This window comes from Trifolium pratense, linkage group LG5 (assembly GCF_020283565.1).
Source record: "Trifolium pratense cultivar HEN17-A07 linkage group LG5, ARS_RC_1.1, whole genome shotgun sequence".
Taxonomy (NCBI): Eukaryota; Viridiplantae; Streptophyta; class Magnoliopsida; order Fabales; family Fabaceae; genus Trifolium; species Trifolium pratense.
Window position 1 is genome coordinate 37,813,946 of NC_060063.1, and position 60,948 is coordinate 37,874,893.

Sequence of the window (60,948 nt, forward strand, 5' to 3'; positions counted from 1 at the left end):
AACAATAAAAATTATAACTTATCAATATTTATTACTATATTTTTTAATAATCTATGGATTTTTATCATATGAATATAAATAATCTATATGTTAATAATCCATGGAATATAATAATAAAAATGCACTGAACGAATATCTTCTTTTAATTTCTTCTTATCTCTTATATGTATATGAATTTAAAATCCATATAAATATTACAAGATTTAATTTTGTTATGCTCCGTCATGTTATAGATATTGTTTCTCCCGCGGTTCAACGATAACTTAGATAATGCGCTCATATCCAGTACTAGTATGTTAGTATACCTGCCATGCAGTGATTATTTTCTTTTCTAATATTATTTATATGTTTATTTTGAAATATTATTTAAGTAATTTGGTTTAAAATTCTACGATAAAATTACGATAGGTTTTGCATGATATAAGTTTAATGATGTTGAATGATAGAGAAAGATGAAAACTATTATTTCGTTTCTCGTTCTACATTATTAATAGTTATATTATGTCTCTTATTTTCATCCCCGGGACTATATAGTGACTAAATATAAAATAATTATAAACTCGATTCTCAAATGAAAATTTAATTAGCCAAAGATCATTTTTAATAGTGGAGTAGAAAGTGCTCTACATTTCTCATTCTACACCAATTAGAGATTCTTTATCTATCTATCTATCTATCTCTCTCTCTCTCTATCTCTCCCACAGGATAATTTTCATAGTTTTAATAATATTTATTTATTTATTTTTTTCTTTTGAAGGTTGTCTATTTCATTTTTCATTTTATGTTATTTTGAATGTTGTATGTATTTTTCTTTCAATTGTTTATGAGATTGATTTTATTTAATTTACTTGAGTATGAAAATACGATATATGTTTAAGGATGTTACAAATGCATTGTGGGGTTGGAAGTACTCCCCCGTTTCTTGTCCCCCGTTCAACAAAACTAAGAGATTCCCTTTCCCTCACTCTCTCTCACATCTCTATCTCCTATGACACTCTAGGGACTCCATCAATAAAAAATAATTGTAAATTTAATACTACTTTTGAAATGAATATTAACATGATTTGATCATTGTCCCACAAAGAAGCAATCTTCAGGCATAAATGTCAAATGAAAAAATCTATGTATGGATCTTTACTCAATTGATAAATTAGCAATCCCGAAATGGTTCGAACGAAGGTTTATGGAAAGTTTAAAATTGGAATTATAAAAAAAATTCCATAGATTAATTATAAAAAATTAAAATTATAGTAATTTATTTTAGGTTTCCCATGGATTTCATCAGCCGGATAATCTAGTGAAAGTGAGATGGACACAAAATATGGATAAATTTCTGTAGTCGGAATTAAAATTTTAATTAGTCAATTTGTATTTATAATAGTGGAATGGTAATTGTTTCCCGTTTCCTATGATATATCAATGAGATTCTCTCTCTATTTCCATCTCTTTTCTGTCTCTGTTATAGGACTCTATGGAGACTCCATCAACAGAAAACAATTGTTAATTCTATTTTTTTTTAATAAATATCAATAAAATTCTCGTGCTCAATTATCACTATCTTCTATTTACACTTTTTATTATTGGGGTCACATTTCATCGTGCTAAATAAAATATGAAATATGAAAATTTGAAATATGAACTTAATGTGTATTTTAAAGAGTCACGTGGGAAATACTCATCGTTTTCCATTTTACACCACTGAGACTCTCTCTCTCTATCTATCTCTCTCTATTTATATCTCTCTTCCGTCTCCGTTATAGGACTCTATAGCTGCTCTATGAAAAAAAAATAGTTGTTAATTCTTTATTATTTTTTGAGTTTAATTGTTGTGTACTGTCGGTGTAAAGATTCTTTACACATACATCCAATGATGCGTTGTCACATCATTTAATGAATGTGACACATCATGTGTTTTTAAATACCATACATGATGTGTCAGTATATTATTGGATGCATGTGTAAAATAACTTTAGACTGACGGTGCATATAAATTAAATTCTTATTTTTTTAATGAATATCAATAAAATTTTAAGAATTTAATTTATATATATGCACCGTCAGTCTAAAGTTATTTTGCACATGCGTCCAATAATATATCGACACATCATGTATGGTAATTAAAAATACATGATGTGTCACATTCATGAAATGATGTGGCAATGCGTCATTGAATGTATGTGTATAAAAAATTTACACCGACGGTGCACAACAATTAAACTCAAATTTTAATGCTTAGTTCTCAATATCATATACACACACTTTTCATCATGAGGATCACTTTTCGTAGAACATAGAACACGTATCCAACCATGGGGATCGTTTTCCTAATAAACATAATTTTTTCTTTAAAATAAAATAAAATGTATTTAGGTAGAACATATAACTTTGTATAAGCTTAGTTGTTAATATACTAACATAAAACATAACTTATATATATATATATATATATATATATATATATATATATATATATATCCAATTAATTTAGTTGTATATATGATCCAATCATCCAACAAATAAGTGGAAAACGAAGTGGGTTAGAGAAGTTTTTTTTTTTTTAATAATGGGTTAGATAAGATTAAATTGAATGTCATGTAAGCAAGCTTTCTAATTGAATGTTAGCAAAGTTGGTTAGAGAAGATTTTTTAATACTTTTTTTTTTATAATGAGTAAGAGAAGATTCAATTGTTTTATAAAAAAAAAATTAATTGACGGTCACTTAAACAATTTCTATTGAGAATGAACGAAAGAGCTCCATAAGAATCTCCTAATGTATATAATAGAGATAGAGATGGAGATAGGAATTTTTCAATCGACGACATGTAAAGATGTACGTTATTTAAATTATGAACTTTTTGAGATGCCTACCATACTCCGTCAATTTTAAACAATACATTCACCTTTTATTTCAACAAAATACTCTAGGTCCTATTCCTACTGTTCCCAATCATAATTTTACACGTGTATTCTTTTATTCTCATTAAAAAATTACACGGTTAATAAACACCGCCCTGAAGCTATATTCATCTTCCTTTTTACGAATGGATTTTTTCTCTGTCATTTATCTTCAACTATGGAAACTCATCGCCATGAATACCTCACACCCACCATTGGATATTTTCATTCATCTCACAAAAACTCTCAACGCCATGAATAAGTTAATCCAATCCACTATAAGAACTCATCTTTGTCATGTTTTCTACATTAAAAAATGGGTTAAATATGTTTTTAGTCCCTACATTTTGCGTTATAGTTAAGAATATAGTCCCTACAATTTTTTATGGTGAAAAAAAATCCTACATTTTTTTCCGTTATCAAAATTGGTCTCTGTCGTTAATTTTTTTTAACAGAATGCTTATGCGGCGTAGTTAGCCAATAACGTGATGACACATGTCTTCTTCCACCATAATTATTGTGCACCTTTTCTCACCAAATCTTTCCCTATCTCTCTTCCTCCACCAACTCATTTTTTCTTCTATGGTACGCCACATAAGCATTATGTTAACAAAAAATAACAATAATTATGATGGAAGAAGACACGTATCATCACGTTATTGGCTAGCTACGCCACATAAGCATTCTATTAAAAAAAATTAACGACAGGGACCAATTTTAAAAACCGAAAAAAAATGTAGGATTTTTTTTCACCATAAAAAAATGTAAGGACTATTCTTAACTATATAATATGGCAAAATGTAGTGACTAAAAACATATTTAACCCTTAAAAAATTAACAATACGTTTGCCCAAAAAAACATTAGTTTTTGAACAATATAAAGTCTCTCAACAATAAATTAAAAAAATCATAAATAATTGAGTAAAAAAGCAAAATAAAAATGCTCTATAAATATTTACCTTAGCCAACAAAATTATTTGTTGGCACCTCCGTATCCAACGTGATCATCCTATCAAAATTAAAAATAACAAATAAACATATGCACAAAACCATCAATTTTAGAAAAATGAGAATAACGGGGTTTTGACTTTTGAAGCACGATTATAAGGAATGAATTTCACAGTTATAATGTGCACTGAGACTGCAGTTCTGTATATATAATAGAACATAACTTTGTATAAGCTTATATCCGATTAATTTAGTTGTTTTTCTTTTTTTTACGGATTAATCTGTATATATCCAACAATCAATCCAACAAATAAGTTAGATACAAAGTTTTTTTTTTTATACGAAGATTTTTTTTTCTTCTGTTTTTTTAAATCTTTTTTTGAGAAGATCTTTTTTTTATTTTTTATTTTTAAAATCTTTTTTTGAGAAAGATTAAATTGAATCTCTCTAATTAAATGACACCTAAGCAATTTTTATGAGAATGCACGAGAGAGCTCCGTGGAAATCTCGCTATGTATATAATAGAGATAGAGATAGAGATAAGGAATAAATTTTTTTGTTTGCTTAAATTTTAATGAATATGTTAAATTTTGGGAAAACCGTTGAGATATTATTATGTGTTTGAGAGATAGTATTTCATAAACAAAATTTAAATTTAAAAATAAGAAGCTAAAGAAAATAGAGAGAAAAAATGCAAGAAGTTGATTTAATTTGTAAATGTTTGTTATTCGCAACAACAGACAAAGTAACAATAAAAAAGAAGAGAATATTTTTTTTTAACAAGCAAAAATAAAATTTATTAATAATAACAACAGGTCCTAATCAGCACAAGTTGTGCCAAGCAGGACATCAAGTGTTTACAAAGACAAATAAGGAAAAATCCAGTTAGCCAATACCCAAACAAATAAAAGGGTTCGACCACCACAAGAGAGTTTAAACCGAGATTCACATTATAGGCTTGCATCCACGGGAGAGAATGAACTTTGACTTTATCTAGCATCTGATGGACTCTAGATTCTTTTGCCTTAAAAAGTCTACTCTTCCATTCATGCCACACCACCCACATGCTACATAACCAAAGTAGCTGCAAAAAAGAGCGGCGAGCTCGGGAGCCTCCTATAGAATGAGTAAACTGAACAAAATGGTCTTGTAACAAAAACGGATCCGCCAAAGATACTCCAATCCATGCAAGAATCAAGCTCCACAAGGGTGCAAACATCGGACAAGAGAGGAACAAGTGTTGCACAATTTCCACTCCCCCGCATCCGGTCACACAAAGTTGAGAGTCGTGAGTAATAATGTGTCGCCGCACCAATTGTCTTTAGTTGGGAGCCTGTTTCGAAACAACTGCCAATCCACCACAAACACCTTTAAGGGAACATGTTTATGCCAGATTAAGTCCGTTGTAGTTGTTCGTTTAATTAACGTGTGCAAGTATAAACAGTCAATTTGCAACAAGTAATAAGATAGAGTATGGTACCCATATGGATTGTTTAAGGGAACTTCATTTCAATTTTCATCCAATTAATTCTTAGCTTATGAGCAGAAAAGTAACAAAATATCATTTTGGGTTTTTAACAACAAATGTAAATAACAAATAATGAAAATAGGTTTTGGTGAAAATAGTTGGAAAAGTGTTGGAACAATGATCAGTCTAACTAGATTTAATGTATGTGTGTGATAAGTGTTACCATGGCTACTGTGAACAATGCTTGCATTGTGGTGTATGTCTACAACGTTAGATTATGAAATGGGGATAAGATGAGTTTTATGTCTAGGTCATGCTTAATTCATTCCAGTTCAGAAAATCATGCTTGTTTCATCACTATGGCCGTAAGGCTTATGTCTAAGTCCTTAAGTAAGAAGAATGTATTCATCCCCTATTTAACCATATTAGTTTATTAATTCCATTTATAATTATTAGATGTCTCTTAACAACAAACTTGTATCTAATCCTAAGTTGATCAATCTCAGAATCAAACATATAGCATAATTATAAATGAACTAAAATAACATAACCACATTACATGAATAACATTAAACTTTCATTAGACTTCACATAATTCCAACATCAAGAGGTTTAGTTCATAGTGAGCTTAACAACACGGATAAGAAAATTAGCAGATTTACACATCATAGAAGATAAGAAATGTAAACCTACAAGCACAACCACCTAGAGATGATGTCTCAACCTCCAAGTCAGTAGTGTCATGCCTCCCATTATCGGAATCGCAACAGAGCGAGTGACGGCGCACAAAGTAGCTCTCCAACTTAGTTTAGGTATTTTGCTTCCAAGCTGGCACTCCAAAATTAGGGTTCAAGGCTCCATTATATAGCAATCAGTCTTGGTTCATGGGTCAAACCTTTTAGGGTAAGACAACCCAATGGAATAAAGCATATTCCTTCAATTGGATAGTACTAGGATAGTACAATCTGCACATGGGAAATCGCCAGCTGTCTTATCTTCGGATAGCATTGTATTCTTCATTCTTTGCACACGTGGAGGCTTTCACCGTGCAGAAGACTCCCTGCAATTCATGGTTGTACGGAAAATGTAGTCTTGACTCTGATTATCATATAAGCTCTGAAGCCTTTTGTTGCTTATGGCTCAGTGGTCTGTCTTGACACAAGTTATCACTAGAACTTCCTCTTTGAATGAAGAATTACATTTAAATCCTAAATACATCACGAGACTCAAAATACATCAAAATGACTAAAAAACAATAGTATATCACCATATTAAAAAGTAATAATCAAAGTAAATAGGGACAACTATAACAGCACATAAAGTGAGTTATCAGTAGCCTCCACATCTTGAACTTCCCTGACAGTAAGCAAGTTGTACACACCCCGCACGGAATAGCCACCTCCTAGATCGTACCGCCACAACCATTGATCAGCGACGTTAGGCTGCAAGACAATGTCAGAAAGTAAACCCCTACACTCCCCTAATATATCTTCCTCCAATTGCGTATGTTTCTTAAAACATTGAAAAAGAAAAAGTACATGTGAATGATGAAACAAATTGATAATATTGTTGTGAATGACTCCAATTGGTTATGTTTCTGGTGTCGATTCAAGGACTAAATAGTTCAAATAAGAGTTTTAGGTCTAAAAAATTTGAGTCATAAAAATGCCTCAAAAAATTTAGTAATAAATATATAATAATGATAAATTGTTTATAGATATTTTTCTAGCTTAATTGTTTAGAGTGAAGGTCTAATATACTCCTTAACCAAGGTGTGTGAAATTTGATATTTCTTTAAGTCTCGTGTTTTCTTAAAGCCTCCTTCCTTACTAAAAATGTTTTAAGCCCTACGAGTGTTGTATTGGCTCTGTGTTGGATATTTGAAATTGGCTTAATTTTGCTAAAACAAATATACTAACAAGATGTTGGAAAACATGTTACAACATCATATTTTATTAAGGAAATCTCGCGCATTTAAGAGAGCATCTGCTATATATGAAAATCCACTTGAGAACACGCTTTTTGAAGATTTGATCTGATCAGGAGCTATAAGGATAAGATAAACTTAATGGAATAGCTGGATGACTTATCCTATCTTCTAAAGTCCTTTAAACACTTTTGGAAAGTCTTGATATATCCTTAATGAAGATTGAAAAAGTATCATATCGCCTTTTATGATTCTCAAGGAGCGTCCTATCTACTCGGAAGCAAGAGGAGCGTGCTATGTTGCTATATATATGAAGACCAAGTTCAAGACTAAGTATCTCATTGAAAAGTATTAGAAACACATGTTGAGTCTTTGTTGAGTCTTTGTTTGTATTTGTTAATTGTGATTCTTACTTGTGGATTCTATAACACGAGTTAAGAACTGAGTTTATTATTCTTACCGTGTGTGATTCACTTGAAGCTTTTAAGCAAGAGTGAAGTAGTGTCTTGATAAGTTGTTGCCACATCATTCCCAACATTGTATAAACAACACAGGTTGTGTTGTGTGAGTGGAAGTGAGATGGGATCTCATGTCTAGGAGTTCCTAGGAAGAAGTTGCATGAGTAGTGTCGAGGTTATAAGGCGTAAACCAGGGGTTTGCTGGAGGTCTTAGTTTAAGGCGTAAATCCTAGGGTTTGTTGGAGGTCTTAGTAACTAGAACTATTAGTGGATTTCCTTCCTGGATTGGTATCCCCCAGAGTAGGCAGTTGGCTGAACTGGGTTAACAATTACTTGTGCAGTTTATTTATTTTCTGTCAGTATTTTACATGTTATGTAAGATGTGCCAACAATAGAAACAACATTATTTATAAAGTAGTTGTTGGGACATCTTGGGTAACATCACTTTAGTGATACCAGAATTTCACTCTGTATTTTTTCCCTCTATATTTTCTGCCCTGCAAAATTATCAAAATATTTCGCTCGTATCTTAATTTGCAAACACATTTTACACCTTATAACTACCGAATCATTATAAATTCTAATTCTTAATTTCGTCCCACTTCACTTGTCTCACCATTCCCCCAACTTTCCATAAAAAACAAAACAAAAAAAAACTGAATGAAATACCGTTCGCAAATTAATATGTGAACCCTTCTCAGATGTTCATATTTTATTAATACAAACAGACTTTATGTGTTAGTGTGTGTGTGTGTGTGAACTTTTTTTCCCCATTTCAAACCCTCTAAAACCCCTCCATTTTTTGCGAAATCGTATTTCCAACACACAATAAAAACATCAAAGGACTCCATAGACATAACATTGAGCTAAATGCAAAAGTAATGTGACACTAAAATCTTCCTCATTTCGGTCCTTACAGTTTTCGTTTCATTCAAGTCAAAATATTTGGTACTGGGCAGGTTTGCAAGTTAACTTGCGAACCATACCGGAAGTTTTCGCTAGATAAGGTGTGAACCATACTAGAGTGAGTGACTGAGATATTTCAATTTATATAGAACTTTAGGGTGTGTATGATTGGTCGATGCTATGTCACCACTGCTCCGGTGGCCAATCAGGCCACTATCCAAGACCATTGACTTTGACCAAAGACAAAAAATATATGACCACTGACCAGATTCACATTTCATAATGCGAACAGTGTTCGCATTATACCTTGCGAACGGTGATTTTTGAAAATCTACGCTTTTACAATGCTCGCTACATTGAATGCGATGGGGATAACAATGAAAACACAACGGGGCGCTAAAAATTGGGGGGGGGGGGGGGGGGGGGGAGTACGGAAAAAATATCTATTACTCATTGTGCTTATGACCTCTTTTTTTTCCAAAGAAGAGTAAGTGGTGAGTGAGTCTTTTGGGTAAAATCGCGATTTAAAAAGTAAAAACTATAAGTTTTATGTTTCTAGGTCAGCATATTTCGAGTTAAATCACTGGTAGAATCGTTTTTTTTGGGTAAAATCGTACTGAATTATTTTAAATGATTTAAATCGCTCTAAAATAGCTGAAATCGTGTAAAATCATTGATTTTTACTATTTGGGACGATTTTACCTTCTTTTTTTTTTCAAATTTTAAAAGTCCATTTTATATTTAGCCCATTAGATTTCTCAAACACTTTTGAATAATTTTTTGGATGTTACTTCGATGATTTGGTGGGTAATTTATGTAGTTTGGTCCAAGTTTATGGATATTACATTTTATTATGATGATTTAGTATATTTTTGCTTTTAAATTAAGTTGAAATTTTAAATAATTTATGCATTTATCATGTTATGTAAGTATATATATGTCGTGTATATAAATTTAATATTATTTTAATATAAGATAAAATCGACGATTTTACATTTCGATTTTAGTTTTGATTTTACCCAGACAAAATGAGTTAAAGGTAAAATCTCAATTCTGACAACCTTGGTTACAATGATAAACTCTTACCATTGAACTCAATACTTTCTTTTTCAAATTTGATGTAACTGTAAGAGGGCTCTGTCTAGAATGGGAAAGTAGTGTAGGTCTCCCATCATGGGAAAGGAGGTTTTAGCCATTGGATATATTAATAAAATAATTAATGGATAGGATGACTGATTGGCAACCTGAAGGGTGCAGTGTTCTTCAGTTTTTTGTTTTTCATACTATTGACCACATGGTTTTGAGTAATTAAAATTTGTCCATCACCAATATAACCCATATATTTCCTATAATTCAGTTTTAATTCCACTGATTTTAAAATAAACCAAAAAACATAATTGGTGTTGTGAAGGTGTCGTATTAATCTCTATAATTCAGTTTTAATCACACGTTTTTAATCCCATTGAAAACCCCCTTGTACATCATTGTGAAGGTGTTGCACAGATGGAAGAACACGATGAAGATTTCGAACACAATCGCAAGAACCAGACTACGGTTTCAAGATTGATACACAATCGCATATCAGTGAAATCAGAGACTACAAGGTAAGATTGATACTGATTTGTCCTTGAAATTTGTTGAACATGATGAATTTCATTGGGTTGTTAACGTTTTTTTTTTTTTTTTTGAAATTATTGATTTTTGAGGTTTTTTTTTTTGTAATTGTTGATAAAATAACGGTGATGCTCAGAGCAGCAACAACCATTACTTACCTTAACAGAATCGGAATCGACAGAAGCAACAGCGGAACAACGAGATCGAGCGAATATTGGTTGAATCGGAATCAGCGGAAGCAACAACGGAACAACGATATCGAGTGAAACCAACACCGGAACAATGAGATCGAAGAGGGGAAATATCTCAGCGGCGGAGACTTACATGGCGCTTTCTATTTTTCTTGATTATATGTGTTTTTATTTTTGGATACAGAGAAAGAGGGGAACGCTACAGAGAAAGAAGAGAAAGAGGCATCTATATTTTTAATTTGGGGTTAAACTAATATTTAATGTTGTAAAGGGCAGTATTCATAAATATGCCAGTTGTGGTAATTGTGCAAATAACATAACTTAATATTATAATGATATAACCTGTTTCACCTGCTAATACAGGTTAAAACCTCCTTTCCCATGATGGGAGACCTACACCACTTTCCCATGCTAGCCAGCGCCCTGTAAGAGACTCGTGTGTGAATCTCGTGAATTTTACGTTTTTGTATTTCCCAATGTTACAAAAGAAGTGCAAGAAACTTCTGGATGAATCTCGCGTATTTCACGTGTTTTGGGTTAATGCATTTGATTCCCTAACACGGGATTTGTTATGTAATTAACATGAAAAGTGGTAAAATAAATAATATCTCTAAAAACACGGAGGGTTTTGCGCTTTTGGACAATCATGAAAACGAGGCAATGATAGGTTTCGCGTGAGGCCTACACACGAAAGTTTGATTGCATTATTTGCGTGTAAAACTAATAGAAAATTATGTATCTTTTTGAAAAGACAAAAATGACATCTCTTATATTTGTTTCCTTATTTTGTTCGTTTACTTGTTAGTATTTCTGTAATTTCACAAATATGTGTTCTTTAAAATTTTATTTGGTCAAGTAGCTTAGTAGATAGAAATTTCATGCTTAAGGTGAATAACTGGAGTGTCCGAAATTCGAACTCAACTCTTGCATATATAATGTGATGTCCATATGAATTGAGCTAAGCTCACGGAACCAGCAATATATTATTTTCTATAAAATCAAATATAATTACAAGAAAATATCATATTTTCACGTTGATAAAAGGATAAATCTTTTTTTTTAATTTAAAAGAAATTAAAAGCCATTTTACAGCTGTCAATTAAAGAATTCAAATTCGCCACCCTAAAATTACAAGACTAAATATTTATCACTAAACTTTTTTCTTTTTGATAGAATTTTTATCACTAAACTAACATCATGATCATTAATTAATAATATTGTCAATTTTTTTACCTTTTTATCTTTGACTTATTTTCATAAACCAAAATTTAATACTTTTTCTTCTCTTATTTATTTTTAACTTTCCATTTCCACTTTTATTTATTTCTTCATTATTGACCACATAAATTATTTTGTCACTATTTTATTTCACAATAAATTTCATTTCACTTTTACTTAAATAAAAAGTAAGAAAATATCAATTCTTTTACCCAAAAAAAAAAAGAAAGAACAATTCATGGACTAAAGTAGTAAACTATGGCTGAAATCAAGGTTAACATTTGGAGTTCATTCATACATCTATTCCCAAAAAAAAAATTGATTCAATACAATATTTACATAAAATCTATATAATCAGCAATCGTTCGATTTAAATCAACGGTCAAATAATTTAATTATATAAAACAAACTATATAATCGAAATTATCTAATCTCAAATCAACGGCAACAATGAATTAATGCATAAAACCGCGTTACTTCACAACGGCAACTAATCCAAACGAGAGAAAAAGAAGAAAGAAAAAAAAACCTAATGACCCCACATCACACACACTCCTGTGCGTGTTACGTACCCCTCTCTATCTGTGCCTTAAATTTTTGGCACCATCCTTACATAACAAAACAACCATCCTAAAACACAAAACCACTCTTCAAAACACCGTCTTTAAACATTTCACCCTACAACAACCATCCACGTAAGCAAACAATCTCCACCGTTGGATCAAAAATCAACCCTTAAAAATAAAGTAGGACCCACCAAGTTGATGCCTATATATAAATGTAATAGATAGATACACACTCCCATTGTGTTCTCTCTCACATCATCATTTTTACAATAAAAATATTTTCTTTGTGTTTTTGTCTCTAAGAAACTGAAAAAATGTGTGGAGGTGCTATCATTTCTGATTTCATTGGTGTCAAGCGTGACCGTGACCTATGGTTTGAGCTTGATCCTTCTGTTGATCTACTTGGTCTTGGTTCTGCTTTTAACACCCCCAATTTCAAAGAGTTACCACCTCTTAACTTTGAGAAATTCTTCTCTTCAGACAAAAAAGGTACCAACCACTCTCACTTTAATTTCTTGTTTGTTCTTTTTTTTTTTTTTTGGTAGAAAATTTCTTGTTTGTTCTATGTTGTTTGTTGTTCACCCACCATCCCCAATGTTCCTACTTTCTATCCAATTTTTATTTCAACAAAAATTTTCATCATGAATCATGTTGGGTATTTGTTTTCAGTGGTTGTTCATGATTTTAGTTGATTTTTTTTTTTATTATAACACACTCAATATTATGATGTTAGATTCTTATATAAAAATAATAATTGAATTATTAAAAAAAATTGGTCACAAAAAAATTAAATATATCTTTGACTAAAGATAAAAAAATTAAATCAAACTTTGATTTTTGATATTTTTTTTCTCATAAAAAGATATTTTCATTAATTAATGAAAAAGAAACTTTAATTAAAATAATTTCTCTAGTTTCTTTGTTGCATATATGACATCATTTTATTTATATTCACTCAATTCTCGTACTCTTTACATGTATCTGGCTTTGCCCATTAAATATGGCTTTTGGGTGTTTGGTGTACATGGTACTGTTTTAAGGAAAGTTCAAGAATTTACTGCTTTTTTGCATAAAAAATTAACAGAGGTGTCAATTTTGTTTTGGTCACGTTTCCCTATGTCATTTAAAATGAAAAGGTTAAAAGAAAAGTACAGTAAATTTTATAACTATATACTAAAAAAATAAAATACGTGTTTGTTATCAACGATCAATTCCAATGATCTCTATCAGATGCGATGCAACTGAAGATACATCGAAAATATTAACCAGTAGCTAGCCATCAACACCAACCACACACACATAATATAAAATTTTAAATTTTTTTTTTAAAAAAAAATTTATACGCAATTGTCACCTTATACATCTAATGGTATGGTGTTACATCATTTTATAGTCATGATAATTCAAATATACTTTAAAATTATGAAATAATATTAAATTATACTACATATTATGAGATGTATGTGTAAAATAATTTTTAGACGGTGTAAAAAGATTATTTATTTTTTAATTTATTTTTTATTATGTGTGAAGTTATTTTTGAGGTGTCACGTGATGATAACACAATTGTACTGAACTATTTGTATGTGACAGTGGTGGCATGTGACAGTGCTGAGAAGAAACAACAAAGTGCCGTAGAGAAGGGAAAGAAGAGCACCGGAGGAAAAAGAGTCCGTAAGAATGTGTACAGAGGAATCAGGCAGAGGCCATGGGGCAAGTGGGCTGCTGAAATAAGGGACCCACAACAAGGTGTTCGTGTTTGGCTCGGTACTTTCTCGACTGCTGAAGAAGCCGCTAGAGCCTATGATGCTGCCGCGAAGCGCATCCGTGGTGACAAGGCGAAACTCAACTTCCCCGACACTCCTGCCATGTGTCCTGCCGCTGCTGCTGCTGTCACTGCTCCTCCAGCAAAGAAGCAGTGTCTTAGCTCCGATCAAGCTAGCTCCCAGGCTAGCTCAGAGTCTGCTGGGTCATCTATTGGGTATGGGCTTGATGAGGAAATGGAAATCAAAAAGAAAATGTCTGACCTTGAATGGATCCTCGGTTTAGATAATGATCTTCCTCAGGTTCAAGCCCAAGCCCAGACCCAAGTTGTGGCCCAGCCTGAGCTTGAGCCCATGGGCTTTACCTTGCCTTCTGACTGGGACAACAGCTTCCTGGACATGTGGAGTGGTGAAGACATGGTTGATCCCATCTCTCACCTGATTTATAACTAGAAATTTATAATTATTGCAAAATTATGGAACACCTTGTGGTGTCTTATTATTATTATCGGATTAATTATTATGTTTATGTTTAAAATTTCGTGACTGTATAAACTATGTTACTTTGTGTTCTTCGTTTGTGGTGTTTGTCTCCTTTGGACGGTTTAATGTTGGATGATTGAAATTTTAAGCCATTTGGTGCTGCGTATTATGATTGTGAATATTTATGAAATGGTATTAATCTATGGTATCTCGTGCATGTTTAATTTATGTTAATCTATGATATTACTTAATTTTTTGTTAGTGGAATTATGGTATTATTTTTGTTGAGTGTGATATGTGGCATATAAATATAGTGATAGTTGTCGTTTAGGAAGTGTCATACTTGTCGTTTTATGTATGAAGTGTGATTATCAATCATAGGATTTTGGTTGTGATATGTATTAGATTGTATGCATGAATCTGATATCTGTGGTACTATTAGAATAAGAATATTATAGATTGTTAATGATGTAAGTTTTAGTTAATTATTTAATTACGCCAACTTGTTAATAATTTATTATATGGTATAAGTCACACTATTATCAACGAATAATTTCGGGTTGGAATTGTCAAACAGACAAATTTTTTGGAGTTGCAAGTGTCACATATATATTAGTAAGCAAAATCAACCACATCAAGAAGGTGCATGATTGTGAATTTAATCATTATATGTATGTAAGTTTTTAAAATATTTTGATGATATATAAAAATAAAGTAAATGATAGTATATCCTTTCTATTTGTCTCATTGAAACTTTTTTTTATGTTATTTAATATTGAAATTAGTCTTTTTTTAGGGTGGAAGAAACACTTTTCACACACTTTTTTTCTTTTTACAAAACAAGTAGAATGGAAAGTAATCTTGTTTTCCCATATTAAGTCTTATTGGTTTTATAATTCAAACTCTGCTATTCCCGATGTTGCAACAGATGTTGTAGCATTTTCTCATCCAGATGTTGTACCAGATGTTAAAGCATTTGTTCAGCCTCTGAAGCGTTTCAGCCCCTGAGACAATATAGCCTATGAACCTCGCAGCCTCTGAAGTTGATATAAGTTTTGAAGTATAGGAGGCTATGAACCTCTGTTTAGGTTTTGATGCACGTTGGTGTTTTCTTACTTAGTTAGTTAGTTAGTGGTTACAGCTGGCATAGTTTGTTAAGTCGGTTAGTTACACTTTTGCACTTGTAATCTCTCATTTGTAAATAACATAATTCAATATGATAAGATTTTTACTTTTTCTTTATTCAATTTCTGCTTATTCTAATTCATCCTCTTCTCTTAGATTATTCATTATTCATTCCTCTTTCATTCATATGTGTTCTTTGTTTTGGGCTAATTCCCCAACAAAGTGGTATCTAGAGCTTTCACGATCCAAAGGATTTTGATTCAGATCTTTCACCAAGAAAGAGAATCAAAGGTTGCAGTGATTCAATCATGGCTGGGAAGAGTAATTTTCATGCAAAGTTGTCAATTCTTGATGGAAAGAACTGGGATACATGGGTCAAACAGATGAATGTGATATTCATTGTTCAAAAAGTGGATGAACAAGTGAATTCCATTACCAGCCAATGCAACAGCACAACAGAGAACAACATTTAGAGAGGCACAAAAGAAAGATAGTAAGGGACTATTTCTCATTCATCAATATGTTGAACAAATGTGCTACCAAATGCTTAGACAAAGTGCCAGAGGCTGTATGGAGTGGTTTAACTCCATCTGTGAAACATTTGAGAGTGTTTGGCTCATTGTGTCATAGACACACTTCAGATAAAAGGAGACAGAAATTGGATGACAAAAGTGAAGCCCTCGTGCTTGTAGGATATCACACTGCAGAGTCCTACAAGTTGTACAATCCAATTAATAAGAAAACCACAACCAGCAGGAATGTGAAAATTAGTGAAAAAGAGCAATGGAATTGGGGGGGGCTGCAAGCACAAGGTCAGAACATGCCTTACTACCTGCTAAGAAGAAGCCAATAGCAGTAGAATGGGTGCATAAGGTGAAGCATTTACCTGATGGCTCAAGTGTAAAGGCAAGACCTGTGGCCAGGGGACTCTCACAATAGTCTGCCATCGATTCCAAGGAAATGTTCTGTCAATCAGGTGTAGTGACAAATGTTGAAGCAAGGTGTGGAGCATCTGCTCACAGTGTGCCAGAATTTCAATTTGAAAGCTTGGCACCAGTTGCAAGACTGGAAACAGTAAGACCTGTGGTGGCAATAGAAAAACTGTTGGTGTAAGCCCTAGAGGCCAATTATTTATAATTGCATGATACTTGTATTGGATAATTTACTTATTAAATAAAGGCTTTTCTTTATTATGTTTATGTGTTAAATAATAATAGAGTCCCTAGAATAGTAAGTTCATTGAATGGAACGTTAAGTGTGACTTAATCGTGAGAATCCATTACACATGAGAACACTATTCTTAAAACATCCGTAGTCGAGCTTTAATGTGAATTGGGATAACATCAAAACATAGAGACTATTATGTTGGTAGACTGATGATCACATCTCATGGATCATAGATAAAGAGTTATCAAGTCTTCACATAGATATAAATATTAAGAGTAATATTTATATCGGATTGACCCACCATGAGAATACTACATAGTATGTTATGAAATGTCATAAGATATTCTCATAGTGATAATTGGTGTATTCCACCCTTCGACCTGAAACCACTATGTTCCCTAGATGTAGGAGTGTAGTACTTTGTCGCCATTCAAAGTTATCCGTAACAGGATGACTATAAAGTTGGTTGATGGGTATTCCACGAATCATGCTAAGGGACATGAGTGACCTAGATGGAATTTATCCCTCCTACATAACAGGAGATATGTCTATGGGCCCAATATTGAACTTAACAAGGGTGACGTACTATGCCTTGTGTTCAATATAGACATAAGGGTAAAAGGGTAATTATACACAAGATATTTATCACGGAAAGGTTTGTCAGATCACGTGACATTCTTGTGACTTGGGTAGCAGTGATGTGTTTCTAGATACCGCTCACTATTTATAATATTGAGATTAATATTATTGTCAACGTCATAGGAACCTATAGGGTCACACACATAAGGACAGTTAATGACGGGAGAAATAAGTATGACTTATTAGTGGGGTGCGATTAGTAACAGTAGGTTATTGGGCTTGCGAAGTCCAATAACCACTTTGGCCTGAAGACAACATAAGAAGCTCTATAAATAGAGCCTTATGCAATTCAGTCTGGTGTTACACACATAATCCGAATTTTAGAGAAACCCTAAAATTCTCTGAAACCCTAACCACACTAAATCTCCCTCTACCGTTGTCTTGCAGCTAGCACTAAGAGGTGAACGGAAACTGTTCGTGTGGACCGACTAGAGGTGCTGCGATCGTGCGGTGCTTGTGATTAATTCAGAATCGAAGAATTGTTCTTCAAAGGTAATAACCGAAACCCTGATCATGTCCATTCGCAAGGATCCATCGAAGGAAAATTTTAATTCCGCTGCGTTTTAATCTCTTTTATACACGCTATTTTCCTTCAAAAACAAGTGAATTGGCAGAGTGTTCAACTAGATGTCAAGTCTACAATAAAGAATGGCAAACTTGAGAAGGAAGTATATGTTGAACAACCACAAGGTTTCAAGGTTGAAGGTGCAGAAGATAAAGTACCTAAGGAACAGGAAGAGCTTGAGTTGATGGTTGATATATTGACCAAGTTACTGAATATTGAAATATTTAAAGACCTGGAGAAGATGCTGAAGGTCACAAGTTTGGAACATTTGAATAAAGGGGGTGTGTTGAAATGTAATTCAAATGCCCTATCAAATGCTATGAATAAGACAAGGTTGAATTGTCAGCTTTGACAGTTTGATTTAAGGAGGAGTATTGGTTCAGGAAGAGTTTGAATTAAGGAGAAGTATTGGTTTTATAATTCAAAACTCTGCTATTCCCGATGCTGCACCAGATGCTCTAGCATCTTCTCATCCAGATGTTGTAGCAGATGTTGAAGCATTTGTTCAGCCTCTAAACCTCACAGCCTCTGAAGTTGATATAAGTTCTGAAGTATAGGAGGCTTTGAACCTCTGTTTAGGTTCTGATGCACGTTGGTGTTTTCTTAGTTAGTTAGTTAGTTAGTGGTTACAACTGGCATAGTTTGTTAAGTCCGTTAGTTACACTTTTGTGTATATATACACTTGTAATCTCTCATTTGTAAATAACATAATTCAATACGATAAGATTTTTACTTTTCCTTTATTCAATTTCTGCTTATTCTAATTCATCCTCTTCTCTCAGATTATTCATTCTTCATTCCTCTTTCATTCTCTGTGTTCTTTGTTTTGGGGTAATTCCCCAACAAGTCTCAAACCCCCCTCAAATTTTTGTTTTTGTCCTTTTAATATAATATGAATTTTGCGCTCCAAACCAAATGTTGTTTTCTGATTTTAGAATTTATTCACTAGTCTTTGGATTTCACAATCCTAATTAAGTCAATTCGTAGTTTTAAATGTAGTTCAGAACTATTTTGAACTAGTTTAAATTCTATGTTCTGAACCAGATTGTTATGTTCAAAACCTACATTTTTCATTTTGTTTTGATTACCAAAATTTTTAACACTATGTTTATTTATTTTTGTTATGTGTGTTTTAGTTGTAGTTATGGTTGATGGTTTGAAACTTCTCGATAATTTGAAATTCGACATTGTTAAACCTTGAATTATTAGCCATAACTACAAATAAATTACCAAACATAATAAATATAAGTAATCATATTGGTAAAAATTAAAACCTACAAAAAGAAAATGCAAGTTTTAAACCTAACAGTCTGGTTCAGATTGTAGAAACCAAACTGGTTTGGATTGTAGAATAGTACGAAACCAAAATGATTTTTTACTAGGATTTGAACATATATAGTTTTCAAATTGTACCAATATATAGTACGAAATTCAAAGCTACAAAATAACTTGGTTTAAAACATAAAATCTGAAACGCAACGAAGGAACTCTAGAGTTCGAACCAAACATTTGGTGGTCTAGAAAACAAAATTCTATAGGGAGAGCCCATTATTGCATGAAGGGGCCCAATTAAAAAGTCTTAGACCTTATATCTTAAATTCCAGTATAGTTGTGTCAAAAAAAAAATTCCAGTATAGTTTAATTTGATGTACTTTTGCTCCCTAGAAATCCTCGTACATCCCTCGCAATTATTAAACTAACCTCAATTTTTAGGATGCGAATTTCGTTCGTACTCTAAGTAGTTAGTGATTATATTTTTTATTTAAACCCAACGTATGCGGCGCCTAAATGAAAAATATTATGAAAAAAAGAAGTCTGCATCCTAAAATGCGAACTCAGTTGGCATTCTAGAAATCGAACTTTTTTTCCATAATTTTTTTCATTCGAGGGACGTAGACGTTGAATTTTAGTAAAAAATATTTGGGTAAATAGGATTTTACCCCCCTGCAAAATAAGCCAATTTTGCATTACCCCCCTGCAAAAAAAAAAACTTGGGATTACCCGCCTACAATATGAAATTCTTTCTTTTTACCCCCTGCTTGACAACTTGGCATAGAATCTTTATTTTTTATGAGGTGGCATGCATATGTGGCATTTAATTATTATTTTTTAAATTTTTAATTTGCCATGTCATTTTTATTATTAAATAAATTATAAATTAAAAAAATAATAATAAATCCTTTTCTAATTTCCCCTTCATCCCTACCACGATAACCTTGAAGGTGTGAAAACACAAGAAGGGGGGGGTTGAATTGTGTTTTAGTCAAGTTTAAAACTTTTTCAAGTTCTTAACTAAACTACAACAGCAGCGGATAAATAAACACAATAAAACAAGTTAAGAGAGAGAGAGAGATCACACAAGCAATTTATACTGGTTCCTCTCACAAAACGAGAGTAGTCCAGTCCCCTTGCACTTCCAAGGGATTTCACTATAATCACACAAGATTACACCTGCTCAAGCACACAAGCAAGAGACTTCACAACAATGCTCAAGCACACAAGCTCAAGACTTCACACTTAAGCACACAAGCTTAAGTTTCCTCAAGTAATAGTAAAGTATATGAAAGTATACAGATGCTCTTAGAAGAACCTAAAGAGAGCAAATACAAAGAGTACAGAGTATTTGACTAAAGTGCAAAAACACTTGATAAGAGGTTCAGAGCTTGTATACACAGAATTCAGAGTTTGTTCAGCGCACGTTCAATCCTTAATAATTGTTATATGTATAATGCAACTGATCCTTCTAGTATATATACCACCAGAAAAGAGTCGTTGCAAAAAGAACCGTTAGAGTTGATAATCTTTTGTCTTCAAGCAATCTGTCTTGATGCAGTTTGTTTGTATCTAAACTGAGTAAGAGTTTCAGATACTTTGACTACTGCAGAGTAGACTTTCCTTATTCAGCTAACAAGTCTGAAGACCCACGTTCTCAAGTGAGGACAGACAAAACGAGAGTAGCTGAACTGATCAGGCTTGAAAGGTCCTTTTCTTCATTGGTAGAAGAGTTGACTTGCAAAGGGAATCTTCACAGCTTTCAAAAAGATCTTCAGAGGTTGATGAAGCTTTAGTTACTCAAGAAGTTCTGAAGACTTCATCATCTGAAGGTTGTAACTTCTGAAGTCCAACATCTTCTGAGCGCTTGTGAACTTCTGAATTCACATCCTCTGAGTTTCACTCAGAGCTTATCTGATGCTTATATCTGCGCACTTAAAATAAATTTTTAGTCCTTCCAATTGTTTATTAATACTTTGTTATCATCAAAACCTTTATAGATTTAGGGGCTAACATTTTTAAATCAATTTTGTTCCAACAATCTCCCCCTTTTTGATGATGACAAACATAAGTATTAATTGACAATTGTTGTTAAATTAACTTATCATGTTTCTCTTAGGTTTGTGAGGTTTGCAAGCTCCCCCTAAGATTGATACTTCTTAAAGCCAAAGCTTTAAGTTATATCCATGATATTTTAATTTAGTATAAGATTAAGATAATTTGAAATAAAACAAATTTCATATCTTTCTTCAGAGTGAGAGGTTTGCAAGCTCTCCCCCTAAGTCTCATAAGGCTAAGTTAAAATTGCACTCTTAACTTATCCTTACTTATGAAATTTATTTCAGTTTCAACTAACTTAGTCTCCACATTGAAATACGTAAAACAACTTAAAAGTAACAACTTAACGGATAAAAGCGAGATAAAAGTGTGGTTTCAGCTTTGAAACTTATCACTTAACAATTAATGCGTAACTACTCCCCCTTTTGTCATTATCAAAAAGTAAAAAAAATTTATATAACCAAGACAGTGAAAGAAGAAGACTGGTTGTTACAAAGGTGAATTTATTTCAAAAACAAAAAACAACGCGCTCAAAGGTTTATAAAAGGCGAACGAGTTAACATGCATTCTTCACATAAAAACAAGAATAAACGAGTATATCAAGAAAGATCAAGAAGAATGAGAAGGTTTAGTTCACGCATCGCAGAGTTTTGGAGAAAGAAAGAAGAAGAAAAACGCGAAAAAGATGAGAAAGATAAAGAAGACGACAAGAAACCACAAGAAGCTGAGATTATAATCATCTCATCAGATTCTGAAGCTGAAGAGAATGAAGATGATGCTGACTATGTTGAGTTCTTGGCTGGCTATGTTCCAGAAGAAGAACAAGAAGAAGAAGAAGAAGGGCAAAACCCAGATCCCATAGTAATTTCATCAGAGGATGCTGAGGAGAAATCTGAGATTTCTTCTGAGTATTATCCATCTGATTAGGATTAGGTCGTCTTTTTCTTTTTCTTTTTACCAATGTACTCAACATTGTTAGATCATTAATAAAAAATTTCGTTTAAAAGCATCTTGTGTTCTTATGTTCTTATTTATCAAAGAAAGCTAGCACAAACAAAAATATAGCAAACCACATAACTAAGTGAAAATCCAAAATAAGAAATTGTTCAGACAAAATAAAGAAAAATATGAATATCAAGTTCAGAAGATAAAAGCATAAAACAAATAAGTGCAAAGAATCCTAAGGTTTCTTGAGAAAGGCTAAGAGCTGGTCAAATTTGTCATTCAGAGACCCCACGTTGGAAACAAGACCATCCACTTTGGATTCCAAATTGAGGTGAGCTGTCCTTTGCCTTTCCAAACCTTCTTGTTGTTCCCTCAGAGCTTCTTGAAAGATCTGCAACTGATTAACAACCACAGGAGCTTGATCTTCAACCAAAGGTGCTTGTTCTTCAACCAAAGGTGCCTTGCCTTTATCAGAGGGTTCACCTTCCTCTGGATAATCGATCATCAGAACATCATCCTGATTCAGTACATCCAGTACATCCTCTTCTGGGGCATCCTCTTGATGTAGCTCATTTGCCAACTGGGCAACTCTAGCAGCAGCTTCTTCCAGACGTTCCTTCTCAACCCTGTGAGCTTCAAGACTCTGAAAGAGCTTGGAATCAATCCAGCATTCCTTAAAAACAGACATATGCCTTGCAGTAGCAGCAATAGCAGCAAGCTTAGCACGCTCATGCTTTTCATGATTAAACCCAGTCAGTCGTTTCAAATTAGCTCTTGCTAAGCTGTCCTTCAGAAGATACACTAAATCCAAATCCCGTTGTCCAATCACAGTCTTGATCTCATCACCCATTACATCCAGAGCTTTGCAGATTCTAGCCTTGATTAGTGACACCTCCATATCCACATCAGAGGGACACACCAGAAACTTGTCCTGAATATGGGATAACCTAAGTAGATCATCATATAGCTGATTGGAAAGGTTACCAAAAGGGTCAGAGGATGAGGGTGAGATGTTGGGAATGGTAGAGAGTTTTGTTGGGTCATTAGCAGGGTTGTCAATGATAACAACTTCTGCTTCTGAAGGTTTAGGAGCACAAGTATGAGTGCGTGCAGGAGAAGTATGCTTAGTACTTGGATTAGGATTGGGTTCAGGAGTTGATTCAGATGATGAGATGTCAGAGGTTGATTCAGGGTAAATGTGTTCAGGTGATGGTTCAGGAGATTTGTGTTCAGGGGTTGGTTTAGAAGCAATTTGTTCAGGGGTTGGTTCAGGAGATTTGTGTTCAGGGGTTGGTTTAGAAGCAATTTGTTCAGGGGTTGGTTCAGGAGATTTATGTGGAGAGGGTTGTTTGGTGGGAGAGGTTTGTTCAGCAGATGGAATATCTGGTTGAGGTTCAGATGGTGGAATGTCAGATGATACTTTTTGTGGTTGAGGTTGAGGTAGAGGTGATTTTGGTTTAGGAGGTGAGGTAGATTTGTGGGTTTCATGAGTAAGAGGTTGATTATTGAGGGGGTCAGGGCTCAGATGTTTTTCTAGTTCAGAAAGAGGGTTATCAGAGGTTGGAATAATTGTGGGTTCAGGAAGTATAGTCCTAAGTGGTTTTGTATAACCTATTCCAATTTCAGCTTCATTAAAGACGTACTTAGGAGTCTTACCTTTAGGATCAGGAACATGTTTCTGACGCAGCCTAGTACTCAGAGTTTCTTCATCAGACTCAGTTTCTGATTCAGACTGAGTTTCAGAGGAGTCACTTTCTTCACTTTCCTCTTCATCATCAACAATGATAGGCTCCTTTGATGATGTTGCAGCAGCTTTCTTAGAAGTAGCTTCATATTTCCTTTTAGTTCTCTGCTCAGCAACAGCTTCTTCTACTTTAACCTTCTTCTGAGCCAGAAGATCTGGTTTTTCTTGTTCAGCTTTCCTCTTAGGTTTCCTCTTAGGATTATACAAGTTTGCAGGAGCTTTTGGAACCATACTCCTATCAACAGTATATCCTTCTTTTCTAAGAACTTCCAGATAGTCTTGAATGATGTGCTCAGCATCCATTTCAGAGATTACTGGATATCCATCCACATACAGACGATCTTCAAGACTGGCTGTAAACTCTTGTGGAGGTGGAACCACTTTTGATGAGATGAGACGCATCTTGGTGAGAAAGCTAGCATTCAGAATCTCAGGAGTGAACTTCTTTTCAACAAGTTCTGGATGAAACTTCTTCAGATTTTGAACAACATGACCTTGATAGAGAAGGTCTGAGAGTAATCTTGGATAAGCTATAGCTGTCTTTCTCTGTGATTTGCTTAAGAAGATTGCCTCACAGATCCTCTCAAAGAAGTATTCTCCCAGATTCACTTTCATTTCTTTCAGAAGAAAGTAGATCAGATGACGATGAGTCCAGAAAATTGTATCAGTACCACCAACTCTTGGACTGATAGCAGCTAGTATGATCTTGAATAGCACTCTGCAGACGTCAGTCAAACCCTTGACTTTACCCTTCAGTTTCAAATCTGTACACATCAGAGCCAGAAGATCATCTCTGTACCTTGTGTCCTTCTCAAAAACATCCAACTCTATCCCAGAGTTATCCAAACCAAGCAACGCATTGAAATGAACAGGAGAGAAAGCTAAGTTCATACCACAGATATTTGACCTAATCTGTTTTCCAGTGAATTCCAATAAACCCATTTCTTTCCTAGATTTACCTTTTAAACTAGGATTCCTCTCAATAGCCGCACGTTCTTCCTGTTTAGCTTCAGCCTTATCAAAAACCTTAGCTTTCATCCAGAATTTCTTCAAGAGATCTGGGTAAATAGGACCATTTAGCATGCTGAAGTACTTATCCCATCCTTGAGCGGAGAAGTAATGTTTCACATCGAACCCATTTGCCTTCAAACTGTCAAAGTCGATCATCTTTTCAGAAAGAAAGATGAGCTCAGATTCTGGAAACTCCATTTCGTTCCCAACGATTTGAAGATTTCTAAACATGAACGGTGGAATCTTTGTTGTTGAAGACGATGAAGAACCGGCCATGATGGAGTTAGGGTAAGGGTAGGAACTAATGAGAGAGAAAGAAGATTTTTGTTGGAGGTTTAGAGAGAAAATGAAAGTGTGGGTTGTGAGAGTGAGAAGTGTGCAAGTGTATTGTGTAAGTTTTATTTAAATGCACACAGTTAACACAAAAATAGCAAATTTGGGAAGTTACGCTAATTGACAGAAAGTTGAATACCAAAAATCATCATTAACCACCCACTACCTGACACACGTAGACCACGTGCAGAAATTTACTCGGTAACTGCTATTTTAATGGACAACTGTTCAGCAGTGAATACTAAACGTTTCCCACTTAAAATAGTTCAGAGCCTCTGAGATATTTAAAATTCTCTATCAGAGTTAAGTACTTCAGAGCTTGTGTTTCAGATGTTCTGAGACATAAGTTCTGATATACATAACCTCTTACACTTTAATTGCCAAAAAAAATTTTCATTCAGAGATTGAAAACATGTTCAGATGTTTCTTTATAAAATCAAATCTTTCAACAGGTAAGGCTTTAGTAAATATGTCAGCCCATTGATTTTCAGTATCAACAAACTTAATATCTATAATGCCTCTCTAAACATAATCTCTGATAAAATGGTGTTTGATTTCAATATGTTTGGCTCTAGAGTGTAGGATAGGATTTTTAGATAAATGAATGGCTGCAGTATTATCACAATATAAAGGAATATTGTTACTGCTTACCTGATAATCTTCTAACTGATATTTTAACCAGAGTAGTTGTGTGCAACACTTAGCTGCTGAAATGTATTCTGCTTCTGCTGTAGACAAAGCTATAGTAGTTTGTCTTTTACTAGCCCAGGAGATAAGGTTTTCACCAACAAATTGACAATTGCCACTTGTGGATTTTCTTTCAATTTTATCTCCAGCATAGTCAGCATCACAGAATCCATTTAGCACATAATCATTGGATTTCTTATAGAGAAGTCCAAGATTAGTTGTTCCTTTCAGATATCTAAAGATTCTCTTTACAGCAGTAAGATGAGATTCTCTAGGATCTGACTGGAATCTTGCACATAAGCATACACTGAATAAAATATCTGGTCTAGAGGCTGTCAGATAGAGTAAGGAACCAATCATACCTCTGTAGACCTTTTGATCTACTTTTCCTTCATCATCTGACTTGCTCATGTTGGTAGTTGAATGCATAGGAGTATTCATTATCTTGCAGTCATCTAGGTTGAATTTCTTCAGAAGTTCCTTGGTATATTTTGATTGATGAACATAAGTTCCTTCCTTCTTCTGATTGATTTGAATTCCAAGAAAGAATTTCAATTCTCCCATCATGCTCATTTCAAATTCATCCTGCATTATCTTAGAAAAATTCTTGCACAAGGAAGCATTAGTTGAACCAAAGATAATATCATCAACATAAATTTGAATGATTAAAATGTCTTCTTTGGTTGTTTTTCTAAAGAGTGTGCAGTCAACCTTCCCTTTCTCAAAACCCTTTTCAAGAAGGAAATTACTGAGTCTATCATACCAAGCTCTTGGAGCTTGTTTCAGACCATACAGTGATTTCTTCAATTTAAAAACATGTTCTGGGTTTGAGACATCTTCAAAACCAGGAGGTTGCTTAACATACACTTCTTCAGAAATAAAACCATTTAAGAAGGCACTCTTAACATCCATTTGATACAAAGTTATTCCATGATTAACAGCATAAGATAGAAGTAACCTGATTGCTTCAAGTCTAGCAACTGGTGCAAAGGTTTCAGTATAGTCAATCCCCTCTTGTTGACTATAACCTTGTGCAACCAATCTAGCCTTGTTTCTTACCACTTCACCTTGTTCATTCAGCTTGTTTCTGAATACCCATTTTGTTCCAATAATGTTCTTGTGTGAAGGTTTGGGCACTAGAGTCCATACATCATTCCTTTGAAATTGATTCAGCTCTTCTTGCATTGCTACAATCCAAGCATCAACTTCAGAGCTTCATCAATCTTTGAAGGTTCCATCATTGAGATAAGACCAACTAAAGATTCCTCATTTCTTAGTTGAGATCTTGTCTTCCTTGGACTATCCTTGTTGCCTAAGATCAGTTCCTCTGGATGTGATGATTTGTATTTGAAAGTGTTTCGTGGGGGCTCATCATCTTCAGACTCATCAACATCAGGTTCAGCAGTTGCTTCAGTTCTTTGTTGTTCAGAGTCTGTAGGAACTGTTATGTTCAGAGGTTCTTCAGAGAATGGATGTTCTGAGTAGTTTGGAATATCTGAATATTGATCCTCTGATACCTGAAATCTAGACAAACCTTCCACAAGCTCTGACACTTGGTCAGGCTCTTTGTCATCAAATTTGACATGCATAGTTTCTTCCACAGTATGTGTTTCAGAAATATACAGTCTGTATGCTTTTGAGCGTTCAGAATATCCTATAAAGATACCCTTATAACCTCTAGCATCAAATTTCTTTAGATGGACTTTGTTGTTTAAGATATAACATGTACATCCAAACTGATGAAAATAAGAAATGTCAGGCTTTCTTCCTTTGAACAATTCATAAGCAGTTTTGTTCAATTTAGATCTGATATAGATTCTATTTTGAACATAACATGCTGTGTTTACAGCTTCTGCCCATAAAAATTTTGCTACATTAGTTTCATGCATCATGGTTCTGGCCATTTCTTGCAGAGTTCTATTCTTCCTTTCTACAACCCCATTTTGTTGAGGAGTTCTAGGAGAAGAGAATTCATGCAAGATGCCATATTTTTCACAAAAGTTTTCAAAAGGTTCATTTTCAAATTCTCCACCATGATCACTTCTAACTTTTAAAATAGTGTAGCCTTTTTCATTTTGAATTTGTTTGCAGAAGATGCTAAACTCATCATAAGCTTCATCTTTTGTTCTTAAGAATTTTACCCAAGTCCATCTACTGTAATCATCAACAATTACTAATCCATACTTCTTTCCATTGATAGAGGCAGTGTGAACTGGCCCAAAAAGATCAATGTGAAGAAGTTCCAATGGTCTTGAGGTAGAAACAATGTTTTTAGGTTTAAAAGATGATTTTGTAATTTTTCCTTTTTGACAAGAACCACAAAGTGTGTTTGAGTGATATTTGATTTTTGGTAATCCTCTGACAAGGTCAAGCTTACTAAGCTTAGAGATTAACCTCCAGTTAGCATGGCCTAACCTCTTATGCCAGATCCATTTTTCCTCACTCAAAGTCAAAAGACACATCACTTTTTGTTCATTCAAATCAGAAAGATTAATTTTATAAACATTGTTCTTTCTCAGACCTTTGAATATAATGGAGTTATCAGATTGTTTAGATACAGTACATGATTCCTTATTAAAGACAACTACATAACCATTGTCGCAAAATTGACTTATGCTCAATAAGTTATGTTTGAGTCCATCTACTAACCAAATATCATTAATAGATAGGGAGGAATTACCTACTGTACCTGTACCTATTATCTTTCCTTTTTGATTACCTCCAAAGCCAACAGATCCTCCTTCTTTCAAAGTCAGCTTAGAAAATAGTTGTTTGTCACCAGTCATATGCCTTGAACATCCACTATCCAGATACCATGAGTGATTCATGATACTTCTTTGAGTGGCAGGCTGTATGAGAAACAACTTTAATCATTGCGATAGAACTCTTCATCAAGGTTAATGATAAAGTCATCCCAGTATTCTTCCTCTTCATTTTTCAAGTTCTGATTGTTAACTTGAGAACTTGTCAGCCATTTGTCTAGGACATAAGCCCTTCTTCCTTTGCATAGGACTTGTTTCCATACTCTAGGTAGGACATATCCTTTCCTAGTTGGTAAATCTGAATGATACATTATTTCAGCTTTTGGTACCCATCTTCTGGGTCCACGCTTGTTAGTCCATAAATGCTTACTATGTTGTCTAGTGTTAGAGAAAGATCTTGGTTTGGAATAATGACCTTTTTGAAACCTTTTCTTTTGAAATTTGTTATTATTCCAGGATTTGGATTGTTTATGATTCCAGGGTTTGTATTTATCACCAATCCCATGTTCTGATTGATTATATCTACTGACTCTAGAATCATAAATAATCTGAGTCATGTACTTCATCTGAGATTTAGAATTTTTCTTTTTAAAAACTTCTGATCTTTTAGATTGACTGGCTTCAGGTACTGAAGTTCCTTTGGATCCAGAATTTGAAGTCTCAGATGTTGAAGCCTTCAGAACTTCTGAACTGATGTTCTCAGGTTCTGAACAACTTCTATGTTCTGAACTTTTCTTTCCAAATCCTGAGGCACTTGGTTCCTCTGAGCTGTCAGCTTCTAGATCATCATTGTCATTTTCAACAATACCAGGATTCTTTCCCTCTTCACTTGGTGGAACAACATAATAAACCCAAGATTTTCCAACCTTTTTGGCAAAGGTTTTTAGCTTTGAATATGTTCTACCATATTCATAGCCAAGTCCTTCTCCTCTATGTCTCAAAACATTATAAATTCTATTAGCAGCTTTGCTCTTCCCAAGGTTGAGATGCACAAACTGTTGAAGAGCTATTTCCTACTCATCAATAGGTTTGTGACAAACAGCACAACCCTTTTCAAAGTCATTTACTCTATTCAGAGTTTCTTGATATAGACCTTGAAAATGTTCTGCTTGTTCAGTCAGAGTGTTAAGTTTTTCTTGTAAAACTTTTTGTTTACTTAACACTCTGAGAAGTTTCTCAATGACCTTGTTAAGTGCAGTTATAAGTTGAGATTTAGAACAGTCAGAAAATACCTCATCTGTTACTTCTGAATCTGATTCTGATTCTGATTCATCCTCTGAGTCTGCATCTGAGTCAGCTGAAGCCATCAGGGCTAGATTTGCCTCTTCTTCTTCCTCAACTTCTTCCTCAGATGATAACTCTTCAAAAGTAGCCATCAGACTCTTTTTCAATTTGCTCTTAAATTGTTGCTTCTTTGAGCTGTATCTTTTGCTTTTATCTTTAGCAGACATTTCTGGACAATCAGCAATAAAGTGTCCTGGCTTCTTACAGTTGAAGCAGTTCTTCTGATCATCCTTTTTGCTGACAAAATTTCTGGAGCTGTTACCTCTGAAATTTCTTTTGTTAAATCTGTTCCATTGCTGAAACTTGGTGAATAAAGCAAACTCATCTTCACCCATTTCCTCCTCTTGACCATCTGCAGAAGATTCCTCTTCAATGTCAAGAAGCTGAGTCTTAAGAGCTTTAGAAGGAGTCCTAGTTGACTGTAAAGCCACAGACTTGGACTTCTTCTTAGCTTCTGAATCAGCATTCAGAACCATCTCATGGCTTCTGAGATTGCTTATCAGAGCCTCAAGACTCAGAGTCTTGAGATTTTGAGCTTCCTCTATTGCAGTGACCTTAGGTCTCCAAGCAATAGGAAGACTTCTCAGAATCTTCTGAACATGGTCATAGGTGGAATAACTTCTCTTAAGAGCTTTAAGACCAGATACAAGGATTTGAAACCTTGTAAACATAGTCTCAATGTTTTCATCTTGTTGCATAGTGAATAGTTCATATTGCCTTATCAAGAGACTAGCCTTAGCCTCTTGAACCTTTTCATTTCCATCATAGGTAGCACACATAGAGTCAAAGATAGATTTAGCAGTGGACTTGTTCTCTATTCTGACATAATCCTCATGTCTAATAGCACCAACAACAATATCCTTTACTCTATGATGCTTAGTGTAGGTTTTTAAGTTAGCTGGTGTGAGTAACTTTCTATGCTCAATGGACAATCTTCCATGTTCATTTAAGTTTTCAAAAGTTACTCCCAGCTCAACCAAATCCCACAACTCATGATCAATAGCAGTAATATTGCTATACAGTCTTTCCTTCCACCACTCAAATAAAGATGCATCACCATTGAATATAGGGGCTTTTCTATTGCCACTATGTTCATGTGATTCATTACTTAAGTAGTCAAAACCAAAAGCATTTCTAGGACCACCACCAGCACCACTGGCCTCACCGGCTTCACCGGTAGTTCTAGTACTACTATCGTCTCCTCCAGACATAGTGTTCTCACAAGATCTTTACTGTCTCACTGTTAAGTGAAAGTAACAGACCAGAGCTCTGATACCAATTGAAGGTGTGAAAACACAAGAAGGGGGGGTTGAATTGTGTTTTAGTCAAGTTTAAAACTTTTTCAAGTTCTTAACTAAACTACAACAGCAGCGGATAAATAAACACAATAAAACAAGTTAAGAGAGAGAGAGATCACACAAGCAATTTATACTGGTTCCTCTCACAAAACGAGAGTAGTCCAGTCCCCTTGCACTTCCAAGGGATTTCACTATAATCACACAAGATTACACCTGCTCAAGCACACAAGCAAGAGACTTCACAACAATGCTCAAGCACACAAGCTCAAGACTTCACACTTAAGCACACAAGCTTAAGTTTCCTCAAGTAATAGTAAAGTATATGAAAGTATACAGATGCTCTTAGAAGAACCTAAAGAGAGCAAATACAAAGAGTACAGAGTATTTGACTAAAGTGCAAAAACACTTGATAAGAGGTTCAGAGCTTGTATACACAGAATTCAGAGTTTGTTCAGCGCACGTTCAATCCTTAATAATTGTTATATGTATAATGCAACTGATCCTTCTAGTATATATACCACCAGAAAAGAGTCGTTGCAAAAAGAACCGTTGGAGTTGATAATCTTTTGTCTTCAAGCAATCTGTCTTGATGCAGTTTGTTTGTATCTAAACTGAGTAAGAGTTTCAGATACTTTGACTACTGCAGAGTAGACTTTCCTTATTCAGCTAACAAGTCTGAAGACCCACGTTCTCAAGTGAGGACAGACAAAACGAGAGTAGCTGAACTGATCAGGCTTGAAAGGTCCTTTTCTTCATTGGTAGAAGAGTTGACTTGCAAAGGGAATCTTCACAGCTTTCAAAAAGATCTTCAGAGGTTGATGAAACTTTAGTTACTCAAGAAGTTCTGAAGACTTCACCATCTGAAGGTTGTAACTTCTGAAGTCCAACATCTTCTGAGCGCTTGTGAACTTCTGAATTCACATCCTCTGAATTTCACTCAGAGCTTATCTGATGCTTATATCTGCGCACTTAAAATAAATTTTTAGTCCTTCCAATTGTTTATTAATACTTTGTTATCATCAAAACCTTTATAGATTTAGGGGCTAACATTTTTAAATCAATTTTGTTCCAACAAACCTTCATCATTCAACCAGAACAACAACATCAACACCACCAAGAACAACAACAACATCAACAAAATCATCAACACCACCAAGAACAACAATTCAAAAAGAACCCAAATTTTTTTCTTCCAAAAATCAATCTCGGTGACGGAGGAAGTAAACCCAGAAACATAATCATAAATTTCTTTTGTTCTTCTAATCTTCATCCCTTGCAACAACCAAATTTCTTCCTAACCCAAAAACATAATTCTTCTTCCCAATTCTTCATCCCATCAATTCAATCAGTAACCCATAAATCCAAAAACAAGTACAACAACATCATCAACAACATCATGGCTTTTTCCCAGACAATTCTGACAACGTTGTACCCCGCAACAAAACCATATAATTTCCTTGCAATTCAGCTTTAATACAAGAGAACCCCAATAGAAATCAAATGAATTCAAGAGAACCCCTATGTCTCTCACTTCTCGATCCAAACAACACCATCATAAAGTATAAAAAACGCAGATTTTTTAAAAAAAAGCAGAAATTATTTTCCTCTTCCAGATTCAACCCTTCTTCATCTTCCTCACAAAAACAACAACCTATTCAAAAAACCCAGAAAAAACCATTCAAAAAATGTATCCAGACGAGAGAGACAGAGGGATCGAGATCGAGAGTGATATTCAAATTTGAGATCGAGAGAGAGAGAGAGAGAGAGAGAGAGAGAGAGAGAGAGATTTGATATCGAGAGAGACTGACGGTGCCGGAGGTGGGTTTGATGGTAACGACGGCATTCTCGAGGAAGACGGTGGTGATGGAGTTGATCATCCTAGGTTTCTAGTTTTTTCCTAGAGTTTCTAGATTTTGATGGGGTTGAACAAGGAAAGGAGTTCATGTTGTTGTTCTTCTTCCAGATTTTTTTTTTTTAAATTAATAAAAAATAAATTAAAATCCACTTAGGCAATATTTATTTATGAGTCACCAATTTAATTAATCAAAACTAAATTAAAAGCCACCTAAGAAGTCACATCATCAAATTTGTCCAGTCAGTGTCCAACTTGTCCACTAAGGGGGCAAAAGCAAAAAATCTTGATATTGCAAGGGGGGAATCCAAAATTTTTATTTTGCAGGGGGTAAAACAAAACTAGCATATTTTGCAGGGGGTAAACACCTATTTACCCAAAATATTTTGAGTTTGTGACTCGCAACCTAAAAGCAAACTGAAACACAGTTCACTATTTAGATTGCGATCAATTTTCACTTTAACTATTAAACCTTATAAAAATTTGATCACCGTCCAATACCATATTTTAATTGGTCATTGGAGTGGTTATGACAGTATCGATTAATCACACACACACACACTGAATAATTATATAAATTGAAACCTCTTTTTTTTAATCACTCGCTCATACAGTGTTCCATTCAAAATATGTTCTTGGGGATGAATGAAGGGTTCAAACTTTAACTTGCGAACTGTGTTTCAATCAACATTATTTAATGGAAGATGAGAGAATGGCGAAGCGGACAAAAAAATTTGATTTTCATAAGATTCGCCACAGTTTGCATGCTAGAATGCCAACTTTTTTTCCCCAATTTTTTTTCTATTTACACACTCGCATTCTAAACAGCGAGAGGAGTAAATTTTAAATGTTGGGGGTGCGTATGTGATTGGGGGGCGCGAAAAGTATATCCCTAGTTTAATAGATTATCTCAAATTTGCTATTTGACAACCCATATTTGTGTTTGTACAATTAATTTGGGATAATTTTTTTAGACAACTCTCTCGATCTCTCTAAAAAAATTGTCTTAAAAATTGTCAAATAGTGGTCATATAAATTTTTTTTTTGACGAATATTGGTCATATACTTATAGCTACTCTTTTGAGATTGAGATTGAATTTGATCTAGTTCAAATTAATTTTTAAAGTGCATATAAGGGGATATCTTTAAAAACGGTGTCAACAAAGATCAAACCTCAGCTATAAACTCATTTGTTAATGTTATTTGTTGTTGGTTTTGAAGACATGTCTTTTTCTACGATAATTCGTAGTATACCTAATATTTTTTGGTAAGCGTAGTCATACCTAATATGTAATGATGTACTTTTTTTTTATCGCTTAGCAATATTAAAATTTAAAATAAATCTCTTAGCAACATAAAAAATTTACTATATAGTGTTAAAAAAAACATAATTTATGCTAATGAAATTATATATATTTACTAATTTTTTATCATCTGTTTTTTTAAAGTCTATGGTCAAAGTTCAAATCTAAAAGTTTGTCTAAGATGAAAATTTAGAGTAGGTAAAGAAAAAAATATATAATTTGTTGTGTGTTCACTTGCTAAGTCTTAATTAGAAGTAAAATAGAAGTGTGGTCATTCGGTTATTAAACCCTAATATTAGGAAAATGCTAAACAGTACCCCGGGGCACTAGTTAAGGATCTCAAAATTGAAATTTTATCTTGTAAATTGTGCATTCAATGTTTTAAAGATGTAAAAAGTCATTCTCTTTTATCATTAACTTTATCATTTGTTTCCTTTTTTTAGCATGCTTAACTAGTGCCCGGGGCACGGAAAATGCTAGGTTAAGAATTATATTAATTTGCTGTTCAAAAAAAAAAGTGTGGTCATACAAAGTCTCTAGCTAGCAACAAGTTATCAAAAGTATACCGGTGGACTTATTTATATTTTAAACAAAAAATTAACTCTAAATCAGGACACTTGCTATAATGTTTTGTGGTGTTGACTTGTTTTTTTAGTTGATATTTCTGCAAAGTTTGCTCTTCAGAATAAAAATTTACTAAGTTGATGATTTGCTCAGATGTTGATCCAAAAGCTTAGTTTAGGAGGGTTCAAAGTTTACCAAGTCACAAGACATTAGTTTAATGAAATTTACTTGTTTGTCTTGCTCTCAGTTCTTCCAAAAATTTATTTTTGTCTCTCAGAATGTTATGTAAGATAATTTTTAAACGTAAGAGGTTATGAAAGTTAACACTAGTGCAGAAAGGGGATTCCACTACCGGCCAAATAGGGATTCCACTACTGGCCGCGGCCGGTAGTAAATACACTCGTCGTTGTAAGTCAATACTTTCCACGACGGGTCTTTTTATACCCGTCGTGGTATGTCAGGTTTCTACTGTATTATTAATTAAATTTATGAGGATTCCACTACGGGTATTTACAAATACCCGTAGTGGTATGTATGAGATTCCACTACGGGTATTTTCAATATCCGTAGTGGTATGTATAGTTTTCATTTTTTTTTTATAGTCTGGGATTCCACTACCGGTATTTGTAAATACCGGTAGTGGTATGTGTGGTTTTAATTTTTTTTTTTTAGAATTGAGGATTCCACTACTGGTATTAACAAATACCCGTAGTGGTATGTATTGTTTCCAGTTTTTTTTTTTTAGAATCTGGGATACCACTACGGGTATTTAACAAATACCCGTAGTGGTATGTATTGTTTCCAGTTTTTTTTTTTTAGAATCTGGGATACCACTACGGGTATTTAACAAATACCCGTAGTGGTATGTATTGTTTCCAGTTTTTTTTTTTTAGAATCTGGGATACCACTACGGGTATTTACAAATACCCGTAGTGGTATGTGTGGTTTTCATTTTTTTTTTTTTAGAGTCTGGGATTCCACTACCGGTATTTGTAAATACCGGTAGTGGTATGTGTGGTTTTAATTTTTTTTTTTTAGAATTGAGGATACCACTACGGGTATTTACAAATACCCGTAGTGGTATGTATGGTTTTCACTACTGATTGTTATAAATATCAGTAGTGGTATGTTAGTTTTTTTTTTTGTTTTTTTTCGTTTTTTTTAATTCCTGTGCCTGCATATTAATATATGGCGCCCTTCCGGCGCATAAATTATACGTTCTTTTAGTAGGTAATAACGCAAAAGAAAATTGTCATAATTTCGAATATTATTTTCCACAATTCATTGTCAATTCCTAACAAGTTACACATTCAATACATTAAAATCACAAAACTTAACATTATCACTAATTATATCTATTCTAATTCCAAGCATACAGCCCCCTAATATACACAAAAATCAAAACTAGCTCTATCCAATTCCAAAACAGCAACTCAAACTACCAATTCCATGACAGTCCAAAACAGCAAGTCCAAAACAGTGGGATCTCAAATTCCTCATCACCCTGCAGAATTGGTTAATAACAGCAAGTCCAAAACAGCAAATTCCTCAAATTCCTCATCACCCTGCAGAATTGGTGATGAGGAATTGGTTAAACAGCAAGTCCAAAACAGCCCCCTAATATACACAAAAATCAAAACTAGCTCTATCCAATTCCAAAACAGCAACTCAAATTACCAATTCCATCACCTGATCTGCTTCCAAGTGTAAACAAGTGTAAACTAAAATTGCTGCAATGTATTGAATAGACCAATTTGCAAAAACAAAGTTCAAATAATGAACTATTCTATAACTCACCAGATAAATCGATCTTAACCCTCCAATAACGACAAAAAATATGTTGACCAACGTAATCGCAATTCATACATCTCCTCAGCTGTTAACTCTTTTGGGTCATTAAATACCTACAATAAGTAAATAATAATATAAAACTATTCTTGACTCGGTTATAAAAAATTATTGATGTATAAAAAATAAAAATTATTACCTCCATCCAAGAATCAGTTATCTTAGCAGTGACAATGTCCAACATATTTTTCATTACATAGTATCCACAGTCATTTGAATTATATTGTTTCCTCGCCTACAAATTATATATAGTAACATTTGATCAAAAAATACCACACTTACTTATCAAAAAAGTAAATATATATAAAGTTAGAATACCACACTTACTTGTGGATAAAGCCATACGGTATTGTTCTTTCTATTGCCATTCGCCATTTGATCAACCGTAAAAACACTAATTCATAAGAAAAAAAAGCCGCATAAAATCATATAAAATTTGTAATAATTTATGTTTATAGTATATAACCAAAACCCCTAAAGTATAAACTTAATTACCTTGAAACAATTTTCTCCATTATTGGATTAAGTTTCCAATGTAGTGAACAAATAACAACCACGGTATTTATCTTTGGACAAAGTATTATCAACTGCCAATGTCCTCTGTACGCGTGCGTGGAAGAACAGTATTATATTGTTAATAACTATGAGTTATAAAAAATAAATAAGTATTAAAAAAATACACAAATTCATACAAACTTACCCATGGTTAAATGGTAATAATTGACACTCTTTCTTTTCATTTTCTAACTTATGCTGGATGTATTTCTTGCATTTACTTTGAGATATTCTCTGATCACTTTTTTTCCCAGCATCACCAACAATGTTCAGAAAACTTGGTTCCAAAATTCCATATACATTTGTGGTGTTGTTTTCAATGCATAAACGATGAATGTACCTGAATATAATTTTAAAGTTAGGAGAGATATATAACATATTAACAGATATTGAGATAGTAGTAAATAAGAAAGTACACTTACGAGCACCAAACACTTAGAGTACTCATGTCGAGCCAAATAAAACCCACCAACAACTCTCTTATACACTTGCAAGACATGAGAAAATTAGTACACATTGAACAATGAGTTAATTGTACATCCAAATGATCATCACCCTTTTTCAGAACCATGATTAACAATCTCTGAACATCGTCCATGTTATCTTCAGCCTCTGCTACCGGTGCAGGAGAACGACTTCCTTTTGCGCTTTCAGTGACAACAACCTCCTTGAGTTCATTTTGCATCTTGACCGGTGCAGGAGAACAACTCCCTTTTGCGCTTCCGGTGACAACAACTTGTTCAGCACAAGCTTCAGGTACCATGACTCTATTATTTGTATCAGAGGTTTGGGATAAACCCATGGACTTTAGTGTCTCCATAAGAGAATCTTGCATCATCTTACGCTCTTGCGCCAACTTTTCCTCAAACTTAGCTTCCAAATCTGCTTTAAATGCTGCTAGTTGCTCTTTGACATCTATACCTTGTCTTTGACGTGAAACCTTTGATCTTCCCCAGTAAGTGGTAATGTTATGTTTTTTTCCAACACCACGAACACTACCACCATGCTCAGGTGTTCCAATGGCTTCTGTTAGGACATCGTGACGTCCCGTTGGAACAAAGTCACCCTTTTTTGAGTCTTCAACAATTTTCTCCTACAACATGCACAAACAAAGTCACAATATAGTAAATAATTGTGTTACTTGAAGCAAAAGCATGATTATAATGTTACTTACAATTTTCTCAGCAACTTTTTTTACAGGCTCAGATGTGAATTCTCCCCCTTTCTTTTGTCGTGCTCTCGTCCATGTCTCATAGCGTTCCGGTGGAGATGGATGACGATCATCATCAGTTAAGCCAGAACTATCTTTCGATAAGGATTGTCTCTTTTCATTGATCATCTGCTCCTCGAGCCTCTTATACCCGCCACGGGATAATACATGTGGGTAAACATTCTTTGCATGATTCTCCCTACCCTTTTGACTTTTTTCCTATTATAAACTCAAATAATTAGTAATGTAAAAATCACATTCAGCAGTTTCAACAGACTTTTTTCCTATTCTTTGCAAGATAGTTTCAGAATCACAATCACAAAATCACAAAATCACAGTTTCAGCAGTCAAGACAGTTTCACAGTTTCAGCAGTTTAGGCAATGTTAAAGACAGAATCAGCAATTTTAGCGCGGTTTTAGCGCAGTTTTAGCGCGGTTTTAGCGCAGTTTTAGGCAATGTTAAAGACAGAATCACAGTTTTCAGCAGAAAAATGAAGGTGTTAAAGGCAGTTTCAGCAGAATCACGGTTTTAGGCAATGTTAAAGACAGAATCAGCAGTTTTAGCGCGGTTTTAGCGCAGTTTTAGCGCGGTTTTAGCGCAGTAGCAGCAGTCAAGACATAAAAATCACAAAATCACAAATCACAAAACACAATATTTAACACAGTAGCAGCAGAAGCAGCAGTCAACACAGTTTAATGATTTTGAAATTACACTAACCTTAAAATCAGAGGTCTGTCGATACTTCACAAACTCTTCCCATATATCTTTTTTGATGTAAGGATACTTGACGTATGGAGGAACGTCATCTGGTTTGGGGTCTGTGATATAAGTTCTAGTCAACCGTGATTTAAAATCTTTCCATCGCTCCCCCGCATAGTGAAACCATATTTTCTTAAAATGATCACTCTTTTTTGCATCATCAAACTCAGGTATAACAAAAATAGCCTATAATATTTACATTAAAAAATTTGGTGTTAGCATAAGATGTATTTGATATGATAATAAAATATAACAAAATGTTGAATTTCAAATACCTTAATATCTGTCCACATAGCATTCTTTACTCCTTCAGGTATATGTTTCCACAACTCTTTCGCAATACTGCATCTTTCTCGAGTAAGAAGTGCTACGTAACTCTTAAAATGGGAGGCATTGTTACCATAACACTCTCCAGTTTCTAGATCAAACTGGAGAGGGATCTTTATACCCGTTTTACGAACGTTTTCAATTGCTTTCAACATAGTGGGACCTCTAACACTTTTTTTATTACTTTGACTAGTTTCAGCAGAGTTGTCGGTTGAATCAGCCATATCGTATCTGTTTACACAAAACACAAAAAAATGAATTAAGCATAAGACACAAAAACTGAGTTGTTGGTTAATAGCAATAACAACCAAAAAATAAATGTCGCAAATTAAAATGTCTCAGCACAAAACAAAAAAAAAAAAACTGAATTAAGCATAAGACACTTGCAATATAAATGTCGCAGCACAAAACACAAAAAACTGAATTAAGCATAAAACACTTGCATAAAACTGAATTAAGCATAAATGTCGCAGCACAAAAAATTCAATAACAATCAAAACAAATGGTGTTTTATTACTATGTGTTACAAAACAAGTGGTAAAAAAATGCAAATAGTGAAAGTAATGTCTAATCCCATATTCCTTCGTCATGATCTAAACGAATAGCTGCATGCACATCATCCTCTTCGTTTTCTTCAATGAAGGTAGGCACATCTGTTGAGAAAGGAGGAATTTCGGAAATATCAAGCTCTTGATTTTCATAACTACCATGCACATTTTTTCCTTGTAGAACCACCGACCACCGTTCATTAGAAGGATCTTTGACATAAAACACCTGTTTTGCTTGGGATGCCATGATGAAAGGTTCGTCTTTATAAGCTAACTTGCAAAGATCAACTAGTGTAAATCCTAATTCATCAATTCTCACACCATTGTTGATATCAATCCATTTGCATTTAAATAAAGGCACTTTAAACACAACGTAATCAACCTCCCAGATCTCTTCAATCACCCCAAAGTAGGGTGTAGATGCCATAACCGGATTTTTATCTTTGGAACTAGAGAAGTGCATGGACTCTGCCACAATCATAACCCCACTATTTTGCATGGTACTGCGGTCATCCTTTGATTTTGTATAAAAGGAAGTTTTGTTAATATCATATGCACTCCAAGTCAATATGTTACATTTAGGCTCATAGGACAACCACTTTATTGTATCGGAAACACTATCATCTTGGCAGACCTTTTCTTTAAACCACTCTGAGAATTTCTTATTATGCTCTCTTAACACCCATTTTTCATTCATCTTATCGTGCATTTTCTTTATGATGCTTTTGTGAGCAGACAAGTAAGGTTGAACTTCATCAGTGTTATTCAATATATACAAATGCGCTTGAAGAATTATATCAATATGCATGCTCTTGACATTTAAACCTTGCGTGCCCACACCGTCACATCTTCCATCATGACGAGACTTGGGAACCCCTATAGCATCCACTTCTGACAAATAGTTTGAACAAAACTCAATAGCTTCTTCTGCAATGTACCTCTCAACAATCGAAGCTTCCGGACGGTGTGGGTTTTTTGTATACCCTTTTAGGATCTTCATGTATCGCTCTATTGGATACATCCACCGTAAATAAATTGGGCCACACAATCTAATCTCCCTTACTAGATGAACAATCAAATGAACCATAATGTCAAAAAATGAAGGAGGAAAATACATCTCCAATTGACACAAGATAACTGCAGCTTCGTTTTCCAACTCGTCTAACTTCAATGGATCAATTGCTTTACAACATATTGCATTGAAGAATAAGCACAACCTGCATATAGCTTTCCTAACATTATCGGGCAATATCCCACGAATAGCCACAGGTAGTAGTTGTTGCATCAAGACATGACAATCATGAGATTTTAAGCCGATTAATTTGAGATCTTTCATTGATACAAGGCTCTTGACATTTGACGAGTAACCATGTGGCACTTTGATACTTTGTAAACACTTGCAAAAACTTGTTTTCTCGTCTTTAGACAAAGTGTGACACGCGGGAGGCAAATATGTCTTGTCATTGATTTTTTGTGGTATTAACTCTTGTCGTATACCCATCAAATCCATATCAAGACGAGCATGTGCACCATCTTTTGTCTTGCCTTTAATGTCGAGAAGTGTTCCAATTACACTATCACATACATTTTTCTCCACGTGCATCACATCAATACAATGTCTTACATCAAGACTAGACCAATATGGAAGATCAAAGAACACTGACCTCTTTTTCCATATACTTTTCACAACAGGCTGCTTTTTCCTTTTGACACTTTCACTTTCGGCTTTTGGCACTTTCGCTTTTGGCACTCTCCCTTTTGGCTTTTGGCACTTTCCGAAGACAACATTAATGTCTCGTTGTCGTTCATAAACTTCCTCTCCAGTTAAGGGCGTTGGAGCAACACCATTCTCTTGGTCTCCGTCAAAAGCTTTTCGCAATCTACGATATGGATGATAACGATTTAGAAATTTTCGGTGGCCAAGATAAACAGTCTTCTTTCCATTTTTCAGTTGCTTATAACATGTTTTTTTTTCACATATGGGACACGCATTATGCCCTTTAACGGAATACCCAGACAAATTGCCGTATGCCGGAAAGTCGTTGATGGTGCAAAACAACATGGCACGCATGTTGAACTGTTCACCAGAATACGAATCAAAAACATCCACTCCTTCCTCCCACAACACTTTCAAATCATCAATTAGTGGACTTAGATAAACATCTATGTCATTTCCTGGTTGTCTTGGGCCTGAAATCATCATCGATAACATAATATATTTACGCTTCATGCACAACCAAGGAGATAGGTTGTAAATCATCAGGAGAACAGGCCATGAACTATGGTTAGTACTTTGATTACCAAACGGATTCATTCCATCAGTAGCAAGTCCAAGTCTAAGGTTTCTCGACTCTTTGCCAAAATTTGGAAACAAAGAGTCAATTTTCTTCCATTGCAAAGAATCAGCTACATGGCGAATTTGGCCATCACATTTTCTCTCTTCTGCATGCCATCTAAGATTCTTTGCGTCATTTGCATTAGCAAACAATCTCTTGAACCTTGAAATTATTGGTAGGTACCATACGACTTTCGCGGGAGGACCCGTTTTGGTCACCTCATCATCACTAGAATCACCATCTTTCTTTTTGTAGCGAGACGCCTTACATGTCGGACAATGATTATAGTTTACAAACTCTTTTCGGTATAATATACAATCATTAGGGCATGCATGTATCTTTTCATACTCCAAACCCATTGGACACAATACTTTTTTCGCCTCGTAATAACGATTTGGCATTACATTACCTTCTGGAAGCATTTGTATCAACAATTCAAGCAATTCAGTGAAACTTTTGTCGGTCCACCCATTTTTTGCTTTCAAATTAAACAATTTTAACACCGCAGACAAACGGGTAAAATTTGTGCATCCCGGATACAATGGTTCATCCTTGTCACTGCATAAAGTTTCATACACATGCGCCCTCTTAAACGAATCTTCTCCAATATCACGCATCATGTCTTCTAGTCGATCATCGATATCCACACTACCACTTTCTCTATGGGACACACTTGGCGTTGCTACTACTTCACCGTGCCATATCCATTGTGTATAATTTTGACAAATCCCGTCACAAATTAGATGATTCATGATTTCTTTCTTAGTACGTTTTGGTTCTTTATTTGCACAATTTATACACGGACATAGAAAAAGTGGAGGAAATTCAGGAGGAGGACGTTCTAGTTCAGCATTACTTTCCGCAAACTGTAGAAATTCCATCACTCCATGTCTGTACTCAGTACTTAATCGATTAGCTCTCATCCAACTACGGTCCATACCTACGTTTCGAAATTTATGCATTCTAAGTTAAAGGAATGACTAGGTTGTTACTATTGCGAAACATTCTCTCGCCCCATTTTAATAAAAATTCATAGCCTATAACAGAATTTGCATATAGCAGAATTTTTACATAGTAATTTGAATTGCATCTAAGTTTATAGCTTCTATATATGTTTTGAAATAGAATCGGTACCTGTAGATGAGACCGTGATTGAACCTTCTAACTTCAAACAAAGAGGACAACACCAAAAAACAGCAACACCAGCCCCTAAACAGCAGCAGTCAACACGTAGGAGCAGCAACCACCGCCTAACACAGAAAACAGCTCCACCCCTGCAAAGCACAAGCATTGAAACCCTCAATTCATACATGATCTAAGAATCAATTATGTATTAATTCTACCTAAATATAAGTCAATTATTCAACCAATAAATACCAAAAGCAGACTATTATGTGTTAAAGTGAAAAGTAACTTTACTTAAGATCACCTTTGAATTCAACTAGTGGAAGAAAAAAACACAAAACCCTCCCAAAATTGGGTCACTATCAGTAACACATAGCATCAGGAAAAAAAAACACTAACCATTTTCTTTGTCACATAACAAACATTAACATAGAAAGACCAGAAGGAAAATTATCCTTAACTTTCTTCTAATCACATGTTGTCTATTTTCTGTTTCTGCTTAATACTTTTCACTTCTTTTAACCATTGTTTAGCTAGAGATACCATAACCATAAACAACTTACTAAGAGATGAAGAACAGGAACCCAAAACACATGAAAACGAATATCCAATTTAAAACCTTCACAATTTAAAACGTGAACTTAGAATATCCAATCTTCATTCAATGCTACCAAAATGTACTGAATGAGAAAAATGCGTGTTTTTCTTACCAGCAAATAACCATAAACAGAAAAAGAATGAAAACGAATACGAATGAAAACGAATACGAATGAAAACAAGATCAACCATAAACAGAAAACGAATGAAAACGAAAACGAATGAAATTTGGGGGAAGTTTGATTTATTCATACCTTTACCGAATGAAAACGAAGAGATTTGGAGGCGATTAAGCGTTTGCAGGTTCGTCGTTCCGTCTAGGGTTTGGAGAATGAAACCGCGAATGAAATTGGGACGATTGGAGATTGGAGAGATTGGAGAATGATTGGAGAACGATTGGAGAGTGTTTGATTTGAAGAAATTGGGACGATTTGAGGAACAAATTAGGGAGAACTAGAATTGGGACGATTGGATTGGAGAGTGTTCTTCTTCGCGTTTGCAGAATGAGGGAAATTGGGAAGAATGAAAAATATAATTAACACTATTAGGATTCCACTACCGGTGATAAGCTAGATCGGTAGTGGAAAGTGGGAATATGAAAAAACTAATAACACTATTAGGATTCCACTACCGGTGAATCCTAGATCGGTAGTGGAAGATAATTAAAACAATTTTGCACGTAATTACGACATTGCCACCGTGTCTACTTTCCACTACGGATTTAGCAAAGCCGGTAGTGAAATCCCTTGTCTCTGAACTTTCCACTACCGTTTTCAAAATATCAGTAGTGGAATCCTTTGGTCAAATGTATTTCACTACTGGTATTCACATACCGGTAGTGGTATCTCCAAACCAAAAGTCATTTTTCTACTAGTGTAACTTCCGAAATGATTATAGAAGATAACTTTTAAAATATGTAAAATTTATGTCCATAATAAAACCTAATATGTCATTTGCATTTTTGAGGATATGTTTCAGATGGTTTATATTTTATATGGATAATTTTACTAGTATTTTGCGAGTATTTTATTGTGTTTGAGTATTTAATTAGCTAGTCTTTATATACTAGTACTAGTTATGTATATATGAAAATGGTTATAATGTGAAAAAATAATGATCAAATGTTCTGTATTATAGTCTTATAACTTTCGAAGGGTTTCAGAACATAACTTATGATACATATTTAATTTTAAAACATTTTGGTAGTTACATTCCGAAATGATTTTTTTTTTTTTTTTTTGCATTATCGGAAGATTAGTTCCAAACATTAACTGTAAAGTTTATATATAAGAAAAAAGTTAAATCAACAAAAAATAAAAAAACGCTTAAAAACATATATTACTTGTGCTTTACCGACAAATGAGTGTTGAAAACTTTTATGAATAAAGCAGTCGGGATTTGAGACAAATAACCTGAAAAAATGTCATTAATTCACCCAGTTTGAAATTTTACTTATGAAATCTTTTCAGAAGTTATCTTCCAAAATGTCTTGCATTTTGTGAGGGGCAAAATTTGAGTTTTTGAAAGGCCTGAGAGCAACATAGAAGACCTAAAGAGCAAAATTCTAGGAAATTATTTTTTCTACCCCAATAATTGTCCATCTACCCCAACATTAATGTTGAATGGACGAATTTTTCCTCATATATAAACTAAAACGCTGAAGAAAAAAATTTGGTTACCGGAACACTTTGAAAAAAAATGTTCTGGTATGTAAATTTTTTTTGGTTACCGGAACACTTCAGGTATATGAAATTTTTCTAAAATTTATTTTGATTACCGGAACACTTTGGAAAAAGTGTTCAAGTATATAAAAATTTTCTAATTTTTTTTTTTGTTACCCGAACAGTTTGGAAAAATGTGTGCAGGTATGTAAAAATTTTCTAATTTTTTTTGTTACCTAAACACCTTGAAAAAAGTCAGCATGTATGTAAAATTTGGGTTTGTTTTGCTACAATAGTATTATTTGTAAGTTTAAGAGTGCAACCTAAGAGGGGGGGGTGAATTTGGTTTTATATCTATTTGGATATTTTTAGAGATGTTATGATAATTTTATTTTTCTTGAAGGTTTGTGATGAATATATGAATGAAGTGCAGAAAAATAAAAGTGCAGGGAAAGAGAAAATGGACACAGGAGATTTATAGTGGTTCCCCTAATGGTACGTCCACTCCTTTCACACCCCGTGAAGAATTTCACTATGATCTTTATAAAGTGAAACAAGAGAACAATCCTCTCTTTTTCACTCTCTTGCTTCCAACAATCCTGGACAACAAGGTGATTCCCTACAAAGTGAAACAAGAGAACAATCCTCTCTTTTTCACTCTCTTGCTTCCAACAATCCTGGACAGCAAGGTGTTCACACTAATCTGAATTTTATACAAGAGTTTGATTACAAGAGAATTTTGATACAACAAAATTCCAATAATTTGTTTTCACTTAATATAACAATTCAGAATGATAAACTCTAAGTGCTCAGGAAACTTTTATTTGATATGAAATTATGCAGGAAAGTTTCAAAGAGTTTTGTGAAAGTTTGTACAGAGAATTGTTATGAAAAAGTTAATGAAAGTGATTCATTGTTTTTGAGAAAATTCTGATGTATATTTATATAGAAAATGATACCTCTTTGAAAATAAAATTGCAATGATTTGGAAGAGGTATAATAATGAAAAGGTGTGTTCACGTATCAGAATTTTCAAATGGATGCAGAGGTAAATCGATTTTCATTACCAGGTAAATCGATTTCCCTTTCCTTTTTAACGTTAAAAAAATTCTCAATTTACACTAGGTAAATCGATTTCCCTAGGAGGGTAAATCGATTTCCCTCTTTGAAAAACAACATTTCAGAAACGACAGAGTGTAGGTAAATCGATTTCCCTGTTTAGGTAAATCGATTTACCTGCTTAAAAAACTTGAAAAATTCTAAGTTAAAAAACATTTTTGGATAGGAATCATGCAACATTATTATAGTAACTTTAGAAATGTTTAGATGAAAGTTTGTGAGCACCTAAAGCTTATAACAATGAATTGCATATTGTACCTAAGATTATTCCCCATAACTTGATCAACATCTTCATGTGATAAATTGAATTTCTTCAACCTTGAGCACTTGAACATAATCAATCTTTATCTTCTTTTCACATATTTGTCTTCATCAAAATAACTTTAATCTAGAAGCTTGTCTTCACATTCTTTCAATTCAAAAAGCTCAAACAATATAATTATTAAGCATTAATATAGAGAAAAAAAAAAGGAGTGGTATGACACATTGTCGCCAATCATGTGAGTGTTTCTACATGTTCTTTTCAGATCAAGTGACTAATTTTAATAGCAATGCGAATAACTATTGTCATTTTCTTATTCAAATTGGAAACAATCTTGATAGTCATAGCGGACCAGATGAAGATGTTCTTAATAGTCTTGCACAAGGTCCTTGGTCAAGCTAGAAGGTTTGTGCTTCTTAATCTTTTTTTTATTTTAATTTGTCTTTTAATCCAAATAATATAGCTTCAATTGTGTTGTTTTCTCATGTAGGATCATTTTCTGTGTGTGCAAGACTGCAAGAGCACTTAAAATTTAATTCTTACAAGCTATTTATTCCTTTTTACATGAGTTGGTTGTGCATTTGATGTGATTCTGGTTGGTTTTGTTTAGGCACTGCTTGCAAACCTGGATTCCATGTATGCTGATATCTAGGAAATGTTAAACAATTTGGGTGACCTATTATGTACCATAGCTGGATTTGACTTCTCTTGACAGGTATGTCTAAACTGCCAATCATTGTACTGTTAAAATATTTTGCACATATGAAACATATTCATAAATATGAAGTGGATTTGAAAACAAGAAGATTAGAGAGGTTAGACTATGTGTGGGTTTAAAATAATACTGAATGTTGTATTGAAAAGTGTGGATGTGTTGATTATTTCAATTGAGTATTATTCAAATTCCTTGACAGCTTTGTGATATTGGTTGTTGTCATTTCTAGGCTTTATTTTCTCTAAGTTGTCAACTTTATTATGCTTCTATGTTGAGCTGAGTTTTTTTTTTTTTTTTCCTTTTCAGAATTAAAAGGTCTGAGGACATCCCTGTGGAAATATGGAGAGGATTGATTCAACCTAGCGATTTTAAGAATGGTCTCCCGAAATCAACTTATGAGTTAACTATTAAAGGAGGAGACAAAGTTAAGCATACAAATAAAAGGAATCGAGGTTACAACTATAAATTTGTAACTTTATGGTTTATAATTGATGATTCTAGCTATATGATATTAACTCTACTATTATGGAATGATTTTAGTATATATACGTATAATTTACGCTATTAGGTGTATGGTACTCTATTATTATAGTATGATGATTTTAGTGTAGAAGTATAATTTTGTAACTTTATGTTATTAATGGATGATATTGGATTTTTGGATTAAATAAATTTTGGTGTATGGTACTCGAACTGATGAATTTAAATGGATGTAGACCTTTTTGTTGAGATTCTATATATATGAGAAATAGATGTTTATGTTAAGAATTGATGAATATATATATTTTTTTAAAAAAAAAAAAAAAAAAAAAAAAACGTCAGCTTTTAGCAGACGCTATGTAATTCAAAAATTAATATATAGCATCCATCAAGGGCAGACTCTACAGTTAGAGTCTGCCAAAGTGGACTCTACTAGTGACGTTTTATAATGCAAATATATATCTGTAGCGTCTATCACAAGTCGATGCTAGTAGCGTCTGCCTTATGTACATGTTAGTAGTGTCCCCTTGGCGTCTAACGTGACAGATGCTAAATAGCGTCTACTGGACGCAACTGTCTAGCTTCAGGCATTTAAGCGTCTATCACGACACAGACGCTAAGTAGACGCTAAGAACTACGTAGCGTCCGTTTTTGGCCATTTAGCATCTCATTTAGGCCGACGCTAAAAAGCAGTTTTGTTGTAGTGATTGAAGACCGGATTACCTCTGTAGCTTTCTTCATCAAAGGTTGCAAACTGTCCTGTACTAGGTGGTGTTCCAGAAAGGTTGTTGTATGACACATTGAAGATTGATAAAGAGTTCAACCGGGTTAATTCATAAGGTATCTTACCACTCAAGTTATTGTATGATAAGTCAAGGCTCTCTATTTGGGTAAGATTTGATAAAGTATTTGGAATATGACCCGACAAGTAATTATGTGATAGATTCAATGCTCTGATTTGTTTTTGGTCTCCAATTTGAAAAGGGATGGTATCTGTTAGATTATTGCATAATAAATCTAATCCATTCATGTTCTCTAGAACTTCACCTTTGTAATAGTAATCCATGTGTTTTGTTTTGAACTCCGCTTCCAAGTGTAGCAGTAGGTTGTCATGCAATAGATCGGGAACAAAAGACTTCAGACTTTTTACATGCCTGCAAACTTTTTTTAAAGTGTTCAGATAATAAAATAAATTAGAAAAATTTTATATACTTGCACACTTTTTTCCAAAGTGTTCAGGTAACAAAAAAAACCGGAGGTGCAGTGGTTTGGTCTGACTTCAGAACCGGAAAAAACCGGTGAACCGACGGTTTTGAAAACCGGCGATTTGACTGCTTCTCTTTCTTTTTTTTTCCTTTTTTCATCGACGCTGAAACATCGTTTTTTGATTTATTTTTTTAATAAAATTTTAAATATAGCATAATCAGAATGAAAAAACGAAATTAGAAATATGAACGAGAAAGAGAAAAAAGAGACTGAGATTCAGTGAGGAAGATAACCGAATAGTGAATAGAACAAATTTTCCTGCAATAGCCTGTGGTAACAAGAAGGGCAATTGCAAGGATTTGGATTAAGTGAATTCACCAAAATCATGCGGTCACTGCAGTCAAATATGATCTGAGCCTTTCTAGATATCCAATGGACTATATTCCGCCACTTCATCCAATTTTTTATAAAGGCAAATTGCTTTATTTCCCTTGACTGCACTGCAATGCTTTTGGCGGCAAATTACTTGGAGATTAGGTGTCTATTCTTCTCCATTGGTAAAGCTAAACCTCAACCCATCTTCTCCATTGATGAAGCCTTTCAAAATCAACTCAAAACAATGTAAGTTTCTTACATAAACTGATCTTTTTTTTGTTGCAATTTTACATATTAGTGTTTATATTTGGCATATATTTGCTTCATATTCCTTTTCATTTAGTTCTAAAATGTGAATCCCCTGTTTATGTTTATCTCTTTTATGAGAACATTTAGTTCTAAAATTTTGCTTTATATTCCTCTATATGTAGTTCTAATTTTTATTGTTGATAAAAGACCCAATTTCTTTGATATATCTTGGTTCTGTATAATTTTATTTTAACAGGTTAAGTCAAACAATGACAATAGTTGCAACACCTAGTGTTGGTATGAAATTTGATAGTGTAAATGAAGCATGGGAATTTTGGGCTGCGTATGGGAAAGAAAAAGGCTTTGGAGTTAGAAAACAATACACCAACAAAAGGAAGGATGGCTATATTAGATCGTTCCGATTCGTTTGTTGTAAAGAGGGTCATCGAACAAAGAATCCGACATCGCTCTTGGTGAAGAATCCTAAAGCTGAGACAAGAACCGGCTGCCCGACGAGAATTGCACTTAGTAGAAAGGATGAAAAGTTTGTAATCCACGAGTTCGTAGAAGCTCATAACCACCTTTTGCAGCTTCCAGAAACAACACACATGTTAGCCTCACATCGTAAAATATCCGAAGTTCAAGCATATGAGATTGAAATGGCGGAAGACTCTGGGTTGATGCAAAAGGCCTCATTTCAGCTCATGAGTGCACATGTTGGAGGTAGAGATAATCTTGGATATACTCGGCTGGATGCGAAGAACTATCTAAAAGAAAGAAGAAAGTGTAGGATGTTATTTGGAGAAGTTGGTAGTCTCATGGAATATTTTCAAAAACAACATTTGGAAAATCCATCATTTTACCATGCATATCAAATGGATTGTGAAGAACAAATTACAAATGTCTTTTGGACAGATGCAAGAATGATTTCGGACTATGGATATTTTGGTGATGTGGTTTCTTTGGATACAACATATTGTACCAATGGTGCTAATAGACCATTGGCATTATTTTCGCGACAATATGTTGTATCCAAAGAAACCACATCACCAAAATATCCATAGTCCAAAATCATTCTTGCATCTGTCCAAAAGATATTTGTAAGTTGTTCTTCACAATCCATTTGATATGCATGGTAAAATGATGGATTCTCCAAATGTTGTTTTTGAAAATATTCCATGAGACTACCAACTTCTCCAAATAACATCCTACACTTTCTTCTTTCTTTTAGATAGTTCTTCGCATCCAGCCGAGTATATCCAAGATTATCTCTACCTCCAACATGTGCACTCATGAGCTGAAATGAGGCCTTTTGCATCAACCCAGAGTCTTCCGCCATTTCTATCTCATATGCTTCAACTTCGGATATTTTACGATGTGAGGCTAACATGTGTGTTGTTTCTGGAAGCTGCAAAAGGTGGTTATGAGCTTCTACGAACTCGTGGATTACAAACCTTTCATCCTTTCTACTAAGTGCAAATCTCGCCGGGCAGTCGGTTCTTGTCTCAGCTTTAGGATTCTTCACCAAGAGCGATGTCGGATTCTTTGTTCGATGACCCACTTTACAACAAACGAATCGGAACGATCTAATATAGCCATCCTTCCTTTTGTTGGCGTATTGTTTTCTAACTCCAAAGCCTTTTTCTTTCCCATACGCAGCCCAAAATTCTCATGCTTCATTTACACTATCAAATTTCATACCAACACTAGGTGTTGTAACTATTGTCATTGTTTGACTTAACCTGTTAAAATAAAATTATACAAAACCAAGATATATCAAAGAAATTGGGTCTTTTATCAACAATAAAAATTAGAACTACATATAGAGGAATATAAAGCAAAATTTTAGAACTAAATGTTCTCATAAAAGAGATAAACATAAACAGAGGATTCACATTTTAGAACTAAATGAAAAGGAATATGAAGCAAATATATGCCAAATATAAACACTAATATGTAAAATTGCAACAAAAAAAAGATCAGTTTATATATGAAACTTATTTTGTTTTGAGTTGATTTTGAAAGGCTTCATCAATGGAGAAGATGGGTTGAGGTTTAGCTTTACCAATGGAGAAGAATAGACACCTAATCTCCAAGTAATTTGCCGCCAAAAGCATTGCAGTGCAGTTAAGGGAAATAAAGCAATTTGCCTTTATAAAAAATTGGATGACGTGGCGGAATATAGTCCATTGGATATCTAGAAAGGCTTAGATCATATTTGACTGCAGTGACTGCATGATTTTGGTGAATTCACTTGATCCAAATCCATAAATAAAAAATGGAATTGAGAGTAAACCATGAGACTTGATATCACTATTCTTTACTGCACATTGGTCTAGGAAATTGGAGTAAAGTCTTAGTCTAGAGTAGACACTCATAAACTACTAGATAATAATACTTTAATGTCTTGAGTACTATTTGTGAGTTTCAAGAAAAAATATGGGACAATTCTATGAACTTTGAAGAGACCAAGACAACTTTTCAGAATAATAACAAATAGGCTTAGATGCAGTTTTGCCCCTCCTGTTTTGCTTAACTCAGAATTTTATTCCCCTATTTTAAAATGCGGATTTTTACCCTCCCTATTTTAATTTTTGTTGGATTTTGCCCCCCCCCCCCCCCTTATCATATTAGCTTATGTAGCAGCGCTTATGTGTAATATTGTTTTCCACATCATTAATATTTATCAATATACTAGTATCTCCACCCGTGCGATGCACGGACTAATTATGCATAAATATTGTATATTTATTACAAATATATAGAAAAAAAATTATATAGAAATTATAAATTTATGAATTTAAAAATAGCAATTTCATTTCAAAATAGTCTAGTTATGTTTTTATGTGGCTTGAAGATGCAATTATGCATAGATATTGTGTTTTTATGTGACATCAAAATAGTCCAGTTATATATAAAATAAATAAAGTATTACTCTCTTTGTTTCTTTTTAATTGTCGTTTTTATCATTGTGCATTATTTATATGATTTATTTTGACCATATGTTTTTAATAACATATAAAATCAAATTTTAGCAAATAAGATATTATTCAATTTGTCTCGATGAATATTTTTAAAATATTAGTGATCAAAATTATGTATTATAACATATTTGCGGTGGTCAAGGTTAGTACCATGATAACTTGATAAGCCATTATACTTAAAGTTAAAATTAACATATTTTATAGCACTTTAATTTTTTTGAAAAATGCATAAAAGATGCATAGTATATTTGTTCTGATATCATGTCAAATTTGCACTTGTTAAAAAGTTCAAAATCGTAATTTTCTATTTGAAGTTGTGTATTTTATGTTAAATGTATAAGTTTTTAATAATTTTTTTTTTCAAAAAAAAAAACTACTTTAGTTTCTTTAACATGTGCAATATTAAACATGTTAGTAGGGGTGCTCGCGGTTCAGTTTGGATCGGTTTTGAGGCAAAAACCCACCTGATCCAAAAAAAATTATTTACGGTTTGGTTCGGTTTTGGATGATAAATAAAAAAAACCTGATCTGATCCAATTTTATATGCGGTTTAATTTGGATCGGTTTTTGGATATCCAAAATATAAATTGTAAATTTATTTTAATAAATATTATAAAAAAACACTAAAAATTAATAGTTTGCCTTTTTTGACAAAATAAACATTAAGTTCGATCTAAAATATAACATCTAATATATTAAAAATTAATATTTTGGAATGCCAATTATCAATAATATTTGAAACATATCATAAAGTAAAAAATAGACTAACAAATAGTATTAACAAAATTTAAAATCAAGAAAAAATATGTTAATGCAATATATATTCATACTAATAAAGAGATAAATAAGTATTAAAATATATGTATGTGGTTTGGTTCGGTTTGGAACGATTTTAAAAAATCAATTCGAAATCTGATCCGATCCAACGATTTTCACAAAAGGACATCCAAATACATCCAAAAATATTCGATTTTTTGCAATTTACAGTTTTTAGTTGGATTGATTTGGATTTGCATGTTAGACAAACCCTTAAATGTATTCTTTTTATGAAAATTTAGTTGCTTAAAAAGATTTAGCTTAAAAAAATTAGTTTGTATGAAACTCTTACCAAGGAAAACAATTAAACTTTTTTTTTGCATATTGCGAATACACATCTGATATGGATCAAATATCATCTCTATTCACGAAAAACTATAACATAATTCTCATTGTAAAAAAAAAGTAAAACTAACAACCAATTTTTAATCAACTCAATTCTTAATCAATTGGTCCATCAACAAGGCAATTCTTAATCAACCCAGTCTCACGAAATTTAATTGATATTTATGTATATACAAATAAAATTGAAATATAATAATGAAATTAAAATACTTGATGCAAAATCAAACATGAAGGCTTTATCATCAGGTTTATTCTGTTGGGTTTTACTTTATATTTTGAAAATGGTCCAATATGTTGGATATTTGCAACCAAATAAATAGGTTTGTATTTGCACAACGAACAATATAATCAGTTAATCACCACTCATCCTTTTTCTCATTTGGTCATCTAAAATGGTCGAGATGGTAAAGGTGTAAAGCTTCAGAGAAAAAACATAAAACAAAGCATAAAAAAGATGGTCTAAGCCATAACAACAATGGCAGAATTTGAAAAACAAAATATTAACAGAATGGATACATCATACATACATATAGTAACATTAGGAAAATATGGCACGTTTACAAAATATTAGGGAGAAGAAATATTTGGACGCAAATATTAAAAGTCATGACTCTAATGAAGATAAATGCTTGGCTTATTTTACGTTTACAACATCTTCCACATATACTCATTCAAGATTTGAGAGTTGTGATAATTGGTGATAACTGAATGTACCTTTATTTTTATTATACAGTAGTTGAATGCACTTGAAATGTTGAAATTAAAGGACTTTGGAAATACTATATGCAATAGGTGAAAATATGATACAGTAAATAAATAAAAATAGAGTGAAAAAAAATGAAAGGGTGCATTAATTGTAAATATTGCAGTAAAAGCTAGTTGGTTGCCATTTTTTAAAAAAAAGAATGTTAACATGAGCACCAAATGTATATGTTAAGAAGATAAATGTGGTAAACATTAAATGTTAAGTTTGTGAATTCAACTCTTTAAACATTAAATATTTTGTATCATTAAATGCTATATTTCTACTTTTAGGTAGCTTAACATGTGCCCTTGGTGCACATGTTAACATGACCCTAAAAAAAAGCGGTGCAATATTCTAAAGAGGAAAGTGAAGGGGTATGTAGAAGTAAGTAGAATGAATGAAGTTGACATACGAAATTACAATTGTGTCCTTTGTTTTGGCGGACAGTTTTGGCGGACAAATATGATTAGCAGTGTATTTTGTTTTAATAAATAAAGGATATACACATATTGTTGCTTATAAGAAAAAAAAATAAACATATTCTTTTGCAATTTTTTTACGGTGCATTCTTTTAAGCCTACAAATTAGAATAAAAATCACAAATCCTAAACACAGAAAACCCTAAACGCAGAAAACGCAAACGCAGAAAAGGCAACAACTGTTCATCTTCTCATCTCTGCAACCGCTTTCCTTCTCTTCTCACCTTCTCAAACACAACACCTTCTCACTGTGCCATCCTCACCATTCGCCGATTCTCCTCACATCTTCGGTGAAAATACAAGACGAAAATGAAGAATAACAAAACCCTCATTCAAGGTTCAAGTTCAATGACGAATGTTAGGTATTTTTTTCTCTCCAATTTGTGGGTTTACTTTTGATTTTGAAAGTTGTTTTTCACAGAGTTCCGAATATTTAAAGGAAAAGTGGTCCTTGTTTCAGCGAATATAAAAAGGAAAAGTGGTCCATGTGTATGAATCTGGTCTTTGATTTTTTAATATTTTTTTGATAAACTAAAGCTGGTCTTTGATGATAAAAGGAAAACAAATACTTTGCCTCGCCGCCATAGCTTGAGAAGCTATTATGTTATTATTATTTTTTATTTTTTTATTTTATTATTACTTTTCTAGTTATTTTACTTTGCTCTCTGCCTATTGTTTTGTTATGCTATTGTTAACTTTGTTCTCTGCCTATGTGTGTGAGTGGTTGAGTTTTTAGGGGGATTTGGTTGTTGTCTTGTGTACTTATCCCTATATTTGGTTGTTGAATGCTTGTGAATGTAGGCAGAATGATGATGAGTTGGAGAATGAAGATAGTTATTATATTGCAAGTGACGAGGAAGACGACGATGACGATGATGATTGTTACACTGATGATAGTGAACAGGATGAATGTGTGGATTTGAGTGTTGTTTTTCCACCTGAAAGATTTTGCTTGATTGATACTAATGTAGGTGCTATGACAACAAATATTCCCACAACTGCAGCTGATTTTCGATATGAATTTCATGAAGATTCTGATGTTTTACATACTCCACCAGAGAGTGAAGATGAAGAGTGTAACACCCAAATCCATTAATGCCTTTATTATGGCTTAAAAATTTCTTTTCTCAAAAACGACGCAGCGGATAAAATAAAGTTCTAGACTTAAATCAATTGATTGATAAATTGTTGGTTCGAGATATTACACTCATCTTTATGAAAATAATACTAAGTTAATTAATTAGTAAAACTCGCTTTATACAAAATAAATATCTTCTTTATAAAGATACATTTTCCAAAGTAAATACAAATAGTCATGAAGACTCTATATACTAAATACAACCCTTTCCCGTGGAGTAAACAGCCATTTTCGTCCTTGAAAGTGTCACTCGCCGTCAAAATAGTCCCTGAATCATGAAAAAATATTTTAAAGTCCTTGATTCGAACCTTCGTTAGTCAAAGTAGTCCCCACCGTCACAAAACCGTTTGTTTTTCATGACTTGTACTAGTTGTTGACTAATTGGACCATGACTTGTCAAATCCGATTCAAAAACTAAGCCCACGTAGGCGAGGACCAAAATGAAAGTGAACTACCGATAGGGACCAAAATGAATAAAATCATGATCTCATCTTCCTGGAAAAAAATGAATAAACACAATTCTTTCATCCTCTTCTCCAATCTCCCTCACAAACCTCCATCAAACATTATACCCAAATCTTCATCCTCTTTCTACACTCTCCCTCACCAACCCATCATCACATCATCATCTTCTTCCATTTTCTACTTCCAACCAAATCTTTTATTGCTTTATTTTGTTCAATTCATGGTTCAAAATAAAAAATCCTTAATTTTTGTTGAAAACCCTAAATTTTAAGAGTGAGAAGTTTAATCATATGGTGAAATGAGTTTGTCCTTAATAGGTTTTAAGGTTGATTCCATGTAGAACAAGAAGGGAGGATAAGTAGAGGGATAAATTTTTGGATGAAGATGAATAAATTTATGGATTTGGTATGAGTTTTTAGGTTGAAGGGGAATAGTTTTATTGGTTTTGTATAAGCTTTTGGGTTGAAGAACACACATTGTATTCATTTTAGTCCTTAAGCACCATGAAATTCACATATAAGCAAGAAAGTAACACATAAGCATGTGATGTGGCAAAAAAAGAGGACACGTCATCATAGTTAACGTCAATTTAACGTAAGGGACCATTTTGTCTAACGGATGCTCGAATCAGGGACTTTAAAATATTTTTTGGTGATTCAGTGACTACTATGACAATGAGTAACACTTTCAGGGACTAAAGTGGTTGTTTACTCCTTTCCCGTGTCACAATCAGAGCGGAGCTTCACCGACGACTCGACATCGATAACCACAAAACATGTGAATCTGGACCCCCAACGGTCCAGCACATAACACATAAAAGATAGTTAGACAACATACTCAAAATATACAAGTGTAAGTAAACTAAACACTTCATCAACATTCATGCATATTCATATATCATGCATATACTTCATTTATCACATCTAATTAGGAGTTACAACCTAATTGTACTCACACTTCATTTATAAGCATACATCATTAGTCTCATTTAATTATAAGCTACGAAAGGTTATAACCAAATATCAATCATAATTCACAATATATTGAAGTCAATTACATTTAAAATCATCGGACAATCAACACATACAACAAGTCTAACACACATAGACAATTATCACAAATTCCAAACATATGTGTCACATATCAAATATCAAATAATGTACACATATCCTAATGCAATCTAATGCCACAATCTTCATGCTATGTCCCCTAAACATATTTAATGCATGTGGTACCATCTTCTTTATTAGAGTATCTCACCTCTAATATCCTTCTTTATCGGATAAATATAATCCGATATCCTTCTTTATTGGAATATCCAATATCACATATATTCATGAATGCATGTATGTATTTCATGAATTCACTCACAATCAATAGCATTAAACTCTTCATTTACAATGTGGAACACTATCCAACATTTCTTCTTTATTAAGATAACACTATACCTTAATATACGTCTTTATCGAATAACATAATTCGATATACTTCTTTATTAGAATAACATGATTCTAATATTCTTCTTTATTAAGTTAATTAACACCTTAATATACTTCTTTTGACATTTAAACAAACATCATCAACACAATTTAAAATAATCATATTCCAAAACAAGATACACACACATAATCCAATTGCATACATCATCACAAAAGCATAAGATTAAGTCATATTCCCAACACATATTCATGACCATCACAATCATATCTATTCTCTAAGATTACTCAATTAATCTCATACAATATGTTCATTATCCATATTATAAGCATATATGTCTATTATAACAATTAACATACATAATATAACATGTTAGAACCCTCAAAGTCATTCAAATTTCAAAACAGCAAAGTGTTGTGCTGTCACGGTGGCTTAGCGAGCCGTAGCGAACCTGTTCGCTGAACGAAGGCCTGGCGAGCCGTAGCAAACCAAACCAGTGGGACACTGGCTCCTGGCGAGCCGTGGCGAACGGTTCCTGTCAGGAATGCTCAAAACTCACGATTTTCACTCCAAATCAACCAAAAATCCCATTTTTTATGTTATAAACCCCAAATGAGTTTGTATTCAAGTGTAACAAACATATCTAAACACAAAAGGACGGTTCATTTCACCGATCTACCATTTTTATTACGAAAAAGTAAAGATTTACCACTTTTACTCAAAACACTCAAGAACACAATGTTCTTGAGTTTAATCCTCTATAAATCCCGTTTTTATCCATTAGATTCGTTCATACATCATGATAAGAGCATGTTAAACATGTTATGAACCTTAGAATCGATTTCCATTAAGAAAATCCATTCACAACTAAAACGAAAATGGGGTGGAAGAAGTTCGAGTGAGGAGAAATCAACATTCTCCCCTTCCTCGTATCACCCACGAATATGAAATCTACTTTCTTACCTTAATCCGACGAAAGCTCAATGATTTCTCATCGAATCTCTCCTCCAAGCTCTTGCCCTAGCTCCTTGTTCTCCCTTCTCTCTTCACTCTCACAAGAACATGAAAAATGAACTCTTTCTCTCTCTCTAAAGGCTTCATATAGCGCCCCCCACCTTAAGTCCAAGGCCCATTGGGCCTCAAGCCCAATTGCTCGGCTCAACTCGCGTTAACTCTCACTAACTCGCGCGTTAACTAAATCTCTCGATAAATAACTTAAAGTTACTATCTTACTTAAAAGCCACGTCACCAAATAAATAAACACTTACATAGTGAATAATAAATTTGGGTCGTTACAAAGAGCTTGGTCACAACTATCCAACTTTTAAGATGAGTGATGGGAGTATTGGAGTTCAGTTTCATAAAGGTTTGACATTCAACAATAAACAACAAGCAAATGAGGCAATTAAAGAGCATGCAATGGAGACTATGAAAAACTTATACATCAAGAAAAATGAAAAAGAATTCTTGGTTGTAAAACTTAGCTGATAGATGGCAACCAACTTGGCATCATGATGATGATTTTACCATATTTAGAGTGAAAAATGGAACTGAAACATATATTGTGAATTTAATCCAAAAGTCATGCACCTGTAGGAAATGAGATTTAACGGGTATCCTGTGTTACCATGCTATTGCGTGCATATGGCACAACAAAAAAGAACCTGAAGATTTTGTTTCCTCGTATTATAGGTACTAATTTAGTTTGAATTCATATCATTAATGTTTTCCTTTTCTTAGTCTTATTGATGTGCACATTTTTTTTCCGGGAAGAGTACTTTCATGGCTACTTATTCTCACATCATTTTGCCAACAAATGGTCCCCAACTATGGCGTATATCAAAAACAACGGCAATTAATCCACCTGTTGTGAGAAAAGCTATCGGCCGCCCAAAAAAATAGAAACAAGGCTAATGATGAGGAAAAAAAATCCACCCCATGTATTGCCCAGTGATCTAAAAACAAAGACATGTAAAAAATGTCAAGTGATGGGTCATAACAAGAGGACGTGTGGAGGAAAGCGTGCTGCTGATAGATTGATTCCAAAAGACGGAAATAAGGTGCTACTGGAAACTTATTTTTTGTCTTATATTTCTATTTTTATCATGTAACTATTTTT

The 60,948-nt window shown here is 33.7% G+C and overlaps 5 protein-coding genes and 1 long non-coding RNA gene across 6 annotated transcripts; 3 read left to right on the plus strand and 3 right to left on the minus strand.

Annotated features, from left to right (window-relative positions):
- The first annotated feature begins 12,236 nt into the window (after positions 1-12,236).
- On the plus strand, positions 12,237-14,678 carry LOC123883718 (ethylene-responsive transcription factor RAP2-3-like). Its single transcript, XM_045932614.1, has 2 exons — positions 12,237-12,680; positions 13,785-14,678. Exons 1-2 carry the CDS (start codon positions 12,506-12,508, stop codon positions 14,405-14,407), a joined length of 798 nt encoding a protein of 265 aa, XP_045788570.1. The 5' UTR covers positions 12,237-12,505; the 3' UTR covers positions 14,408-14,678.
- A 21,604-nt stretch (positions 14,679-36,282) lies between these two features.
- On the minus strand, positions 36,283-44,831 carry LOC123883719. The gene is made up of 12 exons (XM_045932615.1): positions 44,608-44,831; positions 43,766-43,905; positions 39,696-39,978; positions 39,379-39,606; positions 38,625-38,879; positions 37,873-38,543; positions 37,596-37,790; positions 37,391-37,495; positions 37,223-37,289; positions 37,035-37,130; positions 36,845-36,951; positions 36,283-36,664 (listed from the first exon to the last, which is right to left on the minus strand). The coding sequence occupies exons 3-11, from the start codon at positions 39,969-39,971 to the stop codon at positions 36,859-36,861; spliced, it is 1,986 nt and encodes a 661-aa protein (XP_045788571.1). The 5' UTR covers positions 39,972-39,978; positions 43,766-43,905; positions 44,608-44,831; the 3' UTR covers positions 36,283-36,664; positions 36,845-36,858.
- On the minus strand, positions 40,315-43,569 carry LOC123886589. The gene has a single exon (XM_045935894.1). The coding sequence runs from the start codon at positions 43,567-43,569 to the stop codon at positions 40,315-40,317; it is 3,255 nt and encodes a 1,084-aa protein (XP_045791850.1).
- A 2,849-nt stretch (positions 44,832-47,680) lies between the features above and the next one.
- On the plus strand, positions 47,681-48,802 carry LOC123883720. Its single transcript, XR_006800415.1, has 3 exons — positions 47,681-47,800; positions 48,006-48,110; positions 48,417-48,802. It is a non-coding gene; the product is annotated as an uncharacterized LOC123883720 (long non-coding RNA).
- A 470-nt stretch (positions 48,803-49,272) lies between these two features.
- LOC123886590 (receptor-like protein 56) lies at positions 49,273-49,656 on the minus strand. The gene has a single exon (XM_045935895.1). It carries the CDS (start codon positions 49,654-49,656, stop codon positions 49,273-49,275), a length of 384 nt encoding a protein of 127 aa, XP_045791851.1.
- Positions 49,657-50,301: 645 nt separating this feature from the next.
- Positions 50,302-60,317, plus strand: LOC123886591 (protein FAR1-RELATED SEQUENCE 5-like). Its single transcript, XM_045935896.1, has 4 exons — positions 50,302-50,417; positions 50,677-51,448; positions 56,526-56,859; positions 60,127-60,317. The coding sequence occupies exons 1-4, from the start codon at positions 50,302-50,304 to the stop codon at positions 60,315-60,317; spliced, it is 1,413 nt and encodes a 470-aa protein (XP_045791852.1).
- Positions 60,318-60,948: the final 631 nt, after the last annotated feature.

Excerpts from the sequence above, each read along its gene's own strand:
- LOC123883718 (XM_045932614.1), top strand. The coding sequence starts at position 12,506 with ATGTGTGGAGGTGCTATCATTTCTGATTTCATTGGTGTCAAGCGTGAC. Across the intron at positions 12,681-13,784 it reads CTTCTCTTCAGACAAAAAAG|TGGTGGCATGTGACAGTGCT; the intron begins GTACCAACCACT and ends TGTATGTGACAG.
- LOC123883719 (XM_045932615.1), bottom strand. The coding sequence starts at position 39,971 with ATGGCTGATTCAACCGACAACTCTGCTGAAACTAGTCAAAGTAATAAA. Across the intron at positions 39,607-39,695 it reads CTATGTGGACAGATATTAAG|GCTATTTTTGTTATACCTGA; the intron begins GTATTTGAAATT and ends TAAATATTATAG. Across the intron at positions 37,290-37,390 it reads ATGGAGAAAATTGTTTCAAG|TGTTTTTACGGTTGATCAAA; the intron begins GTAATTAAGTTT and ends CTTATGAATTAG.
- LOC123886589 (XM_045935894.1), bottom strand. The coding sequence starts at position 43,569 with ATGGACCGTAGTTGGATGAGAGCTAATCGATTAAGTACTGAGTACAGA.
- LOC123886590 (XM_045935895.1), bottom strand. The coding sequence starts at position 49,656 with ATGGATTACTATTACAAAGGTGAAGTTCTAGAGAACATGAATGGATTA.
- LOC123886591 (XM_045935896.1), top strand. The coding sequence starts at position 50,302 with ATGCTTTTGGCGGCAAATTACTTGGAGATTAGGTGTCTATTCTTCTCC. Across the intron at positions 51,449-56,525 it reads TATTTTCGCGACAATATGTT|GGGGATTTGGTTGTTGTCTT; the intron begins GTATCCAAAGAA and ends TTGAGTTTTTAG. Across the intron at positions 56,860-60,126 it reads TCCACCAGAGAGTGAAGATG|AAGAGCTTGGTCACAACTAT; the intron begins AAGAGTGTAACA and ends TGGGTCGTTACA.